This window comes from Sciurus vulgaris (genome assembly GCF_902686455.1).
Source record: "Sciurus vulgaris genome assembly, chromosome: 10".
NCBI lineage: Eukaryota > Metazoa > Chordata > Mammalia > Rodentia > Sciuridae > Sciurus > Sciurus vulgaris.
Window position 1 is genome coordinate 126,305,431 of NC_136470.1, and position 69,664 is coordinate 126,375,094.

The 69,664-nt window shown below is 46.0% G+C and overlaps 1 protein-coding gene across 1 annotated transcript; it reads right to left on the minus strand.

Annotated features, from left to right (window-relative positions):
* Positions 1–27,582: 27,582 nt before the first annotated feature.
* Positions 27,583–51,095, minus strand: RBP1 (retinol binding protein 1). Its single transcript, XM_079100491.1, is given in 5 exon segments — positions 27,583–27,822; positions 29,768–29,869; positions 49,933–50,111; positions 50,574–50,700; positions 50,703–51,095. Coding segments are annotated over 5 exon segments (594 nt in total). The 5' UTR covers positions 50,835–51,095; the 3' UTR covers positions 27,583–27,768.
* Between the last annotated feature and the right edge of the window lie 18,569 nt (positions 51,096–69,664).

The following is a 69,664-nucleotide window of genomic DNA, read 5'->3' on the forward strand; positions in this document are numbered from 1 at the left end:
CTGCAGAAACAGCTTCAACCAGCTCTCCCATCCCCCATCTATGTTTAGGGGTGGGGGTGGTACAGTGGTACTGGGGGAGGGGATTAAGAGACAGTGGATGAGGAAAAGTATTAGTCACTCATCAACCCAGACAGAAATGTCCCCTATACCTTCCACTGAAGGAAGACCATCTATTAGAATTGGCAGCAGAATTCCAATTTTATAAGTTCTGCCCCAGGGCCTCCCAGATGTATCCAGCCATACCAACAAACCACATACTTGAGCGATTCCATTTCTCAATTACTAATTTACTTACCTAAGTCTTTGAAGAATGCCCCATGTGACATTTAAGCCTGAGAAAAATTACCAACCATAACCAACCTTTCTAGTTTGCAAGGTTCTTTCTAGAGACCACAGGAAAAAGAGCAGGTGGATCTTTCCGGAAGCTTGGGTCTGAGATCTGTCAGCAAAGAGTGAGTCAGCACAGGTCCCGGGCATGCCTGTGGTCTTCGGGAACTTCCGACAGGCAGCAACTGAACTTCTGGACTCCTCCAGTCAGGCAGCCCTTCCAAGGTTCAGTTCCACACAGGTCTACCCAGCTCCAACCTGCTTTCTCCTTCCTCTTAAGGTGAGGAGTCCCCTTGGTAGGCCAAAGGCCCTCTGCAGGATGCTGCTTACCTTCATGGTAGGGGGCCACTCCTTCCCTTCTGTTGGGCAGTGCCCCCTGGTGGCTTGTACAGCCAATCCAAATGGATGTGTTCACTATGGGATCTAGGTACTCCACCATGTTGTCTTCACCTGGAGATCCAGGAGGAAGGGGTCTGGGAGGGGCTTGGATTTAGTTTTTCATGTAAGTTGTGCTCCTTCTCCACTTTTGCTCCCAGAAAACAAAGCAAGAGAGTAGGGAGGCCACAAATCCTCTTTCCTCCCAGGGCTCCAAGAATCAAATTTCTTTGGTCTGGGAAGGGACTCTTGGCAATCCCCTTCCTTCCTTTCCCTGTAACCTTCGAAGGTTACACAGCTTCCTCACTATCCTGCAGCAGAAGGAGGAGGTGAGCTGGCAGGGGTCAATCCAGCACCTTCCCAAATGTGCTGCCCCTTCCTCTCCAAGGATGCTTGGGATGCCCTTGGAATCCCACCCAAGGCATGTCCGACATTTCCCATATCAGGAAAACTCTGTTTACTTCTCCTCTCTCTCTTGGAGGTCAGGGCCCACTTTCCGTTTTGTTTCCCACTTTATCCCAATGCTTGGCAATGGTAGCTGAGGATGGCTCATCTTTCTGCAGCAGAAAGTCCCAGTTTTCTGCATATTCTGGAGGAGAAAGGGACAGAAGGACTTTGATTACCAGGAATGCTGCGAGCTACCAGCCATTCTTCTTTTCATGACTTCAAATTAAATGAAAACATCGGTGAGTTGATTAATAAGATATCGGTCCATATATTCCCCCACCATTTATCAAATGCTGGTTCATGTGCTAAAATCAATAAGATGTGCCCATTCAAAAACTTTTATGATATAGTGTTTTGTTTCCAAGAAGTGGCCTGACCCCTGGTTAGAATGACAATTGTGACCTTTTGTTGAGTGTGCTGAGCACTTATCCTGGCTGGTTTCATTGAACTCTCTCAGGAACCCTTCCAGGGAGGGAATGTCCTTGAATTCTCACTTTTAGGCTGAAGATGAGGTTCAGAGAGGTAAGGTATCTTCCCAAAGGTTACACAGTCAGTAAAAAGATGGCAGATCAGAATCCTGTCTGGCCTATTTGGTCTTGTTTTGGCATGAAGATTATGCATCTCTTTAGAAAATGTTGAGGATTAATTTGGATAGTGTTTGAAGAGTTTATTGTCATGGTTCTCCAACTTGGTCCTGTCAGAATCACCTGAAGAACTCTGCTAAAACCCAAAGATTCATAGACCTTGTGCTACCTCAGCGATCCTGGGCCTCTGAGGACCTTGTTACATCCCAGGTGATTCTGATACCCGCCAAAGAGTGAGAACCATCGATGCTACACCTTAAAATATGGAGGAGCCAGAAAGCAGACAAGCAAACGCCATGTTCCCATGAGGCTCAGGTGTAAGGAGAGACCAGGATGTGGCTAAACATACAGGGCAGAGGAAGTATCAGTGTTAAAAGGAATAGAAAATGGCCCCCTCAGCACTCCACAACCTGCAGGTGATGCCCCTCACTGAGAGAGCCAGGCCTCAGTAACGGGTATAAGTAATGGCCATGGCTATGGCCACCCTCGTGCCCTGCAGCCTCAGGGCAGCCACTGGGGAGCGTGTCCCTGGTTGCCTACCCAGCCATGGATTGGCCATTGGAACTCGGAAGGTCTGTTCTCCTTGCTGATCAAGGTGGGACCCAGATGTCAAGCTCTTGGGGGTCCCTGTGCTGATCTTCAGTACTCACAGGCTTGGCCATGAGCCACCAGATTGTCTTCACCAGAGGTCCCCAGGGGGAAAGGAGCCTGGGAGTTCCTTTGGTGAATGTGAATCATGCCACCAGGGAGTGCTGGGCCTTGTCTTCATTTTCCAGGTGAATGGTGTCCCATCTCCACTTGTGTTCCCAGGAACCAGGACAGGAGAGGAGGAGATCATTGCCCTTTGCAATCCCCTCATCCTTCCCTGCCCTGTTACTCACAGTCAGAAGGAGGTCATGAACTGGCAAGGGTAATTCAAACCACCTTGTCCCAAGGAGGCTGTCCCTCATTCTCTTTCAAGGATCCTTGGAATGCCCTGGGAAATTTCATCCACTGGGAACTGCTTCCCACTGAACTTTCCTTCTACCAGACCTAAGGGATAGCTGACATTTTCACCTAATATCATGTAAACATTTCCAACTCAGCATGTATGGTTTATTTCATCCTTGTTTTATTGCATTTTTAAATAGGTAACATATTTACATTGTTCAAAACTGAAGTAATATTCAAATATCTACAATGAAAAGTTTGGTTCACCTATGTTCAGTTCCTACCATGGCTACTGCTAAACAAGAAGCCATTTATATTAATTTCTTACATATATTTTCAGAATTTGTTTACAAACTAAAATTAAATATGAAGATATATTCTCCTTCTTGACTTTTTATTTTTTGGAGCTCTGGATTGAACCCAAGGCCTTGCACATGCTAGGCAAGTACTCTACCACTGAGCTACACCCCCAGCGTTTTTTATTTTATTTTGAGGCAGCTGAGGCTGTCCTTGGACTTGTGATCCTCCTGCCTCAGCCTCCCAAGTAGCTGGGATTATAGATATGTGCGGTCATGCCAGGTTCCTTCTTGCCTTTTTAATCCAAAAAGTAAAACGCAGCTGTCTTGGTTTGTTTTGTGCTGCTAAAACTGAATAGCTGAGATTGGGTAATCTGTAAAGAATAAAGATTGATACTAGCATAATTCTGCAGGATAAGAGCTCCAAGATCAAGGTGCTGGCATCTGGTCAGACCTTGCTTCTTTCTCATGGTGGAAAGCGAAAGGGCAGAAGAGTGGGAACCCACTCCTGCAAGTTCATCATAGGCTTATTACTCCATTCAAAAGGACAGAGCCCTTGTGACCTACACCCCTCAAAAAGTACCCCCCAACACCATTGCTTTGGAGATTAAGTTCCAAGCACATGAATTTGAGGGGACACATTCAGATCCCAGCAATGACAAACTTGGATTTACATTTTTCTTTTTACTTAATATACCTTGGCAATCTCTCCTTATCAATATAGAAATGGCTTCCTTCTTCTCTGATGACTGCATAGTATCCCACCGCTTACAAGTACCATAATTAACTTAGCCAGCTCTGAGACAGAGGTCATTGGGTTGTTTTCTAGTATATGTAATTACAAACAAAGCTGCTCTGATCTGTTTTCCACACACGTTTTGTGCACATACCAAAGTGTCCAAGTGCATCTGAAGTAGGTTGTCCCCGTGTGATGTGTACTTTGTCACATTCTTGGCAAACCTGTGTATTATTAAAATGATTTGTCTATCTGCCAATTAGATTGTATATTTTGTTATTTTAGGGTGAAATTCTTTTATTATAAATATTGAGCATATTTTCAAATAGTTGCACACATTTTTTTCTTTTCCTGTGAAATGCCTTTTCATGCCCTTTGTTCATTTTAAAATAGAGTTGTTAGTCTTTTTATTGAATTAAAGAGCATTTTATATATTAAGGAAGTGAATCTCATTGTTTAACTGTTAGAATTATTTCCCCCAGTTTCTCAGTGGCTTTTTAAGCCTCTTTATTACTTGTCTTCATATTTTCTATTATTCTCAAAACAACACATGCATTTATTACAGAATTTGATCTTTTCCCTACCACTAATCACCAAGTTCCTGCTTCCCAGAAGCATCTGTTTTCATCTCTCAGCGGTTTCTCTGGCACTTTGCTTTCACATTCCTAAATAATGATCTTATATCGTTCTTCTTTATAATATCAGTTTTAGACACTTTCTATTGATTCTGCCAATAGATATTGAAGATTTAGTGCTCATACCAGCTCTTCTGTGCCTCCCTCAACCGCGTACCTCATTATTGGCTCTCTCTCTCTCTCTCTCTCCCTCTCTCCCTCTCTCCCTCTCCCTCTCTCTTTTTCTGTCTCTCTGTATACATAAATCCAATTTTTGGTGAGGTCAATATTCAGTGTCTATATCACTTCGACGATTTAAATGTTATTTGTAGTTGAGCTGAATAATTAACTGTCGTTAGCTCTCCATTTCTGTCAGCTGTTTTTCCTGGAGTTTTTATAGGTACAATTTTGTTGAATGTTTTTAACAATTTTGTTTAATGTTTCCATGAGCTTCATACACACCTTTCAATATTTTTTGCAAACTCTCAAGTGTATTATGAAATCACTGTCACTGGACTTGAGCTTATAGAAAAAGGACATTTTTCTTGAAGAAACGACCCTGGAGGCCTTCATCCTTTCATTGTAGTGGCCCTGTGTAGGTAGTCCCTCAACCCTGGGGGGCTGTGCTCCACCTGGTGTCCTTGAATCCAGATGCCCAGTGACATAGAGGTAAAAATCTGAGGTCCTGGTTGTTCTTTTTATAAATCTAGTTGATCCCTCTGCTTCAAGCCTCCCCCTGCCTTCTGGGGCTTCTGTGGGTGAATGGATCGATGAAGTGTCCTTCTCCTCCATGATACTTCCTTTCTGACTCTAAGTCAGTTACCTCTCATCAGCCACTTTCTTCATTTCCTCCTACATTCATCTGCTGTGATCTCTTTTACTTTCTTTGCTTTTTGAATGCATGCCATCTTTATTCTTTTATAAACACTGAAGAACATTTTTGAAAGAGATAGCAAGGATTAGTGGAGGGTATATCTAGCCCCCACTCTAGTTTTTTTTTTTTTCCTGCCTTGGCTTTCTTTTCCTGGTTTCCAGCTCTGTAGGAGAAGTTAATTGGTAGAACGGATCACAGTGCAGATGCTTCTGGTTTATAGCTATGCAAATGATTCCGGACCCTAGCAATGCAAATGGGTTTTGTTCAGTAAGAAATCTAAATCTCTATAAATCAAATCTTCAGTTGAATCAATTATAACATCTTACTGGTTTTCTCATTAATTAGTGAGTTAATTTAAAATCTTTGCCAAGAGTTCATTTTATGTGGGAGTTATGATTTTGCCTTTTTTTAAAAAAATTATCTGTGAACACTTTCGGAGTTCCTGTGAGTTGCACAATAGATTCACCTGAGAGAGCCAGGTAAGCTATGATTCAGGTAAACTATGTGCACCTCATGAGCAACTGAAGCAGAGACATTTTTCTTGGCTCCTAGAGGTGAGTCCCAAGTGGAAATAGAACTTTACCTTTGCCAACTAATGTTCTCTTGGCTTAGTTTATTCCCCTCTTGATTAATTTTGGGTTTTGAGTTTGGTTTGGTTCATTTATAGATAGTAATACCTCCTTGGAGATTGGAATGATTGGGAACTTGGAATTACGGTCTGTCCATTTAGTTAGATGAGAGATACCTATTCTCTATCGATGAGAAATGGCAGAGAATTTGGTTTGCTAGGTTTTTAAAATTCGGTTCATTGTTTGCATATGTGTTTGTCTATTTTGAACATAAATCAATTTAAAAAATTCATGCCCACTAGAAAGGACCACAGGTCTTTAATATCTGGAATGATGATTTTTAAGAATTTTTAATTTCTGTGTCTCTCGATCTGTGATTATAGTTGAAGAATTGAGGTTCAAGCTCTGTAACTATCTGCAACCTGGAAAGGCTACTGCCCCTTTTGTTAGTCAGTTTTCTGTTGCTGTGACAAAATAGCTGAGATAAATGATTTAAAAGGAGGAAAATTTTGTTTTGGTTCATGGTTTCAGAGGTTTCAGTCCATGGTCACTTGACTCTGTCATTCCTCGGTTGTGGTGAGGCAGAACATCATGGCAGGGCGTGTGTGGTGGAACAAAGCTGCTCACCTCACAGTGGTTGGGGAGGAGAAGGGGAGAGAGAGAGAGAGAGAGAGAGAGAGAGAGAGAGAGAGAGAGAGAGAGAGAGAGAGAGAGGCTGCTAGGGTCAATTACACCTTTCAAAGGCACATGCCCAGAGACCTACTTCTTCCAATAGTCCCTTAAGCCACAACATCATCAATGGACTAGTCTATTGATGAGGTCAGAGTCTTCATGATCCAATCACCTCCATAGGTCCCACCACTGAGAACTGCTGTGCTGGGGATAAAATCTTTAAAACATGTGCTTTTGACAGACACTCCATACCTAAACCATAACACCCCTCAATGTGCGTACAAATGTCCCTACTTCTGGAGGGTGTAAATAAAATAGTTTCAAAGTCTTTTAAATTAAAGGAACTTTTCCTGATTTGTTTATAAAATAAATGCCTATGTAAAATTCCTAATACATAGGCTAATTAAACTTCTAATATTTTAACAGGCTATAAAAATGTGCTAAAAATTGTTCTTCTTGAAGGTAATTCAGAAGTCTTTTAAGAATCCAAATTCATGTAACTGAAGAAAATGTTTGGCAGACAAGAGTAATTTTCTAATGTGGGTTTAATAAAAGCAAATCTGTCTTCTCTAATTTATCACTATTAAATATAATATAAGCAAGCAGTTTATTCTACTTGGTATGTTTTTCCTAAATAATTTTTTACTGATCAAATAAACTAACATTAGTCCTATAAAATGTTTTGAGTATAAAAATGTAAATTTATATTCAATTAAATTAAATCATTATTCTGACAAACTTCTTATTTCAACAATAGTTATGTTTCATAGAATGTCAACTTTAAGATCACTTCCACAATTTCTAGGTAACTTAAAACCTTGAATTGATATCAGATTAATTAATATGCAATCAATGGATAACAAGGTGCTTTCTAAGTAGAATAGAACATTGATACATGGACTATTAAGCACAGTTTTACTTATTTTCATATGCAATTAAAGAAGCTATATTAATGGTTCATTTTAATGAAAGTCCTCAGTTTTGCTGCACAGGGTTACATATAACTGTAAAAGTTTATATTACAAAACAGAAAGTTCTGAATTATCCACTCTCTATTTTTCTCTGTTAAAGAGGAGTTAGTTACTTCAGTTAAAAGTTAAACTTAGCCAGGCACAGTGGTGCACAACTGTAATCCCAGAGGCTTGGGAGGCTGAGGCAGGAGAATCGCGAGTTCAAAGGCAGCCTCAGCACAAGCGGGCACTAAGAAACTCAGTGAGACCCTGTCTCTAAATAAAATAAAAATAGGGCTGGGGATGTGGCTGAGTTCCCCTGAGTTCAATCCCTGGTACCAAAAAAAAAAAAGTTCTACTTAATATGAATGGTTGTAACTTCCCTTTGAACAGCAGTGGTCAGGGAAATACTGGAATATGCTTTTGCTTTTCTGCAAGCACCAGTTCTTGGGGTTTTTATTCTTCAGACCCCTTCAGACTTAACTTATTAAAGACTTCAAAGAGCTTTTGTTTATATAGTCACAACTATTTATGTTTACTATAAAATCAAAACTAAGAAATACTTAAAATATTTATGTATTTGAAGATGGCATCAGTGAATGTACGCACAATAGCCTCAAAAAACAAAACAAAACAAAACAAAAACTCGGGAATCAATCTAACAAAAGAGGTGAAGGACCTCTATAATGAAAACTACAAAACTCTACAGAAAGAAATTGAAGAAAACCTTAGAAGATATAAAGATCTCCCAAGTTCTTGAATAGGCAGAATTAATATTGTCAAAATGGCCATTCTACCAAAGGTGCTATACAGATTCAATGCAGTTCCAATTAAAATCCCAATGACATTCCTCATAGAAATAGAGAAAGCAATCATGAATTTCATCTGGAAGTATAAGACCTCATATAGCCAAAACAATTTTAAGCAGGAAAAGTGAAGCAGGAGGTATCACAATACCAGACCTTCAACTAACTATACTACAGTGCGATAGTAACAAAAACGGCATGGTATTGGCACCCAAATAGACAGGCAAAACAATGGTACAGGATGGAAGACATACAGACAAACCCTCAAAAATACAGTCACCTCATACTAGACAAAGGAGCCAAAAACATACAATGGGGAAAAGATAGCCTGTTCAACAAATGGTGCTGGGAAAACTGGAAATTCATATGCAGTAAAATGAAATTAAATTTATATCTCTCACCCTGCACAAAACTCAACTCAAAATGGATCAGGGACTTAGGAATTAGACCAGCAATTCTGCACCAAACAGAAGACAAAGTAGACCTAAATCTTCATCATGTTGGCTTAGGATCAGACTTCCTTAACGAGACCCCCAAAGCACAAGAAATAAAAACAGGAATCAATAAATGGGATGGACTCAAACTAAAAAGCCTTTTTTCAGCAAAGGATACTATCAATAATGTGAAAAGAGAACCTACAGAGTGGGAGAAAATCTTTTCTAACTGCACTTCAGATACAGCACTTATCTCCAAAATGTATAAAGAACTTACAAAACTTTACACCAAAAATACAAAGAACCCAATCAATAAATGGACCAAGGAACTGAACAGACACTTTACAGAAGAAGACATGCAGGTGATTAATAAATATAGGAAAAAGTGTTCAACACCTCTAATAATTAGAGAAATGCAAATTACAACCACCCTAAGATTTCATCTTACTCCAGTTAGAATGGCTATTATCAAGAACACAAACAATAATAGATGTTGGTGTGGATGTGGGGAAAAAGGCACACTTGTACATTGCTGATGGAGTTGCAAATTGGTGCAGCCACTCTGGAAAGCAGTGTGGAGATTCCTCAGAAAACTTGGAATGGACCCACATTTTGACCCAGTTATCCCACTTCTTGATTTATACCCAAATGACTTAAAATTAGCATACTACAGTAATGCATCCGCAACAATGTTTATAGCAGCTCAAGTCACAATAGCTAGATTGTGGAACCAACCTAGATGCCCTTCAACAGATGAATGGATAAAGAAACTTCGATATATATATACACAATGGAATATTATTCAGCCATAAAGAAGAATAATATTATGGCAGTTGCAGATAAATGGATGGAATTGGAGAATATCATGCTACATGAAATAAGCCAAACCCAAAACACCAAAGGCCAAATGTTTTCCCTCATAAGTGGATGATGATATATAATGGGGGTGGGCAGGAGGGGGATGAGAGAAGAATGGAGAAACTTTAGATTACGTAGAGGGAAATGAGAGGAAGCGGGGTGTGAAAAATGGTGGAATGAGACATCATTACCCTATGTACATGTATGATTACACAAATGGTATGAATCTGCATCGTGCACAACCATAGAAACGAAATGATGTACCCCATTTGTGTACAATGAATCAAAATGTAGTCTGTAAAAATTTAAAAAAAGAACAGTGAATGTACAGTATGGTATTGTACATAACTTCTTAATATCGTAAAATTAAAATTCGACTTGACACCCTCCATGAAGATCTATATTGACTAAAAGCATCATTGGCATACAGAAGAGCATTGCAAAAGACAGAATTTGGAGGGTGAATTCTACTCGCTCTCCTTTATAATAAGTTTGAAGAGCTCAGTAGTAGAAGTTACAAAGGCATTCACATGTTTGCAAAGTTTCTTCAGTCTTGATGGGTTTGCTTCCTTGATTTACTAATTAACATCTTCACCCACAATTGAGTGGCTCTTCTTTCTAGGGTGGCCAACCTTCCTGATTGACCTGTGATGAAGATTGTCTGGATTTGAGACTTTAACTGTTCAAACCAAGACAGTTCTGAGAATGTTGGGACAGATGATCACCCAAGTTCTTTCTGTGCACTCTGCCTCAAAAGCAAAGATTCTGTGATTGAAAGACAATTATCAATAATACAAGCAACAACAAATGTTGGCTAGGATATGGGAGAAAAGGTACACTCATACACTGCTGGTGGGAATGCAAATTGGTGCAACCACTCTGGAAAGCAGTATGGAGATTCCTCAGAAAACTTGGAATGGAACCAACATTTGACCCAGTTACCCCACTCTTTGGTTTATACACAAAGGACTTAAAATCAGCATTCTACAGTTACACAGCCACATCAATGTTTATAGCAGCTCAATTCACAATAGCTAAGCTATGGAACCAACCTAGGTGCCCTTCAGATAAAGGGATAAAGACCGTGTGGTGTGTGTGTGTGTGTGTGTGTGTGTGTGTGTGTGTGTGTGTGTATATATATATATATATACACACATACATATACATATATATAATTGTATGTATATATATGATTATATGAATATACATACAAATACATATGTATATATAAATATATATAATTGTATAATTATGTGTGTGTATATATATATATATTATTGGGACAAACTTCTTTCTGTGTAATCTGCCTCAAAAGCAAAGATTCTGTAATTGAATGTATTATCAAGAATACAAGTAATAATACATGTTGGCGAAGTTATATAATGGAATTTTACTCAGCCCTAAAGAATAATGAAATTATGGCATACTAAGTGAAATAAGCCAATCCCCCAAAACCACAGGCTGAATGTTCTTTCTGATATGTGATGCTAACACACAATAAGCAGGAGGTTGTGGAGAAGGAAGAACAGAAGTTCATTGGTCAGACAAAGGGGAATGGAGGGAGGGGGGGATGAGAACAGGGAAGGCAGCGGAATGAATCCGACATCACTCTCCTACGCTGATATGTGAACACATGACCAGTGTAACTCCACATCCTGTACAACCACAAGCATGGGAAGTTACCCCCCATGGAAGTAAAATATGTCAAAATACACTGTACTGTCATGTACAACTAAAAAGAACAAATAAAAAAAAAAACTTAAAAATTAAGATTCTGTGATGGACTTGAATGATTTCACATTCTGCCTGTTGACGTATGCCTTTGATTAGGAACAAGAGGCAAAGAAGGTATGGAGTCATAGTACAAGGAAGAGGAGAAGACGGAGGAGGAGGAGGAAAAAGAAGGAAAAATTTCCTTAGTTGTGAGACTGCAAAGGTTCTTTCCAATCGTGTTATCCTCTGTATTTATTTCTAAATGTTTGGTCATCTCTTTGATTTAATAGGCAACCAAGTACTGTATCTCACATACCTATTACCTATCTTAATCGATTGCACAAATCTCAAGTGCCCGGATGTTCTCTAACAACGTTTTTGATTTTTGCCTTCCAAAAATTAGGTCCAAAATATAAAAGAAAATAAATTAAAGCATGTAGGATATCTTTCACACCGAGAACAGTCATTGAGATTTCCCTGTGGGTTCCTGGGAAATCACAAAGATTTGTTCTTTTCCCTTATAAAAAGTAAGATGCTGAAAATAAATAGGTTTTGTGGGTTGCATAGAATAAGTTGTCAAATCAGAAGAGATGCTCAGTCATGCCTAGGTTAAATTTGTGTAGGTAAGATGATATTAATATAAATATTTCAGAAACTTCTTATAGGAAATCTCTGGAGATTAGTCAATGACTTGCTTTCTGTATATTTTTAGTTTTAAGGAAGACACTGATTAAAAGTCTTATGAAATTCTGTTGAATTCCCTCTCTTTATCTGAGTCTTAGTAGTGTTTTGCCTGGTAATATTGAGCAAAGAAAATATAGTTCAAATATTGTTTAAAATGTTAATTGGGGGCTGGGGCAGTAGCTCAGTGGTAGAATGCTTGCCTTGCAAGCCTGAGGCACAGGGTTCAACCCTCAGCACCACATAAAAATACATAAATAATTCAAGATATTTTTAAAAATATGTTAATTGTCCACAGACTCTTTTCTTAAAAAAAAAAAAAAAAGAAGCAGCTTGAGTCAAGTAATTGTTGAATAGCTCTCAATGCATCTCAATTCTCAGACTTACCAATCAAATTTTATAAAAGTAGATATTCCTAAGCTCTACCCCAGGTTTGTTGAATCCCTTTAGTTGATATTATTGGTATATTATATACATGCTGTATCCAAGGATTGTTATCTGTTTAACTCAAGAAATTTTCTCAATAAAGATATACTCATTCAATTTTGAAAAGTGGACTTTAATCTCACTGACTTCTTAGTAGACTTTATCATTAGCCTAAGAAACATTAGTTTAACATTTTTCTGATGAATAGGCTTATCATCTCTATTTTGCATCCATCAACCAATCAAGCAAGCAACCAACCAACTTTTCTGGTCATTGACCTTATTCTTGTTCTCAGTCTTCTTACAGTTGAAAAATTTCTCTAAAAATATAACCATAGCTGTTATTTGTAAAGAGTTTTTGTTTTACTCTAAACTTGCTGAAGTCTGACCCATAAGTAACAGACCAGAGTTCATGTGTTCAACAAAGGACAGTCTCAGAATTTTGTGGAAAAAGGCACCTTTTTATTTTCCATTAATTTTTTTGTCTTTTAATTAGTGCATTACAATTATACGTAATATGTATTTGGAGTTACCTATTTATACATGCACACAGTATAATGATTGCATTTGGTCAATATCATTCCCCAGTCCTTCCCCTCTTCCTCTCCTCCTCCTTCCCCATGGTCACCTTCCTCTTCTCTACTGGTTTCCCTTCTGTGGAATAAGGCACTTCAAACACTGACCTTTTCAGGAACTGACTCTTGGGTAGAGGCACCTGGGCTGCAAACATTTAGGCAACTTTCAGATCTTATCAGTGGACTGAATCAGGATTTCCAGAATTCTTTTTGGTTGAGAAATACCTTGTTTCATGAGACTATTCTCATATATACAACCATGTCATCTATAAATAATGATAATTTGCCTCCTTGTTTTCAGTTTTTGTGCTTTTATTGCTTTGATTGTCCAACTATAATGGCTTAATCCTTTCAGAAAAGTATTAAATACAAATGATAGTGAACATCCTTGTTTTTTCCTTAATTTTAGTGGAAATGTTTTCAATGCTTTGCCAAAAAGACTGAGTAGTTAGTGTGTAGTCCACTATATCATGCTAAGAATTAGCCATCCATTTCTATTTTACTGAACTCTTAAGTTAGCGTCAGTGATAGTTGTTCAATATCATGTGATTTTCTTCTTTGACATACTAGTTGAGGAAATACATTGTAATTTCCTTACATGTTTGGAATACCTTGTTCATGGTGTACTTTTTAAATTAATTCTTTTTCTTTGTTCCAATTAGTTGTACATGGTGCTTTCTGATTATATTTGATCATATTTATTTAGAATGTTTACATGTACAGTTGTGAATGAGGTTAGTATGTGCTTTTCTTTATTAATACTGCACTGGTTTATAAAGTGAATTTGGAAGCTTTTTTTTATCTCTTTTATCTTGTTTTCAGATTATTTTGCAGAAGTGTTGGAAGGGTTGAAAATGAAGACTTAAAATTGCTTTTGAGGTTACATAATAATGTACCCAAGTAAAATCAAAATCAACCCCTTAAACTGTTAGAACTGATAAGAGAATTCAGAAAATTTGCCTGATATAAAACAACCTGCAAAAAAATCAATAATATTTCCTGGTTTGTGCCAGCCAAACTCACTGGAAAACAATTTTAAAAAGAAAAGGATTTACAAGGGCAAGAAGTCTACAACGAGTCTAGGAATTAATGGAAACAAAGACACATAAGATCTCTATGGAGAAATCTTAAAATATCTATTGAAGGACACGGAGGATGACCAGGGAGAGGGGAGACATTCCATGCCTTTAGATTGGATAAGGAAGTATTGTAAAGGTATCTATTCCTCACCAATTCATCTATCAATTTTATGTACTCCTGAATGAAGGTCAGGGTGAATTTTGTTTTTTGCAATATGATACAATTGCTTTAAAGTTTACATGGAGGAATATGTGTCTGTGAATAGCTAAGTCTTTATAAGGAACAGTGAAGGACAGGGATTTGTCTTACCGGATATTAGAATATACTACATAGCCAAAGTAATAAACACACTATGATATTAATGCTAGGTCAGTCAAATCAACTAATAGACCAGAATGGAGAGCTCATCCAAAATAGAGAAACTGCTAGCTACCAAATCAAGATAAAGTGAGAAATTATAAGCACACAAAATTAAAATCAGCTCATCCATTCACCTGGGAGGTGCATCCCAGGTGAATTAAAGACTTAAATGTGAATGCTAAAACTCTTAACAGTTTTGGAAGAAAATGTAAACTATTTTTGGATCTAAGAAGGAAAGATTTAAAACTTCAGAAGCACAAACCATAAGGGCAAATAGCATTACATACCAATTAAGGATTTCTATTCAACAGAGGATATAATTGACAAGGTTAATTTGTAATGAAATTGGAGAAGAGAGTTGCAATATCTAAAAGCAGCCAATAAATAGTTTCTAGAATATACAAAGGATTCCTACAAGTAAATGAGAAAAAGATAGAGATCCTGCTTTTAAAATAGGCAAAGAATACATTCTAGCACCAGTACTAGAAAAGAAAACTAAAAATTCTAACAGACATACAAACTCATTAGGAATGTGAATTAGACAATAATGTGATACACAGCACAGCTATTAAACTAGCCGGAAGTAGAAGTACTGCCAATGATGTTGGGATTGGGGGAGGCGAGATAGGGAACTAGAGGAAGGGCGGGGTACAGCCCTCCTGCTTCCTCGAGCACCCCCTGACCCTATTCAGTCAGACACTTCAAGTCTACACCCCATGTCCTTCCATCTCTCTTCCCGAGTGCATATCCTGAAGCAATTCTCACTGAGATCCATGAGGGGATTGTGTGGGGACCCTGTAGGAAATCTGCATATCCATTTCTGAGAAGTCAGAGAGGTGAGAGCAGTGGACCGACAGCATGAAATATGAATGGAGAAAAAAAGACTACACAGTTGAAGAAAAAAACAGGGAATATAACATGACATATAACATGTTACCATGCATGTCACTGAAAAATACAGTACCACAAAGCAATCATAGCTCAAAACTATCAGAATGGTTCTTTTTAGAGGGGGAAGATAAAAAGGAATAAAGATATTCACGTGGGGGTGGGATGGGGAGAGGAACTTAAAGGGAAAAAAATCAATTGTAATATTTGATCCTTGAAGATTTAATAAAAATTTGCCTATGAAACCATCTGGGCCTGGTGCTTTTCTAAGAAAGGCTAGTTTTTAACAATATTGCCAATTTCATCAGGGAAAGTGGTCTTTAGATTTTCTGTCTATTCTGGAATCAGTTTTGGTTTTTAATATTTTATTTTATTTTATTTTATATTTTATTTTATTTTATTTTATATTTTATTTTATTTTATTTTATTTATTTTATTATTTTATTTTATTTTTTTGGTGCTGAGGATCAAACCCAGAGTCTGGAACATGCTCTACCACTGAACTAAATCCTTAGCCCAGAATCTTTCAATTTTTTGGAAAAATAATTGTATCTACTTATATTTTCTCTGTATTAGTGGCTATTTCTTCCTTCTGATTTTAATTTTGTGTGCTTATAATTTCTCACTTTATCTTGATTTGGTAGCTAGCAGTTTCTCTGTTTTGTTTTTTGAGAAGTAACTTTTGAATTTCTTCAATTTTTCTATTGTTGATGTCATTAAATTAAGTATATAAGTTAATACATTTTTGCTTTAACAATTTTTTCTCCTATTATTCTTGTGCTTATTTTGCTATTTCTTTTCCAACTTTAAAAATTTTAATTTAATTATTTCCATATTTTCTCTGCTAATGTTATTTAAGGGAATAACTATTTCCTGTGAGCCCTGTTTTAACCATATCCTTTAGGATTTGATAGTGTTGATTTCAAACTTTATTTTGAAATAATTATAGACTCACTACAATTGTACTGCAAAAGCAGTATGGAGAGGTTCCATGTGCCTACCTCTAGCTTCTCCGAAAGGTGACATCTTGTGTGACTATGGAGCCTTATCAAAACCAGGAAATGCTTTGTCACAATTAATGCAGTTAAGTATACTACATATCTTAGATTTCACCAGGTTTTTGCAAGCCCTTGCTTTTTGTATGTCTTTGTGATATTTAATCATATGTATAGGTCGTATAACCCCCACCAAGTCATTTGTTCTGTCCCCACAGGAGACCTCTCCCATGTAACTCCTGTACTCCCCCTTTAGGGTCATTCCGTCCCTTTTCTAACCTCTGCAACCACTGATGTGTTCTTTATCTCCAATTTTCGCATTTAGATAATGTCTATAAATGGGTTATATAGTATATCACATTTGAGATTGGCTTTCCTGTTGCATAATGCCATCCAAATTGTTGTATCGATGGTTTGTTCTTTTTTGTGGCTGAGTAGGAGTCCATTGTTTGGATATACCAGTTTCTTCAATCTTTCACTTATTGAAGGCCATCTGGGTTACCTTTAGTTTTTGGCTATTACAAATAAAGTAGCTATGAGCTTTCATGCACAGGTTTTTGTCTGAATGTAAGTTTCATTTCTCTGAGAAAATACCTAAATGTGTTATTGCTGGGTTGCATGGTAAGTATATGTTTAGTTTTTTATAAAACTGCCAGACTCATTTCCATAATGACTCTCCCATTTTATATTCCCAGCAGCAGTGAATGAATGATCTAAATATCTCTACATCCTTATAAGAATATCATATTATCAGTATTTAAAATTTTAGCCATTCTAATAGGTATGTAGAAGTGTGTATTATGGTTTTTGGTTTTGTTTATTTATGTGATACTGGGGATCAAACCCAGGGCTTCACACATGCTAGGCAAGAATTCTACCACTGAGCTATATGCCCAGTTCTGTCCTAGAGTTTTTAAATTGACCTTTACCAGTGGCAAATGATGTGAACATTTTTAAATGTGATTATCAGCACTCCAGATATCTTCATTGGTGAAGTGTCTGCGTGAGTCTTATGACCATTTTCTGATTGGATTGTTTTCCTCCTGTTGACCTTAGAAAGTTCTTTATTTATTTTGGATATGAGTTCTTTGGTAGTTATGTGATTTTCAAATATTTTCTCGTATGCAGTCTTTATTTCCCACCAATTTCTAATCATTTTGCCATTTAAGCTTTGATTTACAGTTTGATCCAAACGTTTATTTTATTTTATTTTTTTAATTAAAAATCATAAATTTACATAGGGCAATGTTGTTTGATTCATTCTGTTATTTTTTTCCTTCCCCCCTTCCCTCCCACCCCTCTTTTCCCTCCATACAGTCCAGTCCTTCCTTCCTCCATTCTTACCACCCTCCTTATCCCTAACCCTAACCCTAGCTAACCCCTCCTATCCCCCATTATATGTCCTCATCCGCTTATCAGCGAGATCATTCGTCCTTTAGTTTTTTGAGATTGGCTTATCTCACTTAGCATGATATCCTCCAATTTCATCCATTCCAAACATTTTTTTAAGGGAATTGATGGATCACAAAAAGAAGGGACTCTATCAATGACACCGTGGCAGTCAGGAGAGATTATCCAGTGCTGATTGGAATGCATCTTGCTTAGGTAGGGTTTTTAACTACTGATTATTAAAAAATAGGGGGGAAGAAATCTATGGGCGATCACAGGAACCTTGAGGATTATCAATTAGGGGCTATAAAATAGCAAGTGTCTCAAAGTCCAAAACAGGAGAAAAATTTTAAAGACATCTGCAGGCATTATCTTAATACCCCATGAGGTGATGCAATGTCCCTTCATCTGGAGACTGTCAGAAGTGGCCTCTCTTGTGGGCCAAAGGTCCCCACCTACTGCTGCGTGGCAGGAAGATTTCCTTAACACGGAGTTTTCTTAGAAGGGCCATAAATGGTGGCGTGGTCAAGGTTGGGCTGATAACCACAGTGTGTGACGTTCAGGTAAAGAACCAACTTGCACAGTCCTGTGTCCAGTAACTCAGAGTACGCTGGGCAAAGCGAGGAGGGAGAAGAGAACAGCATGCCACTGGATCCTTCCTGGCTGGAGAAAGTTTGGTGGAAGCCATGTGGTGATCAGATGGGTCAGAACCAGGAAGCTCCTGGGATATGCAACCTGGCTGGACTCCTCATTGCCAAGATTAGAGCAGGACCAAACCAATCCAGATTGAGTGGAATTAGGGAAGAGTCCATCAAGGAAGAGGAACTGTTTGAGCAAATTCATAAGAATTGGCTAGAAAGGGAAGGACCTGGCATCTTTAGGGGGAAAATAGGAAGAAAATCAATGCCAGGAAGGAACCTTCAAATTTGCTTTAGGAGAGAAAACTAGTTCCAACAGAAAGGGTGTGTTCACAGAAACTTCTTGGCTGAAATAGGGCCTCGAGGAAAGGGAAAGTCTTCAGCCACAAAAACCAGGTGCCAATCCCAGTGCTGCCTCTTGCTTCTGCCCATAAAGCCCGAGAAAAGGGAGAGGAGGTTTTGCCACCAGCTGAGATGTTGTATACATGGGGTCCAGGGTGCCTAGCATAGAAATCCTTCATGATTCCTGTGGAAATACTGTCACTCCATACAGAGGCCACCCTGATCATGTACCTGGAAGTTCCTATATTAGTTATTGCTTTGTAACAAATTAGCATAAAACTTATTAGTTTAAAATGAAATAAACACTTATTTCACAGTTCAGTGGGTGAGGAATGTGAGATTGGCTTAGCTGGACTGGAGGATCTGCTTTAAAGGTGGCTCAGAGGCTGCTGGGGAGAAGAGAGGCCTCAGTTATTCTCCCTGGAGGCCTCCCCAGAGGGCTGCCCAAGTGTCCTCGTGTCCTGGTGCCTGACTTCTTGCAGGTCAGTGGTCCAAGGGAGAGCAAAGAGCAAGCTCTATCCTTTTACGACCTGGCCTCAGAAGTCACATATATCACTTCAGCCATCAGCAGTTTGGGGATGATATTTATCTCATAAATTTGTTATAATAGGACATTTTTAGTTGTAAGTGACAAGATTCCAAATCATGCTAGTTGAGGGAAAATAAAGGATCTAATTAGCTCAGAAGTACAAAACCCAGGGTAAGACTGGCTTCAGGCAAGGCTGGATCCTGCTGCTCAAATGATGAAGTGCCTCTTCATGTCTCACTTCTGCTTTTCTCTGGATAGGAGTTGTATGGCTCTCAGCAGCTCCAGGCTGACACTCTGCTCCTTTAGCATCCCTAAACGATAGAGAACATCTATCTCCCAGTGGTTTAGACTAAAACCACAAGGTTACATACCTGTCTCTGGATCAGGGAGCTTGATTGTGATTGGCCAGGTCTGGTTGGGAGCAAGGGAAGTTGGTCCTGTCTGAACGGCATGGACTGAGTGTTATTAACAGAAGAAAGGGAACAGATGTGGAATAAGCAAATTGGCAGTGGTCTACTCCACCGATGGTGATGATTAAAGGAGGTGAAGGACATAAACTGCCTGGCACTTGATGGGAAAACTTTTTCTGGAGTCTTCTCCTTTCCTCTCTATTGGATCATTGATAGATAAGTCCTTTGGTTCTCTCTTAGTATTATTCCCCTCCTCTGCCTCATGGGTCCGTCCTTCCACACATTTCCAATGTCCCTGTGGCTCTGCAAAGGCTTGGTGGATGGTTTATAGCTGGGAAAGCTGGCTGCAGGTGGGTGGTAGGGCTGGCTCTCTGAGATGCTGGGAGAAGCGTGGCAGCCACACTGCTGGACTCACAGTCCCTGACTTGTTCCTGGAGACCCGATCATCTGGGAGCCGAGGGAGACCAGATGGCCGAGTCACTGTAGCTTCTCTACCTCTCGTCCCAGCAGCATCCCCCTCCAGCACCCATAGGAGGAGGAGAAGCCTTGGCCTGCTGGCCTTATCTACAGTGGGAAGTGTGCCCAGCTCTGGGATGGTATTCATGGCCAAACCAGATAGGGTTTGATTCTGGGCAGATTCAGTTATTTGTCTTTCATTTTATTTATTTGAACTAGCTTTTTGAAAAGTTTTGTGGTACAGCATTTTGAATACGTACACAGGCATACAGGGTAGTCAAGTGAGCTCCACGGATCCATCACCCAGCCTCAACCCAAATCGGCTGGCTCAGGGCCAGCCCTGCTTTGTCTCCATCCTACTGCTCCTTCTCTACCCAGTTATCTTGAAACAAATCTCACATGTTCTGCCTCTTTTATCCATAAGAATTTTAGGGTGTGTGTTTAGAGGGTAAGAACAATTTTTGATTTTTTAGTACCAGGGATTGAACTCAGGGGCCTTTAACCACTGAACCACATCCCCAGCCCTATTTTGTATTATATTTAGAGACACTGAGTTGCTTAGCACCTCACTGTTGGTGAGGCTGGCTTTGAACTTGCCATCCTCCTGCCTCAGCCTCCTGAGCCACTGAAATTACAGGTATGCACCACTAAGTCAGGCAAAAGGTAAGAACTTTCAAAATACTTGACCACAATACCATTATCACACTTGAAAAGGTAACAATATTCCAGTAGTTGCAAATATTCAGTTTACAAATTTCCTTCATTATGTTATATACTTTGTTTGCTTTTGCTTTTTATTTTCAGGCCATTTATCCGAATTAGAATTTAATAAGGGTCACCTAGTACAATCTGTGGGTATGTCTCCTGAGTCTCCCCCACAGTATCTTTTTGATTCTTGCAATTTATTTATTGAAGGAACCACTTGCCTGTGCTGCAGGGCTTCTCCTGTGTTTTACTGATTGCAATCCTGTAATGTCCTTTAAGTTGTCCTTCTGTCCCTGCATTTTTGGTAAATTTGTTACTAGATCCAAAGTCTTGATCGAGTTCAGCATCAATTCCTTGACAAGACCAGTCATGGGGAATGCTGTGTGGAAAGCACAAACACCCCCTGGTGGCCTCTCTGTTTTGGGATGTTAACAGCCATCGATGATCCTTGCCTCAATCAATTCCCATTAGTTCAATCCATTCATCCAATCCATTAATTCATTAGGAGTTAGTCAATTTTACTAACTATAAAAACATTTATTCTCATCTCAAAATAACTTAAGTCACATAACATGGTATAAAAGAAAAAGGAAAAGTCAAGGGTTGTGCTTTTCCTCCTGGCTCACTAAGTTCTTCTCTTTATCAGTAACTGCATTTAAAGGTTTTGATGTGTTCGTAAGAATTTTAGAAATGGATATAATTACTTTGGAAAAGTGAGTGGGATGTATCACAGAGAGATGGTAAGTGTGGCCCCCACACACAGTCAAGTGATTTCATACAAAGCAAATCTACTGTATGTATGAAACTCATATAAATAAATGAAATACGGTGTTTTATTTATCTAAACATGACAGAAAACAATAGCAATACCACACAATCTCAAGAGGTACATGATTAATTACCAAGTGGATTTTTAAAAAGATTCATTTAGTTTAAAATAACACAACCTCCCGGGTTTGAGACTGAAAGAGAAATGTGATAGGAAGCTGTGGGAATAACTCTTGGAGTCTTGAGGTGGGGACTGTCACTGGGCATGTCAAAGGATGATTATGTCCCTCAGGAGCATGGCAGCAGTCTTCCCAGGCTTCTCTCTGCACGTTTGTATCATTTTTTCCACTGCAGACCAGTTTTCTCTGCCTTTCCATACGAGCCATACAAATTATTCCTCTTGCCTCTCTCCTGCCCCACCCCATTCTCTGGGTCCCCCGTTCAAGCAACAGCAGAGACTGACCATCTTCTCTGGACTTCCGGTTCAGGTTCCCAGGAGGAATCACCTGATTGGCCCTTGCAGGTCAGGTGTCCATTTGCCCCTGTCCAATCAGTTGTGGTTGATGGGCCAGACTGGAAAGCACAATCCTGGTAGCCGGTCCCTCTCGCGTCCCTGCTCAACCCATGTGGAAGAGTAGGTGAGGGACCTGGCTTAGAAAAAAAGGGAGGGATTTGAGATGGTAAGACTTCCTCCCAAAGACTCAGCCTTCAGAGCTCTTATTTGCAAACAGAATCCACTGTCGTTTAGGTAGAAAAGGAGTGTGTACGGAATCCTAGGTCTCCTACAAATCTCTAGAGTTGAGCTATGATCTATACAGCAGTTCTACTCAGAAGCCACTGCCAGTATAGCCAGATCCACAGCTCTGTCATGGTGCCTCCCAAAGCCAGTTCCTCTGCTGCCACCATTTCCAGATCATCAGCTCCACACTATTGCACCTTCTGGCCCTGGTTTTCTCCCCAAATCTCTTTGCTGGAGTTCATCAAAAAGAGAGCCCCTTGTCCTGTCGCCTGGAGCACAGGTGCAAGGTAGGCTGGGGAGGTGAGTCCTTCCTTCTACGACTACCTCAGAGAGATGGAGTTCCTAGTGAAGGAAATTCCCCAAACTCTATGGGCAGCCACTGCTGGGACCAGCGTTCACTAGAGAACAGACTCAGTGATAAGATAGGGAGAAGCCTAGGGTGATCGTTAAGGGGAGTTGGTGATAAGTGATGGGGGAGGGGTGACTGAGGAGGGGTACAAAATTACAGTTAGGAGGAACAAGTTCTAGCGTTCTGTAGAGCAGTAGGGTGACTATAATTAATAAGAACTTACTGTATATGTCAAAATATCTAGAGGAGAGGATTTTGAATGTTCCCAGCACCAAGAAACGATAGTATTTTCAGGTGGTGGATATGTTAATTATCCTGATTGATCATTGTACTGTTATATTCCTATATTGAAATATTACTCTCTACCCTGTAAATATGTATAATTATCATGTATAGATTTTTAAAAGATTGAAAATCAAGTGTTAGGGGGTCTGACCAGGGCGTGCAGTGTCGGGGGCAGGAAACCATCTGGTCCAGACATTGCATTCTTTGTTTTTTTTTTTAAATTTTTAAAATTTTATTTGTTCTAATTAGTTGTACCTGATAGTAGAATGCATTTATACATTTTGATAGCTCATACACAAATGGAGCGTAATCTCTCATTTTTCTGATCGTACGTATTGCAGGATCACATAGGTCAACAGTCCTACATGTAGATGAGGTAATAATGTCTGTTTCACTCTACTGTCCTTCCTACCCCATACCCCTAACCCCTCCCTCCACTCCCCTTGCATTGAGGGGCTTTTCAACTGTTGACATTTCTCCAAAGGAAATTACCTGTGGAGGTTGCAAACAGGCAGCCATGGGACGGAGTGAAGTTCATTCCCCACCTTTAAACTTGTGTGCCATGATGGGTCCAGTCTGCCTCAGGGACACCCTGATTTCATACATTTCATAAACACCATAATTATCTTGCAACCAGCACTGTTTAACCATCTACCATTGTATTTTTGTGTGCTATTTAATTTGATACATGTAACCATGTGAAATAATCCATGGTTTTTGGAATTTTGGTCAAGTATTTCTTTATCAGGATTGTTTCCAGAAGGAGAAATAACCAGGATCACCTCAAGAGGTTCAGAGTGCAAAGAAGAGAGAAGGGATCCCGGGGGCTGTTGGAGGGAGTAGACAAGGAGGACCCCAAACCTGTCCCTGAAGGACCTGTGGTTCATTGTGATTATTGACGTGGGGGTGTGGAGTGGCATTGTCGGCCTGTGTCTCTCTCACAGAAAATTGATTCCTTTTCTAAGAAGGGGCAGCCGTCTGTCTTAAATCCCTGTGAGAAGAGAGCCATTCCTGTGGTGTGGATGATGGGCAGGTTCCTTCCACCTGTTGAGCCAGCCCTGCGAGTGGGTCGCCTGCTCAGAGGTGATGGAGAAGCCCCGGGGAATGCAGGGTTATGAAAGCCCAAGATCTGCAGGTGGGGATTGCTTTTGTCAGTACTGTCATAGATAAGGGACATTTAGGAGAGCTGAGCAGAGTTTAATTGCAGTGTCGAGTTGTTTAATTTGCACCTGTTAGGAGCGGTAGTGGTGTCCTAGTTAATTGAGACAGAGATTATAAATTAGGCCCTCCAGAAAGGTCCTTGGGGTTCACCTTGCCAGACTTTCCTTTTAGGAAGGTTTGAAGGCTGCCAGAGAATGACATTTGAGGGGTCTTGGGGGCTTAGAGCCTGAAATCTGCCCTCTCACCATCCTGCAATTGCAGGTCACCCTGTCTATGCAGCAGAACCTCAGCATCTTGTTTGGCGGGGGGAGGGGGAGAGTCTGCGCTTTGGTTTGTATCCCTGGATTTCTGTTCCTCCCAGGCTAGTTCTGAGCTTCGGTTCTTCCTCTTTTTCTCACACCTTTTGGACAACACGGCACGTTGATTCCAAAGGGTGCCTCCCGGATCCTTTTTGTTTGTTTAACTCGCGTATAAATGGGCTTGTTAAATGCTAGGCACTATTCAAGTCTCTCAGCAAGGAATATCTGTCCATCCATCACCTGCCTACCTACGTCCGCTCTAAGTGGGTTACACATAATGAGATTCATTGAATGCTCACAAAAATGAGGAATTTTAGCCTTGATGGTCAGATGACTAAACTGAGGTATAAAGAGGTTGCCTGACTTCTTCAGTCTCCCAGACTAGGAAGTGGCAGAGCTGGGACAGGAGCCCAGGCCACATGGTTCTAGAGCTGAGCCACTCAACCGCTTTTCCCTGCCTGTCTTAAGAGGGTTCTGCCACCACCCTGGGTTTGGCCTCAGCACCTCCTCTGTGAGTGGCCACACACAACAGTGCTGGTGTTTGAAAATTTGAAGTTATATGATGTAAATATATTATGGTCTCACTTAGAGCATATATTGAACTGTTGGAAACCCCAGTTCAAAAAAATGCCCCAAATCACAGGGCATGGTGGCACATAACTGTAATCCCAGCAGCTCAGGAGGCTGAGGCAGGAGGATCATAAATTCAAAGCCACTCTCAGCATCCTAGTGAGGCCCTAAGCAACTTAGAGAGACCCTATCTCCAAAGAAAAAAATAAAAAGAGCTGGGGATGTGACTCAGTGGTTAAGGGCCCCCCGGGTTCAATCCCCAGTACAAAAAATAAAGTCCCAAACTCTCCAGGTGGTACTCCCGGGGAACTGTGAGACATGGTGACTGCTCCCATAGCCCAGGGACACCGGGCAAACTCCACCCCTCCTCAGTCCTGATGAGCGTCACAGCACTGTTACCGTGCTTTGGAAATTCAGTGGGTGATTCTGCAGCACCCAGTTATCAGACACTGTTAGAATTCAGTCCTTTTCACACCCAGCGACAATGACATCCAAGTGTTGGTCGAGTGGGGGGCTTGCAGCCCTGCTCTAAAGATGGAGCTGACATCAGGGGCTTTGGCCTAGAGGCGAGAGGGGCTGAAGGGCTGTGGAGAAGGCTGAGCAGCCCCCGTGACGCACACGGCCGCCGATTTTGGAGCAGGCCCTGTGCACAGCGTTGGAGACAGTGCTGCCGAAATGAAAAGAAGTGATCAAGCCGAAAGCCTGTCGCTGAGGTCACAGGATCACACACGACGAGAGACATTCCTCCCACTTTACCTGGATTTCTTTGGGAAGAGTAGTCTCCTTTGAGATGAACTTTGAATTAAAAGTTCATGATTGTCCCATGCTGAGCTCCTCACTGGTATTCCTCCCCCTCTCTTATTACTACTGTGGGAATAGCTGCCAGATGAATTCAGCTGATCAGGCTGATCAGGTCACTCTCCTGCTCAAAAACCTCCGGTGGCTCCCCACTGCTCCCCCAAATCTGTCCCACTTTCCAAGCTATTTAATTAGAATGAGGCTGAGTCTCCCCATGGGACGGGCGCCTCCTGAAGGTGGGACCACAGCTCCTACATGACATGCACACATTCAGGCTGCCAGGGCCATGCCTTGGAATCTGCCACCAGGCCAAGTGTTGGGTGAGGCATTGATGTATTAGGAGTGGAGGTGCAATGGGGGTCTTAGTATCTGGATGGGACAGGGTGGGAACTTGATTGCCCAACAGACTGACCAGGTCAGTGCCTGGCACATAACATGTCTTCATTAAAAGTTTGTGTGATGAATGAACGGTTGTGACAAGAATCTGTGCTCTCAAGTCCATCAGGGGCAGAGACCAAGGCTGCGAAGGTAGAGGGGACTCCAGGTTCTTAGGCAATTCTAGGTTTTCATTTCCCAGGTTTAGGCTGGGGAAATGACTTCTGTGATAATGACGTCCCTAAGGCAGGGCTTCTCAACCTTGTCCCTGTCACCATTTTGGGCTGGGTACTCCTGTGTTGTGGGGGCATGGCTGTCCTGTGCAGCGTGGACATTCAGCAACATTCCTGGCCTGGAAAACTAGATGCCAGTGGCTCCTCCCCACCCAGTGTCCTGAAATCAAAGGTCTCCAGACGCCATTTTCCCCTGGGTGGGGGCAGGGCTGAATTGCCCCCAGGGAGAACCCTGCTCTAGGACAGCTGTCCTTAACCCCACTTACACATTAGAACCACTCGGGAGCTTTAACAAAGTAAAGATGCTGGTATTTCGAGATATTCATATATAGCTAGATCCCAGAAGTGGCCTAGGGACAGGGCGTTTTGGAAAGCTCCTCAGGAGCTCTAACATGTCTGAGAGCCACTGGCCTGGTGCTTGACTGTCTGCAGATTTCATATGCATTACAGGCTTCACAACTACCTGTGCAGCAGGTGAGGCAGGTTATTATGGTGGTTTTATTATTGTGGTTTTCTGGCTGGAGAAGTGAGGCACAGAGGGGCATGGTGGTATCCCAGGCGTGGTGAACTTGGGATTTGAACTCAGTTCCTGTGGATCCTACCCAGTACTATTTCCAAGGAATAGGGCACAGCTGACCAGATTGTCAGGGGGACCTCAGTGTCCTGCGTACGAAGCTTCCCGTTCCACGTTGTTTTCCCTCCCTGGGGTCTCCCTCCTCCTCGCTCCTGCAGTTTCCCTGAGCTTCCTTGTGCAAAGGCACGGCTAGCAATCACTTACACTTCAGAGGAACGCAAGACTGCTCTCCCTCTTCTAGGGGGATTTGCAAGATAGGCCTTCTCTAGAACAGTGGAAAGAAAAGCTTTATAACAATCTATAGGCGGGCTGGGATGGTCTCGAGGTGAAATATGTGTTCATGACTCCTCTGAAATCAAATCTCATAGGTAGCTGCTTTGGGGCTGACAGTTCTGTCCAGTTCTATTTCATTCACAATGTTGTGTGTGGTGCAGTTGTGACATCATTCTGTCAGTCAGACCTCCTTGACTAGGTCCCCTGTTCCCAAGGTGGAGGACATCCTCTGCCTCTGTGAACCTCACAAAACTTTAGCTCTGGCTGGACATGGAATATGGTGGGTACTTAATTTACAGATGATGGGATGTCAGGCCACACATGCCTGCCACCTAGCCTGTGCCCTGGGGTAAGACACACAGGGATGCAACCTCCACTAAATGTGCAGATGCATGTCTGAATGTCTCCCTTCTGCCCGGGGAGAGGCATCAGGAAAAGGGGGTCTCAGAAACCCTGGAGAAAAGTGAGCAGTGGAATATGAAACTTCTCCAAAACCAGCGTCTCAGACAGATCACTTTATTGAAATGGCTTTGTTTGAAGAAAAGGAGAAAGGACAAAGTGAAGAGACAGACTCTGCTAACAGGTGCCTGGGAGTGGCTGGACACTTCTGTCCCATGCTGCGCAGAGGCAGATCTGCCCGCAAGTCCATGCCACTCATTCCTCGAGACCAAGGTCATCTGTAGGTCTCAGTGCACCTTCTTGAACACTTGCTTGCAGACCACGCCCTGCACTCTCATCTCCTGCAACAGAAGCAGATGTTGGTGGTTCGCCAGAGCAATGTTGGAGCATCTAGGGGCAGAAACTTTGAAAATACTCAGATGGCTGCTATTTTCCCTATGACTTGATTTCATTAATTCCTTAGCAAGTCAACTGCATGGGATCAGCAGAGATCAGCCTCTCTGCATCCTGTAGACAGAGATGGCTGGGGAAGCAAATGTGGCTCAGAGCTGGCCAACAGGCCCTCTGGATGCTTCCCTACCACACTATCCTTGACAGGCCAATAAGCTCTGGAAACTGTAGGCCTGAGCCCAGGACAGAGTCTGAACCTGGGATTGGAAGGAACTGAGCACAGATAGAATGGCTCAATAGGTTGCCTAAGAACAGGGCTGCAGTGTGGTACCAGGATGCTAAACTTTAGCCAAGCACTGGAGTTACCTGTGGAGCTTGATATGCCCGGATCTCCACTAGACCAGCCCATCAGTGTCTCGGTGGATGGAGTTTTGGAATGACTAGTATTGAAACCTCCAGGCAGTTCTAAAATGCAGCCAGGACAGCCCGTGCCCTGCCCACAGGACCAGCCCCTGCTCAGCCTGTGTTGGATGCAGCCAGGGGGCGACCACTGTCCTATTGTTAGGTCTTCCAAGGTTTTATGAAGGAAACTGGAAATCTGCATACTTGTGGGATATGTCCTAACTTTTTTTTTTTTTGCGGTGCTGGGGATTGAACCCAGGGCCTTGTGCTTGCAAGGCAAGCACTCTACCAACTGAGCTATCTCCCCAGCTATCTCCCCAGCAGACTTCTTTGCTGGCTAAAGAAGTCTGGAGCTCTTTGAGGGCTTGATAAAGCAGGCCTGCAGCCCCCCGTTTGCAACCTCTGGCACAGAGCCATGGAACTATTGAGCTGAGGACAATGAAGGTCACTTCATCTACTCTCTTTGCTCTGCAGTTGAGGAAACAAAGGCCCGGGGAGGAGCCTGGCTCGAGGTGGGGTCAAGGCTGTCTGCATGAGGCTGGCCACCTCTACACGGAACAGCCCGCGCCTTTCTACGGTGCTCACGCTTCTCAAAGCTCTTGAAGACCAGAGATCTTCGCAGAACTCCTGTGTGCTCTTAGGCAGATGAGACCGGGAAAGGAAAGGACCTACCCAAGGGCATCTGGTGAGTGGCCTGGGATTAGAACCCAGGTTACCTGGACCCGGTTCTGGAGTAGAGGAGTGATAGGAGGTCTCTGCTTGAGGACATGTGCAGTGTGAGCTCTCCAGGAGCTAAAGTCTCTGCTCTGGTTCCATGTATGCTTTTCCCCGAGAGTAGACAGTGCAAGTGGCTTGGACCTGATGTCCCAGGGTGGAGGACAGGTGATTAGGGTCACCTCTGAGTTGGGGAAAGCTTTTCCTTCCCCTTTCATAGGCTGAGATCATGTCTTAGAGAAGCCTGGAAAATTTTCCTTGGCTGCTGGTCACAAACATCCTCATCACCAAAATAGGAACCATACTCCCATTTTTTGGAGGGGGGTGGTACTAAGGATTGAACCCAGGGGTCTTAACCACTGAGCCACATCCCAGTCCTTTTTATTTTTTATTGGGAGACAGGGTCTCTCTAAGTGGCTTAGGGCCTCACTAAGTTGCCTTGAACTTTGATCCTCTTGCTTCAGCCTCTCAAATCCCTGGGATTACAGGTGTGTGCTCTCATGCCTGGTTCACGTTCCTACTTTGAGATACTAGAAAGAGACTATGGGTGGGCTTGGCTCATTGCTGATGATTAGAACATGCATCTCCTCTTCTGCTTCCTCTGATTGGACAACACACTGCATGGTTTTTAAAATCATTCGAGCCTTCTTTCCAGGCCCTTGGAACAGAAGCTTCAGTGCAGAACCAAGTCCCAGCCATGGTGCCTCTTTCCAAGATCCATCCAGACCTCCACAGTGACAAGGGCCTCTGGGGCACACCTGGCTGCCCCTAGGAACCTACCAGGTGCAGCTCGTCACCCTCGATCCACTGGGTCCAGCCACGTCCCTCCTTCTCGCCCTTCTGCACACACTCCAGCTTGTCGCCGTCCCAGCTCACTGTGGTCTGCCAAGCAAGGAGTAGAGTTGTCAGTGCTGAGCAAGGGTCCCCTGGGGAGCAGGGGAGAGACAGTCCCAAACTTGATATTCCAGGATGTGCTCAGGTTCATTTCACTATAGAAAATTTGCAGCCCCCTAGTCCCTGTCTACCACATGCTTTTATTAAAGTGTGCAAATCAGTTTTAAAATTTATGAAAACCTTCACGAATTTCATTTAAAAAGGGTAATTAGGAGGGGAGATGTCATTGAGGTTGGACTGTCATTGCAATGATTGAGAATGGGGCCAGGGGGAACAGCTGCTAGGGTCCCAGCACGGGCTGCGTAAGGACTGTTTTCCTGCGTCTTGCTGGTAAGGGCTGGACTTCTCCAAGTACCTTCCTGTCTGTGGGGTCAACCTTTGCTAGGTTCTGGGTCACCCGAAACACCCTACTCCTGCCCTCAAAGAAGTCTTCCTTTCCCAGAAGAAATGATCTTAGATCTAAATAGCCAGTTGTAGGTACAAGTGGCAGCCAGGAGCCACACGTCTGTTCCACCAGGCCCTCTCTGTGCTGGGTCTAAATCCTCCTGATGGTCCACCTGGATTGGCATGGGTTGGCATCTCCTTTTGACAGACCAGGTTAAGGAACTTGCCTACCTCAACCAGGTGGTCAGAACACTGGTCAGTGGGGCTGTGAAGTCCTGTCCCCACCAGCTATACAGCTTCTTTAGGGTACATGAGTCACTAGAGATTGTGACCAGAGGGAACCCATATGGAGTCCAGGGAAGGGGAGGCACTAGAACTGGGCCCCAAAGGAGAGGAGGTGCCTGGGGAGACAGTTCTTGGTGTCACTGAGAAGGGACAGTGTGAGGTCTGAGCTCATCAGGAGGTGCCTGGAACCGTGGGGGAAAGGAGGAGGCCCTACTGCCTGTCCGAGCTGAGCAGAGCACGGCTGAGGGCTGATGGACACCTCTCACATCCCGTACCCCCTCTGAGCCCTCTCATCTCCCCTGAGAATGGGGTGTCCTGCCAGGGCTGAGCAGGCTGCAGGGAAGACAGGCAGGAGGACACAGGAGAGTTGGTCTTGTTGGAGTAGCAAGCCCACCCAGGAAGATGGGGCCGAAAAGTGTGGGCATTCAGAGGTGAGGCAATGCTATCTCCTCCTCGTGGCCACGGTCACCTCGCTCCGACTGGCCCCCATATCCCAAGCTGGGCGCATGAAGGGGCAGTGGGCATGCGTCGTGTTTGTGGCCTCTCCTCTCCTTTTGAGTAGCCTCTCCATGTGGGGCAGCTCATCATTCTGAGCCCTGACTCCCTCGTGCAGTGGGAAGAACTCTGTCCTTGTGCACAGTGTGGCTCTGAGCAAGTCCATTCCTTGTCTGGGCTCCTGCATTCCCATCTGTCATTTGAGGTCACTAACTCAGAAGCCTTGGTTTTAGAGAGTGAAGGTTCTAAGATTCTTGTGTACCTGCCTTATTCAGCAAAGGGTCAAGGCAGTTAGCAATACAGTACAGATTTGGGAGAAAAGGAGAAATCTGGGAACTGAGTGGAGTGGGTGGCGTCACCCCCTCCTGGAGGACTACCCCTCCCCTCCCCTCACTGTCCACCCATGGCCCCAGCCTCCCTTCTGGACTTGCTGACCCACACTGCCCTCTGCTGTTGGGATGAAGCCTGGGCTGAGATAACACAGGACGAAGGACGTAGGCCGGGGGAGCAGGTTGTGCGCCCGCCACTTCACATAGGATTAACAGTGACCTCTGCTCTTGGAACCTGTTCCCAGAGGGAGACGGGCCACAAAGAGAACTGGGAGTGGCAGGGAGGGAGGCATCTCTCCCTGGCCCAGAGACTTACTCAGGGCCCATGTCTAGCCCCAGTCCTGCAAGGTCTCACGTCCAAGACAAGTGTGGCCAATGTCTGATGAGACTGTCACAGCTAAAGGCTACTACTGATCTTATGCCACAAATATGGCAAGAAGTCCACTCTCGGGATCCGTCACCTGTGTCAGGCCTGCGACAGGAAATGGAGACCTAGAAATCAGTCCTCAACTTCAATGAGTTCCTATGAACGTGGGGTTCCCCAGCAACCGATCTTCCCGCTGTGTGTTTATCCAGAAACCCACTCAGTGTGTGAAGGGCCCCTGAGTCCACTAGAGGAGCAAGAGGACTCGCTGGTTCTCAGCCATGATTTAGGCTTTTCCATCTATACTAGAAAGGTCCATGAGTGTATCACCCTCACCGTACGGGAACACAGAAAAGACGCCCAGAGAAGAAAATGGTAATAAAACAAATACCTGTCATCTTGCTTCTTCAGGGATAACTGCTCTAACATTTTGGTGCATTTCTGTCCGGTCTTTTTGTTTTCCTATCAAAACATACACGTTTCTGTTTTTACAGAATTAGGTTTGCATCATGTAGGGGTTTGTAGTGTCATTTCTTTGTTCATTAGAAGCAATTTCCCATTTCAATGAATAGTCTCCTCAAGCATTATTTTAAACGTTATGTAACATTCAGGAAATGACTACATAATTTGCAAGGCCTAACACGAAGTGAAAATGAGGAGCTCTTGCTGAAAAAATGGTTAAGGTTTTTAAAACAGCAACAGCAGAGCATTAAACTAAGTGAGGAGCCCTCCGGAGTGCAGGGCCCCAGAGGACTGCCCTGGTGACAGGGGCAGGACCTGGCCCTGCTAGTACTTCACTGTCCATACATACCATTACTTAACCCAATACAAATTCCTGGATATTTAGGTAATTGATAATTCTGAGCTACTATAAATAAGATTCCCTTGTATACATAGTTTTGAACACATTACTTTCTCAGAATACATGTCCAAAGGAGGAAGTGTGGAAGGGAAGAGTGTGCATATTAAAGCTTTTGCTAAGTGTCCCAAACTTGATCCCCACTGGGCTCACACCTGTTTACCCTCCAACACCAGGGCCAAAGAACCACCAGGAAAGAGATGCTCATTATGGGCACAGCAGGCTTTTGCTCCTGGATTACTGTCTCCCCTTTTCCAGAAAGCTTATTACCTTTTAACAGGGGTCATTTGGATGTAAACAATAACAATACCTTAGCCCCAGTGAGTGACAGACAGTAAAATATCAGGCATCATGATAGATCAAGGGATGCAGGGAGCAGAAGCCTATTTGGTTGCACAAAGAGATTTTGAGAACACTACTGATCAGACCTCTTGGAGGGAAGGATCCCTATCACCTGATACCATGTCAGTTTCTAAGAAAGCCCTTTCCCAGCCACAAGCCCTTCTTAACTCTGATCCTGGGTGAACTGAACATTCTATTTTTGTCTATATTGGATCTAAAGGGTGGTGGAGCTCAGAGAGGTTATGTGACTTTATCAGAGTCACTCAGCAGAGGGACCTTGCATGACTCAATGTCCCCTTGTTTCCCAACTCAGGGTAGGACACCTGACAGGTGCCTACCAGACACCTGCTAAAGTCTTTGGGGACTGCAGGAAAACAAAAGTGAGCTTGGTGCTGAGATTTTGAGCAGGCCCCTGGAGAGACACTTTTGGTTCGGTTCAACCGTTGCCACCCTCTCAGTTAGAGACCTGGAAGCTCAGCTGCCATATGTAGTAGGCTCCCAGTCCCTGCCCCCTCCTTCCATATCCCCTCAACCAATTTAAGGTGGAGCCAGCATCAGCAGCAAAGAACATGTTCCTTGGCATCGGCCAGAGCAGGGTCTTCTGTTCATGGCTATGTGGGATGACTCTGGGCAATGGGACCAACCTCTCTGAGCCTCAGGTCCTCCCTGCAAGAGGCTCAGGAGGCCTACTGTGGTAGATGGTTCACTGGTGGCCCATGCGAAACACATAATACTCATGTCTCTGGCTGGGCATGGCCGCTGACTTGCTCTGGCCACTGGAGCATTAGCAAGCAGTGCTTTCAAGAGTGCATGCCAGTCAGGGGCCTGTCCTCTTGAGGCCCTGCCCTCCTGGGGCCCAGCTGCCACGCGATCGAGGCTCTTGCAGAGACAGTCCACTTGGAGGGCAGCCGAGGCGCGCACAGCCATTCGGAGGTAAAGAACTGCCCAGTCACCGCAGAGCATCAAGAGACTATATGGCGGTTGTCTCAAGCTATTAGGTTTTGGGGTGGTTTTCCACATTGTACCAGATAAACAATATACCTACTTTATAAGTTTGTTCTGAGGATTAGAGAAAATATACATAAGATGCATAGGGCTGGCTTACAGGAGGACCAGATAAGGGCGATCGTGAGCCTGAGCTTAGACAAGCATGGGGTTTGCATGTCCAAGATAAACTAACTCCAAAAAAATTTTTTTACGAGTTGGGTGTTAGTGAAGCAGTCAGTGATGGCCACTGTGGCTAATTTTTTTTGAAGCTCCTTTTCCTTCTGGGATACCTGGATCCAAGAGGAGACCTTGCTGAGCCAACCCTAGGAGCTCTGGTGGTGCCTGTTCCCCTAAGTCCTAACTAGTTTGTTTACATGGACGATCTACTTGGAACCCCCCACGGACAGCTGCGATGACCCAGCAAGGTGGCTTAGTTGTCCCACTGTATTACCTGTGATCACTGAGAGTGGGAATGGACTTTTCTTTTCAAGCTTTGTATCCTCTGGGAATAAACCAGCTGTTTCTCCTAGGATCAGATTTAGCTTAAGTGGGCTGGCATGTAACTCAGTGGTAGAGTGCATGCTTAGCAAGCTTGAGGCCCTGGGTTCCATCCTCAGCGTGCGCGCGCGCGCGCGCGCGCACACACACACGCACACACACACACGCACACGCACACACACAAGCACACGCGCACGCGCACGCGCACACGCACACGCGCACACGCACACGCACACGCACACACACACACACACACACACCAAAAACAAAACAAAAGGAAACAAAACGAAATGAAACAAAACAAAAAAACAAAAACAAAAACAAAAACCAAGCAAGCAGAAAAGAGAACCGAAAAGAGAAGGAGAAAGTCAAGGAGGAGGTGAACTACTCAAAAACAACTCAAAGGGAAACACTGGGAAGGGGCCTGGTAGGAAAGGTGATTCATTTTCTTGTCAAACAAAATGTAAGTTCCTATAACGACCTTTTCCAAGACCCAAGAGCGTAGCTGTGCCCTTCCTCTGAGCTTAGCAGCAAGCCACGTTTGCCAGAGCAGGAGCAGTCAGCCCTCTGGGACCAGAATTCAGGCTTAGCTGAACACCTGATCGGAAAGGGGCTTTAAGAGGTCACTCATCCAGGTTCCCACACTGCCAATGAACCAGGGTCCCACGGGGAATCTCAGGCAGGAGGATACTCCTGACATCTTCAAGTCTCGAGGAGGGGCAGATGCCTGTGGGCGTGGGAGGGACAGGGACTGATACCGCCCCACCTCGGTCTCAGGACCCCACCTTAGAAATGAAGCTAGACCCATCCAAGGACAAGGAGGGGGACGGCCACCATCAACTCGGCTCCTCAGCAGAAATTCCCAGCCCACAGCCCACTGGAAAGAGCAGACGGCCTGGGCCCAGGCAGCTGCTTGTAAGCAAGCCTGGCCTCACTTTTCTATTAAGAACTAATAATAACCTCCATGGCTTGGGCCATGTCAGCAGCTTTCTGAGAGAGACGTGTGCCCACAGATGAATGAGGACAGCTTTGCACCACGATGACAAGGGGCTGTCATTTCGAAAGCCATTATCCAGCTCCCCTGACCACTTACAAACCCCAGCTGGCACTGCTGCACAGGGGGCCAGTGACAGAGGAAGCCTGAGTGACCCTGTTCCAGTGATGGCTCCAAGCTCACCTGCCTGGTTCAGATGACAGTTCTGCTGGGGACAGACAGTTCCCACTAAGTGGAACCATCTCTTGGCAGTGACCTGGCAAGACCTGCAGATGGCGGGACCCAACTTCGCTGCCAGGACATGGTGACATTGATCAAAGTTGCCCCATGCTCTCACACACCCTCCGACTGCAGACTGAGGACCAAGGACTCACCATGAAGTGGGATGGTGATGGCGGACCGCCCAGCTCTTTCCACACTTGTCCACTGGTCCTATCAGGACCTCTGCTCACAGACCCACCACTGGAGGGTGGGACAGAGTCTTGGTGTCTTGTGGTTCCAGAGCCCATGGCAACTCTGTTAGCCAAGGCCAGAGCCGAGATTGACCCGGCTTGGACTCCAAAGCACATGCTCTTTTTTTTTTTTTGTACTGGGTATTGAACCGAGGGGTGCTTAACTGCTGAGTCACATCCCCAGCCCTTTTTAATTTTTAGTTTGGGACAGGATCTTGCTGAGTTGCTGAGACTGGCTTTGAACTTGCCATCCTCCTGCCTCAGCCTCCTAAGCCTCTGGGATTACAGGCATGGGCCACCGCATCAAGCAAAGCCCATACTCTTTAGATTTGGGAGTAAAATTTAAAAACTGGACAGCGAGTGGACACTTCCTGCATATCCTGTGAATGGCTAAAGATGCAAATTGGCCCTTCCTCCTGGAGTCTGACTTTAACATGTGCTTCTCCCCTTAGGGCACATATGTTCCTGGGAAAACGATGAACACAGTCTTGGGGGCTTTGTTAAGTACGCAATGGGGCGGGAAGGGCAGGGAAGGCCACAGGGAATGGTATAGGTACAGTGCTGGGGGTTTCCACAATGTTTCACTTAATCTTAAAGTGTTAGGGCTGAAAAGCGACCAGCCCATCACCTAGGGGCTAGGGGCTGAGCTGGAACTGGAACCCAGTTCTTTGCAGCCAAGTCCTCAAGTTTCCTGTGAGGCCAGGCTGGCAAGTGGACAGTAGTGGCTTCTATCCTCCTGGTCCACTCCTGGGGGCCAGCAATGACTGACCAAAAATCAGCACAGACCAGGGTGGGGGAAGGGGGAGCCAGGGTACTGTAAAAGCAGATTAAAACTAGATTAATAAGGCCTTAAAATGCAAATGAGTAATTAAAGGCATAAAAGCTGTTAGAAGCAGCTACCTTGAACCAGGGCAGCCACGAGGCCTTTGTGGGTCTGGAAAAATCTGATTCCACCACGAGGAACTTAGCAGTTAAATGATAAGAAGATTCTCAGAACAAATAAAGTGGGAAAAAAGAAAACATACAGAATAATCATCTTGACACATTTTTCCCTTAAATATTTCAGAAAGTGTTTAGAGTCAAGTGTTTAATCCCACAGAGGCCCAGGCTCTGGATGGGGAGATGGGAAGCAAGACTGGAGAAGGTCTGTGGCACCCAGCCCTGCCTTGGGGGAGAAGGGTTCCTGGTGGAAGTGAGGGCGTCACTGTCACCATGGTCACCATAACGACATGCACAGTACTAAGTGCCAGGCTGGGTATTAAGTATGGATCACATCCAGCTGATTCCTCAGGACCTCCTGGAGCAGGCACAGCCCTCCCCAGGTCACAGCGCTGCAGACTGAGGGCTGAGGACCTCACCATGAAGCAGGCCCTCAGCTACTGTGCCAGCAGCTCCCTGACCTGTGCTGACCCATGGATGAGCAGTGGACTTTGGCAGCACGGTCCTGCACAAGGCAAGGGCGCTCGGCAGCCACGGGGTTCTTACCTGCTGCATGGCAGCCTCAGGTACTGAGAGGAAGTGAGGCAAAGGGGTCACAGACCATTGGCACAGAAGACAGCAGACAGAATTCCAGCAGAGCAGAAAGTGCCAGGAAGTTCTGGAAGTAGGAATGCGCCTCCTCAGCCTCTGAGGGGGTCAGAGGCCCATCAGGGAAGGCTTCCTGGAGGAGGTGTGGCTAGAAGTAATGCTAGACCTGGTGCCAGAAAAAGCCACAGAATTAGGTTAAGAAGTAGAAAATGAAAGAAGAGGAATCAGGGGGTCCCAGGCAAAGGGACCAACATGGACAAAAGCTAGGCACTCAGCAGCAGCTGGGGCTGCACAAGGGAAGCTCTGAATAGGCTCTGCCTGGTTGGACGTCTCTTGGCGTCATATTCTCCATGAAGCCAGACCCTGAATTTGCTGGGGAGATGGCTCCTGGCCTCCCTTCTTCCTCATTTCATCTCTGGCTCCAGCGGTCATGGAAAAGTCCAGCTGTTCATCCTCTGACCCTGGCCACCCAGGCTCCAGGAATCAGCCTGTTATCAGTCCCGCCAGCATGGGGTGCTGTGTGGGGGTGTGGGTGGGGGTTGGGAGAATGGGACTACGTGAAGGCATGTCCTGCCAAAGTGCCCAAGGAACGTGCCTCTTCCATGGACGTTTCTGGTCTATTTATTTTTTAAAATTTGATCTTTCAAAGTGAAAAGAAGTAAACGGTTCCCAGAAGATAGAAGGTGCGATCTCAGTGTCCAAGGAAGAATGAGCGGGTCAGGATCACGGGACTGAGCGAGCGACTTGGGTTCGGGTCCTTCGGCTCACTGCAGGACACCTGCTGCCAGAATTGGTGGCAGAGAAAGAGCACAGTATCGTCTGTGGAAGGAACGGCCGGCAGGGAGCACTCAGGGGCACTCCACTTTTCAGGTGACAAACCCGTTTGATGACAAAAGATCTAGGCAGCGTGGCTACCTTTTCCTCCATAAGTTGGCTCATAGAAATGGGTGGGCGGGGCGCGGGGTGATGTGGCGATTTACCCCACTTGTTGGAGTCCCCTTTTCCTACCTGCAAACTGGGAATAGGGAGACCTGCTCCCAGCACGGCCATCGGGGGAAACGGCACAGACACAGGACCTGTCTCAGTGCAGGACACACAGCGCTGGGCAGTGCTGCCCTCTGCTGTGGCCTTGCCAGCCGTTCTCTGTGGCTCTGGAGTGGCACACACCCTCCCCATGCTCTCTCTCCCCATGACCCTCGACAGCCAGGTTACCCTTCACACATGCGCACATCTGTCTTCTGAGCTGACGGTGCCAGGGTGAGAGTTCACACTGATGGGATTGGTGACAGTGCATATTTTCCCATATGCCATTCACCATTTCATCCTTACCATGAAGTAGGTATCCCTGCTTTATAATTATTTCCATTTTGCAGACCAGTAGAGAGAGGCCCAGAGAAGTGACAGTAGTGTTTTTAGATCTAGAAGGCCTCCTAAGGGCTTGTGTGTTGTGAGCTTGGACCCCAGCTGGTGGGCATATTAGGTGGCTTCCTGGCCACCATCAAGTGAGCAGCTGTGCTCCACTGTGCACTCTCTGCCATGATGTTTTTCTTGCCAAAGGCCCAAATCAATGGGACCAAGTGACCAAGGACTGAAACCCTTGAAATCATGAATCATAAATCTTTTCTCTTTTAAGTTGATTTTCTCAGGTATTTTGTCACAGTGATGGAAAACTGACTAACAGAGTTGGGCCACAGACAAGTGGGTATAGGAGGGCTGGGAATAGTTACCTTCCTTGAATCTAAGGTTCTCAGTCAGCAAGGTGGCCTCCATTATTGGGAAGAACAGGATAAAATTCAAACCTCACTCCCATTTGACAATTCCATCCTATAATACCAGTACTGCATCAGGGGACACTGTGTTTGAGATATCAAAAGTCTCATAGAGAAATAAATCCAGAGCTCTGACCCTTTAAAATAACAACTGTCCCATCTTTCCTTACTGACGACCTGAAGCCAGCCTGCCTAGATATGGGAATCTAGGATACCTATCCTAGCTCCCACCGCTACCCGATGTGCCTGTTCTGCTTCTCGTTCTCTTCGTATATAATGCAGGCAGAATGTGGGCACCTTCATCATTAGAACTGTTGTGAGGATTAAAAGAATTAACGTACAGAAAATGCTTAGAATTCCTGGCACAGGGGAAACCCTCCACAAACATCAGCTTTCATTAAATGGGATTAACGTGGATCTTGCTGTGATACAGTCAATGACTACCTTTTATATTGTTCTGCTGTTTTCACTTAATACTCATTTAGCAAACACACTGGAGGCCCTGAGGATGCAAAGGTGTGAGCCCTTCCTGTCTGGAACCTCAGATGCACTAACAAGCTGCCCTGAGAGCAGCACCTGCAGAGCGACCTTGAGGCAAAAGGGAGGGATGGCAGAGGAGGGAAGGGAAATCCCAGTGGACAGAGGAGCTGTCTGGGCCGGGTCTCCACCAGGGGGCAATTATCCTCCAGGGGAGTGAGCCGAGATGCAGAGAGCATGGCAGGCGAAGGCACCCGCCAAGGCGCCATGGGGCCAAGCCCAGGGTGCAAGGCAGGGAACGGGCTGGAGAGCCCACGGGCTCTGGCCTCCGCAGGTCCCCACGGGGGAGCCTCTGGGGGTGCTGAGCAGGGAGCAGCACGATTGGGTTCCCTTTTTAGCACGTGAGGGATGGGCTGAACCGTTGAGGATGGTGGAAGGGAGATGGATGCGAAGATACTGCAGTAATTAAATGAAATACTCCACGGAAAGCGCTGAGCTTGGCACACAGTACGCACAGGCGACGTTAATTGTTATTATTATTGTTATTATTATCACAGGCAAGAGCTCTTCGGAGTAGTGGGATGGGGAAAGGAGGAAAGAGAAGTTAAGAAGCAGAATCCACGGAACTCGTTGACTAATTGCCCATAAACACTTTCTTTTATCTTCACAGTGATCATTTACACGGCTACGTAGTGGTCTATGGAATTAAAAAGCCACAGTCTTCTTAACCACCCATGATGACTTGGCATTTAGGAACACCAGCAGGAGACAGCCTGCTCTATAAACCACAAAAGCCAGGAGTCAGAACTCGCTGAAGTCAAAACCCGAGGCAGTGGCTAACCAGTCATCTGACCCTGGGCGGGACTCTCAGTTCTCAGCTCATAAGATGGAAGGGCAGCTCCTGTGCGGTGGCACATGCCTATAATTCCAGTGGCTGGGGAGGCTGAGGCAGGAGGACTGAGAGTTCAAAACCAGCCTCAGCAGCTTAGTGAGGCCCTAAGCAACTCAGAGAGACCCTGTCTCTACATAAAAACATAAAAAGGGCTGGGATGTGGCTCAGTGGTTAAGCACCCCTGGTACTAAAAGTAAATAAGTAAGTAAAAAAAATAAATCAATGGGAGGGTAGCTGGACAATGACACAGTGCTGTGACAGCATGGCCACACAGGAGACCCTCAGGGTGCATATGTGGGTGGTTGAGGATTATTATCACAGAGCTACACACAGATACTTTTGTCCAAATAGATAAACAGGGTTTTTCGATGTTTCTTCTGAATGAATTTCCTGGAATATAATTCAGTTAGTGGGATCTCTGAGTCAAAGAGTAAAATGATTTTCTGACTCATTGCACATTGCCAGACAGGGTTTTTTCTTTCCTTTTTCGACTTTCTGGATGCAGGGCCAGTTCCGCGTAAAGCTGGTGAAGGTGGGTTCTGAGTATGCGGGGTTCCCTGCCATTCCTACCTTCGCATCCACCTTGTTACCTGGAGTGACCCTACACTGTCCCTGGACCCTCAGATCAGGAAAGGAAGGGGGAAGGGGGATGAGGGGGGAAGGGGGAAGTACGGGAAGAAGTCGAGAGAGGAGGGAAGGGAGAGGAAGGGAAGAAGGAAGGAGGGAGGGCAGGTGGGAAGGAAGGAGGGAGGGAGGGAAGGAGGGAGGGAAGGAGGGATTAGTACCATCCCTGTGTTGGTGTGGCTGTTGCTCTGAGGTGTCTGCTTATTAAAGGAAACACCTAGAAAATCTTTGAGTATTTAACCAATATAAATGCACTCCAGTGAAATTCCAGTTGTGGAATTTCAGACAGCATGACAGATACCTGGGGTTCCCCTTTGGAGGCCAAGGGGCAGGACTCTCTCTCTCTCTCTCTCTCTCTCTCTCTCTCTGGCACAGTCAATTAGTCAACTACAAAAATGGCTCCCAGGGAGGGGAGCTATTGTGAATCAGGCACAGTCCCTTCTCTCAGAGGAGTTTTCAATCAATTCTAAGTAAAAAATACCAATAAATCCCTGGGCCCCAGTGCAGGGCCTGCAGCAGGACCAAGGCTGCCGGGGCTGCGTTCCAGAGGAGACTGGCCACGGGCTGGCCTGTGCAGACAGGGGCGTTCACTCCCTCAAGTGAACTCTCCTCCAATGACCTTGGCAGAGGTCATCTGCAAACATCCTCCCGGTGCCTGGAGGGCTTCCGGCCTCGCCCACCTCTTCTGGTGCCAGCCCTGTGGAGCCAGGGACTGGGTTGACTACCAGGGCCCAGAAACCCAGGGGCTGGGATGGTCGGGCCAGTGCACAGGAGGCTCCCCAACTGAGCTCCAGGCTGGAACGTGCTTTGGCCCCATCAGACCCATTTGTTTGGGACTCTGTAGGAAGCGCGTGGCTAAAGTTGATATTTGAGGGCACCCCAACACTTGTAGGGATTCCACAGGACTCTGTTTCCCCTTCAAGTCCACATGCCAGTCTCTCTGGCTGGGCCAGGGAGGCAAGGAGGCTCCAGCCAAGTGCAGAGGACAGACTCAGGCACCAGGGGCTGCTCCTCTCCCACCCCCCGCAGGGTCTTACACAAGATTAGTCAGAAACAGAACAGCCCAATCCTGTCTGACCTCCGAGGTTTGCCAGAGAACCACGTACCAAACCCACTGAGCCCTCACTGTGCACCAGGCACCGTGGGGACAGCGTGGCAAGCATGTGGTACACTGACCTTTGCTAGGTCATCACCCTGCATGCTCTGCTAGGACCATGCCACACCCCATGATGATGTGGAGCTTGGGTCCCCCAGAAGACAGGTGGGGCTCTGTGACTTCGAGGTCAGGATAAGTGTTCCCCAAAGGCCCAGGTGCTGGGTCCCCAGCCTGAAGTGCTATTGGGAGGTGGTGGAACTTTTAAGAGGTGGGGTCTACTTAGAAGTCTTCTCACCACATGAGGACATACCCTTCAAGGGGACACTGGGACCCCGGCTTCTCCTCTTTATTTCTGCCATGAAGTGAACAAGCTTTCTCTGCCATGGGCTCCTCAACACAGGCCAGAAACAACAGGGCCAAGAGACCATGGACAGAAGCCTACGAAACTGTGAGCCAAAATAAACCTTTCCTCTTTTAAAGTTGATTACCTTAGGCATTTTGTTGCAGCAATGGACTGACACAGTGATTTCCAAGTTTAGATAGCTTAAAGATGTCATATGATTCTTCCTTGTTTTCTTGAGATTTTCAATCTTGGAACCTAGCTGCCATGTTGTGAGGAAGCCCAAGCAGCCAGTGGATAGTGAGCAAGAGTGTGCCATCTGGAAAGAGAATCCTCCAGCTCCCAGCTGACAGGCCACGCAGCAGGAACAAGCCACCCCCTCTGAGCCCTGCTCAAAGTGCAGATGTGGGAACAAAGTAAGTAACTTGTTTTAAGGCACTAGGTTTCAGAGTGATTTGCTACATGGCAGTATAATTTATTAATTTAGTAATTTATTACCACATCTCATTCTTAGGACAATCCTGTTAAATGGGTACTACCACGAACTCTGCTTTACTCACGTGGACACAGGGGATCATAGGGAAACAGTACCTCCTCTGAGGAAGCAGAGCTGGACAGTGGAACCAGGATTCAAATCCAGGTCCAACTCAAAGCCAAAGCTCCTGACTGCTGTCACACCCTACCTGTTCAGCTGCACAATCTCTACTTACTTGGAGCCTCAGGTGCAGCCTCCTGGGCTGCCTCAAGACCGGTGTTTACAGGCAGCGCTGCCAGCCCCAAGGACAGGGCTGCAGGACTGCTCCTCTCCACTCTCCATCATCCCTCAGAACTGGGCACCATTAACCCCAGCACGAGCTCATGATACAAACATCACAGGAACCTGGCAGGGGCCTGCTGCTTCCTGGTTTTTCTTTCCTAGCGATGTCAAAAGCATGGTCTTTTAACCAACATTGGCATCAGCTGGGAGCTTGTCAGAACGGTAAGTGCTGGGGCGCACCCCAGAGCTGCTGAATTAGAGACTCTGGGTGGGGCGTGGTCCAGGGTGAGGACTACTGTTTCACTACTTATGTGGTTCACTCGTGATCTCTGGAGTCTGGGTGTCTTAGGATGTTTTCAGATGCAAGTGTCAGGAAGCTGGTTCAAAGAAACGGAGTATTTTGACTTAAGTACATGGGAACCTCGAGTTGCCTAGTGGCAGGAACTCCAGGACCCCTCCAGGACTTCCCTTCGCCTCTCTGTCTCTGTCTCTGGCACTCTCCTGGCCTCATCTTAGTCTCTTCCTTCTGTTGGACTTCTCCATGCTGTCATGGAAGGCAGCAGAGAGAGGCTGGCTTCAGAGAGTCCCAAGCTTACATCATACCACTTTTATCAATCTCCAAGGGAGCAGAAGTCACTCCTCTCCCAGGATCCCCAAATTAAGGAAAGGGTCCAGCTTGAGTCACAGGGTAACTACCACCCTAAAGAGGAGGTGTTTCTCTGGGTGGGGTTCAGGGAAGCAATGTCAGTCAGAAAATCAAACGGCTACAGCTCACTCAGTAAAGACCTGGCCATCCTACGTGAACAAGCCTTGCCCCGTGCTCTGGGATATCAGGAGAGTCCCCGTGGTGTGATGACTATGCAAAGCCTCGTCCCCTGTACTGTCTCCAGGGTCCTCAGAATTTGCCTTACAAGACAGCAGTCATGGTCCCATTTTGCAGATGTGCACACAGAGGCAGTGTGTCTAATTGGTTAAGGTTGCCCTGGCTGTTAGGTAATGAAGGGGTTCAAAACCAGCTGTGCTGACTCTACCAGCATGCCTCCTTCTTGTCCCAGGCTCATGGTAGACAGCTTTACAAACACACGCATTAGAATCCTTCCCAGCACGGCAGGCAGGGGAGCGGCAGGCAGGGGAGCATCGGGCAAGAAGGCACCACCCCCCCCAGCCTTGATTTGCGTCTGCGAAGTGGGCATGATGAATACTTGCAGGACAGCATTTGTTGTGGAGACCAAAGGAGAAAACACACTAACAGCACTGTTGCAGGCCTGGGAAAAACTCGTGTTATTTTCCTTTGTTCCTGCCTAATAAAACCCCAAACTTAAAACACCAGCGTGATTTTTCCGAAAGCTGCTTTGTGCATTTTACTGGGTTGCTTTAATTCTTCTTTTTAAATCCTCAAAAGCATGCTGCTGACACCCGTTTCAAAGGTCGGAGAACTTTAGCTAAGACATGAAAGAGGTCCTGTGTTTCCGGCCTGGAAGGGCCCCAGCTCATAGCCCAGGCCTGATCAGGGCAGGGTCGGCTCCCAGAGGCTTCAAAATCCAAAGGAATTCTCAGTTCTGTAGCCCAGGGAGTTAATGTTGCCATTGGCCTTGTGTTTGTTAACGTAAGAACCAGAAGATCCCTTTAATGGGTCAAGAGCAGGATCACAAGGCTGGCAAGAGTTTAAACCAAAGCAGTAACAGCGGCTGGGTGGATTTCATGTGTTACCATGTATAATTAGATGGCAGGCGGCTGGAGAGAGGGAGGTAAGGTAGTTAAGGAGGGAGGGAAGGAAACACAGGGTAAAAAGGGATTTCAAAAATCCTAATGCTAATGTGGAAAGATACCTAAGAAATATTTAGAGTGAAAAAAAAAAAACTATGTGCAGAAAAGCAGATTCCCTCCCTCCCTCCCTCCCTCCCTCCCTCCCTCCCTCCCTCCCTTCCTTCCTTCCTTCCTTCCTTCCTTCCTTCCTTCCTTCTGGCTTTAGATACAAATATTGACCAGTATTGACCAGGTGACCAATCAATAGATAGCTTATGCATTTGAGGAGGGTTTCTGGATAGATCCACTAGAAATGTAACAGTGCCGACCGGCTCCAGGGAATGGGAACTGGCCAAGTGGGGGAAGGGGTCTTTTCCTTTTCAGTCTGTACTCTCTGGCTGCTATTTGAATTTTTTCCCCCTTTTATAATAAAAACAAAGAAAGCCACAGCCAGCAAGGGCTGGAAGTGAAGGGCAGGCCCTGAGGAGGGGTCATCCTGAGTTCAAAGCTGGATAGGAAGGCCAGGCTGCAGCCAGGGGGCGGTGCCAGGCCCCAGTGAACAAAGCGGCTCCTCCAGGGAAACGCTGACCTGGGGTCCGCTGCCGGATGACAAATGGCCCTTTTGCCACCACCGTGCAGAGCCAGGCTCAGGGCTGTGATTTCTGGCTGAGGCTCAGTCTTCTCCCACAAAAGTCACTCACTCTGGAGGGTGTTGGGGACGAAGAGTGGAATGACTTCAGAGGGACTGCCTCACGCAGGAGTGGGGAGCATCATTTGAGGCTGAAGACCACCTTCCTATCTCAGCGCCCCCCACCTTGCCAAATCCCTATGGGCTGTATGTGACAAATGCTACCGGTTCTCTCCTGGGTCTGAGGGGCATTTTGGTGTGAAGAAGGATGCCAGAGACAGTGACAAGCCCGTGCCTGCTGTCCCGGTCCAGCCTTTGTACAAGTCCAAGAAACCAGGGCCCTGATGCTCATGGGACCTGCAGGATTTGCATAACCAGACTGGAGAGGCAGCTGAGCCATCAGGAGGCACAGACCTGAAGCCCTGCCTCCGCTGGGGAGAGACCCCGTGGGTGTTCCTGGGCAGACTGCAATGTGCATAGGGTCGGAACCGTGGCCCAGGGACCTCTGGACTAAATGTTAAAGTTTTTCCACTTTTCACAGAGGCTCTGGTAGAGAGAGAGAGGTTCCTTACTCCACGGCAGGGGCTCTCAAGCATTAGCAGCTCCGATCCGACTCCTGGGGTTTCTAACCCAGGCTGCCAGGGGAAGGGCCGGAATTTGCATGACGAGGCTCTCTGGCTGCTGTTTCCCCTTGGCCTAGCTCTAAGGGAACACCCTGAGCCAGCAATGACAAATGGCCCCTGGATCTTTGATTTCAGGTAACCAGGTGGGTAGGCTGGAGAATGTGTATCAAAAGGGAGCAACTGAGACAGTGTCCTGGGGAGCCACACCCGCAGGGCCCAGAGAGACAGGCACCTGGCGTTTTCCGTTCTTCTCATTTTTTTATTCTTTTGTAAGAACAGTTAGAAATATGGATCTTTCTATGAAATCTTATATCTCTGGCCATCTTTGACAACTGACTAAGATTTTTCAAACACTGCACAGGCCCACACAACCCATCAGCAGGCTGCAGCTCTGGAATACAGATAAGGTTCCCATGGAAAAGCAGGATCCAAGAGCGTGGGGCCAGCCAGAGGGCCTCTGGTGCTTGGTGGAGGAATGTCGGCCTGGCCTGGTCTCACTCCTCAGGACCCCCTCCTGCCTGCCAGGGACACAGCTAGGGCCCCTGTGGTCCTCATGGATCGGCCCTCCCCGCCAGGCTTGCTCTCAGATGCTCTTCTCTCATCCTCCAGTCTGCTCTATTTCTTCCTTGTCCTGGGGACCTCTCTGACAGTAGCTCCCAGCCCAGTGGTCCCATCATGCACCGGGTTGTAATGGCGCAGTGACGCCTCTGTCTTCTCCACTGGCCTGGACATTCGGGAGGCCGTGCTGCCTCTGTGTCTGTGGTGCAGGACGGGTCTGAGGTAACGTGAACTAGATGATTCTACCTGTTCTCTTGGCCTGGGTCTTCCCCTCATCCCGTTTGCCTGGCTACTTGATGTCTATCCTTCAAGCCTGGGCTCAGACTGGAGCCTTCCCTGACCTCACAGACTAAGGAGAGCGCCTCTGCCCCTGGTCATTATGAGCGGCTGCCTCAGTCTGTCCCCACCAGGGCTCCATAGGGACAGGAATCACCTCACCGACACAAGGGCTGGAAGATGGGGGTCACACCACAAAATGCTCGTAGGACCCAGAGAGAGGAATGAACAAAAGAACGAGACTCCCGTACGGTCCTCTGAACATGCTCCTCCCGGCTCTGGCTGGGAGGCTCTGGGTGCTGCGTTCTGAGCGCAGCACAGGGGCAGAGGCATGGTGGAAGTCATTTTGACCATCGCCCCACCCATGACACCTGGGGACTGTCAGAGTCCACAGCCAAAGTGGCCTCTGGGCACACGGCTGCCCATCTACACAAGTCCAAGGCCCAGCAGCTGCCCTAATTCCTTTATCCTCCACCACCCCCAGCACGCTCGGCGCGGTGGTGTCAAGGTGCAGGCTGCCCAGAGAGAGGGGCTTCTCCGCACTGCCAGGGTCCAAGTGGAGGCCACGCAGAGCACAGGGCCTCCCAGGAGTCGATGACAAGGTGAGTGAAGGCTGTCTACTCAGGAGCTTGCCCAGCTGTTGGGCCCACCTCACGCTGGATTGAGAAAAGTTGGCGACTGCCCCACCCCCGTGTGTCCCAAGCCCTCCCTTCCGCCCCCCTTTTCTCCTCTGTAAGTGCAGAAGTGACCTCCTCCAGATGTCTGGGACCCCCTCCTCTGGTGGCCACACTCCCTGGACCCTCACCACATGTGTCCCTTCATCTCTGCTGAGCACTTGGGTTGGGAGTGTGGGTCTGTGTGCCCCCGGACATCAGGGACTGGCACATGCTCTGCTCTCCTTTTCCTGGTGTGGTAACCAGCTCGAGCGGGAAGCAGTGGCTAACTCAGATCCTCTCTCTGCTACTTAGGACCCTCCCCAAAGCCACATGGCAAGAAATTCTTTCTATAAAGCGGGGCTGCAAAGGGTCCTGTGAAGAGGAGGTGACCGAATGTAAACTTCAAATGGCGCCTGGCACGTAGCACGTGATGAACAGTATTCACTAGGTGATCCATAAATGCTTCACGTGTTCATGGATGAGGGAGGGCACGAAAAGTGAAGATAACCAGCCAAGTAAAGGCACATGCAGGTTGTAGTGACCCCAGAAAAGAGATGGTGGAAGTGTCCTGATAGTGACCCCAAAGTGAGCTGGGGACAGGCCCTGTCCCCATGGAGCAGAGGTCCTGGCAGTAGACAGGATGCACACCTGGGCAGTGACTGGAAATGGAGACCCTCTCTGAGTTCTCCTTCCTCACAGTTGAGCCTCTTTGGCAGACCAAGAGGGCTTGAGACTGAGCCAGAACATGACAGATCCTACGACAGCGTCTTCTCCCCTCCAAGGACACTCCTTGCTCACTACTTCCTCTTCCCATCATTCCAAACAGCAGACTTGGACCGAAGTCCTGAGTGTCTGCTGAGGAATGAGCAAGGTGGGTGACTTGTCCAGGCGGGGGCTCCTTAGTACCAGACCCAGGCACCCCATCAACCACGGTCCATCCCACTCAGCCACCCTGTTCTGGCAAAGACTATCAGCAGAGGGGCCCGGTAGAGTGAGGGCCTGTGGGCCTCACACCAGACAGGGTCAGGTCCCCAGCTCTTGCAAGACTCCTCACCCCTCAGAGCCTCAGTCATAGCATGAATATGAATGGCTCAGCCCGCCCTCGCTGGACTGTGGTGTAAAATGGCAGGCCATGTGCAGAGCACAAAGCAGACCCAGCAAGGAGACCCTCAGCGAATTGTGGGAGGGGTGCGAGAGGTCAGCTCCTGAGGGTAAGCGCAAGCCAGTTTGGTACCCCAGACAAGGAAAGCGAGACCCAGAATACCCTGACCTCCCAGAAATCCCAGAAACGGGAGAATGTTGTTGGAGGCCTGGGGATGACCTTCCGGAACTGCTGTGACAGCGCTAATTGGGGTCTCCTGGTCACCAGCTTCCCATCCTTGGGAAGGAGAGGCACAGGGCCTCCCCCATCCCCTGCTGCTTCCTCTGGCTGGGCTGCAGGGGCACTGACCTGCCAAAAGGTTCAAAGGAAGCTCAGGAGCCAGCACTGATAGGGTGGGGCGGGACATGACCAGGGGCCAAGTCCCAGCCCGCATGACCCAGCCATCCCATGGATGGGCAGGTCAGGGGGCTTCCAGTGGAGATCAAGGCGCTGCTCCCTGGCGGGGGTGGGGGTTCTTCCCACTGGGGCATATTGGAAGTTTACCAGGGTGGTGCCCTGTATTCCTTCTTTCTTCCTCCAGCAGCCTCTAGTCAGCTAGAGGGGCACAGGACTGACCTGGAATTTCAGGCCGCCCCTCCCTCGCCAGGCTACCTGTCATGTCTTTGAGACTGCTTCTTTATCTGTAAAAGGGGAACTCCCATCTGTCTGAAAGGTTGTGGGGAGCTTTGGTGAAGTCATGTGTCTAAAGTACCTGGCAAAGTGCCTGGACCCAGCAGAGACTCAACCACCACAGGCCTCATAACTACACCATCCGGTTTGGATCTGGTGGGGTGCTTGCTAAATGGGTGCTGCCTACCCTGGGGGCTGAGAGTGGGAAGATCCGCAGTCTTTCACAACACAAGGGCCTTTGCTCCCCTCAGACCGAGGAGACTAGGCCGGCCCTTGGTCAGATCCCCTGAGCAGGAGACACCCGGGGCTCACGAATCCTCACCATGCACTTGCGGTCATCTATGCCAGTCAGATCCTCCTCAAATTCCTTCCCAACTTCGAAGTCCATGATGTAGTTCCTAAAAGTGCTCAGCGTGCGGATGATCATATGGTCGCCTTCCTGCACGATCTCTTTATCCGGCTTCAGCAAGTTGGCGATTTTGCGCAAGGCCACGTTAACATCTGCAAGGGGTGCGGAGACGGGGGTAGAGAGTTGGCAGGAAAACTCAAGAGAACCGTTCCCAAGGGAGCGGGACCCCGGAGCAGTTCCAGGAATGCAGCTGGGATTCCCCGCTGGCTTTGCGCTCTTTCTCTTTTCCTCTTGGCAACAAAGTTTTCTGCCCTCACTCTAACCTTTAGAAACAAAACCCAGCAAACCAGAGCCAGCTCTGCTAATTAAATTATCCGCGTCCAGAGCCAACCAGCAGACGCTCACCACCAATTAACCCTTCCAACCCCGGAGCCTCTAATTCGCATCCAGCCGGCCGCCCTCGCAGCGCTGGCCGCGGTCGCCCTTCCCGGCGCCGGGGTGCACCGGGCGGCGGCCGCCCAGGAGGAGGCAGGCGGGCGGCGGCTCGGGGAACTCGGGGGACTCTGGGGACCGCCGGGCGGCGCGGCGCGGCGCGGCGCCGGGGCAGCGCTTACCGAGCGCGCGCAGGTACTCCTCGAAATTCTCGTTGGCCAGCATCTTCCAGTACCCGTTGAAGTCGACCGGCATTTCGCGGAGTGGCGGGACCGTGGGCCACGGAGCGGGCGGGAGCGGCTCGAGGCTGTGCCGGGGCAGCGGCTGCAGACGCGATCTGGGTGGTGGGCGGCCCGGAAATGCGCGCCCTCCGGGGACAGGGGGCTCTGCGGGGCGGCGACAGCTGGATTCCTAGCGCGCACAAAGCCCGCAGGAGGATCCATTGTAGCCGTCGCTCCTCCCCCTGAGCGAGGGCGGGGCGGGGCATGTCGGAGGGCCAGGTTTGGCCCCAGCCGCAGGCCACCTTCGTCCCGGACCTTACGTTCGCTTCCCTTGTAGAGGAAGAGGAGGTGATGGGACGCGAGAGGTCTCTTTATTGGCCCCAGCTCTTGCGTTCCTCAGGGATTCCTTCGAACGCCATGAACTTCTCACCCTCAGCGGCCACTTGAGGGCTGGCAATCAGAGTCCTCGGGTTTGCTGGAAGGATTAGGAAAAGAGGCCACTTAACAGGCCTTTGTCTAAGGCTCCACTCCGCCTCCCGCCCGGGCCCCCGGCAGGTCAACTCTGGGGAGAAGAGGAGGGGACACTCTCCAATCTTTCCCGAAACATAAAAATAAAATTTTATATTATGTGACGTGCATATGGCAAGTAGTAATAATAATAACCCTTCGGGCTGAGTCTGATGCACAACCAAGTTTGAGACCCACTACTTTATGCAAATGTAAGCAATTACCAATCTACTGTTAATTTTGTCCTCTCTTTCGCTTAATAGCAGCAAAGGACTCCCTAGAGTTGTGCACTTCGCTCTTTTCACTTAATACATTCCGGGCCCTTTCCACCGCTGTGCATCAAGCATCTCCATTGTTGTGCGGGCTTTCTATTGTTTACCCCGCCTGGCCCCTCTCTACGTTGCTTCTGATCCTTCACTCTTAGAAAGTGTTACAATGAAGATCTTGGATCACATCTTATTTGCCACCTGTGTGGGTATGTCATAGTGCTTTTAAAACTGCTCTCTCTGCCACCAAGGAGATGACATAATCACATTGGTTGACTTTTTGACCCTCCATTAAAGACTGAATATCTCTTTTAAATTGCTTTTAGCACAAATGACAGCGGGGTGACAGCAGGAACATTTTCTTCCTCTCCAGCAGCACTTGCAGGTCCTCTCTACCCCCAGGCTTATGTTAGCCTGGCTGCGGGAGGCAGAGTCAGGAAGTCACCCCCTCCTCAGGGTAGAGGCAGCTTCCTCCGCGGAGTGGTGTGGATTTCAGTGTCTCTGGCCCTCCCCTGCTCTACACCAGGGTTTCTCAGCCTCAGCATTGTTGACCTTTTAGGACAGATAACTCTTTGTTGGATAGTGGCTACTGTCCTAATGTTATAGGACTGGGACCTTCTGGGAAACTGAGGCAGCAGGTAGCTCCCCCCCCGATTTATAGCCCCCAAATCCTGTGATCAAGTCAGAAAGATTTCAAACGTGTCCCCCAGAGTAACAGGCATGAGTTTATTGAAGGGATGGGAAAGAAAAAGGGGACACTCTCAAGGGAGGGTACCGGTCCTCTCACTCAGAGAGGAGAGGGACAATGTGCCTCTTCTGCACTCCAGTTTTATTGGGATGCCCAGAGAAGTTTCCAGAGAATTCTGCCCAAGTCTGCCTCTTGACTTTTGACTGACAGCCTCATGACATCAGATTTTTAAGTCCCCACTGCCATGACAACTCTATGTCACTTTGGCCCATGCTGACCGGTTCTAATTGAATTTTTAACCATACAGTCTTACAGATACTTTTGGTTAGGAGGAATTATCCTTATCTACCAAAGTTTCAGGACCTGCTCTATAAACAGGGTGACAAACGTGTTCTCCTTCAGGGTAACTCGGGTTCCTCTTATGGACATTATCTTGGGCCTGCATTTCTCCTGCAGTTAACAAGTAGTTTGTTGAGGAATGTGACATGTCCTGTCCACAGAGGCCAGGCAGGGCTGCAGGTAAATTGCTTCTTGGAACAGAGAGCATGTGGGGGTCAGCACCATGGGCCCAGTTTATGGACTTATTCCCTAACCTTGCGTTCCCACCACTCCCGCCTGTCTGTCCCCTATCACTATGTCTTGTAGGGTGTTTAGCAACATCCCTGGTCTCTAGTCACAAGATCCCAGTGGCACCCCACAAAGATGCCTTCAGATTGCCATATTTACGGGTGGGATAGGATAATTGCCCTGGCTGCATGCCATGGCGATCTCCCTGTTGGGCCCCTGTTGCCCACCTCTCCTTTGTGGCCCACCTCTTGGGGTTCCCAGGCTGTCAAATGTTCACACAGATGTTGGCTCAGTGTCCCTCCCTGGCCAGCTCATCTTGGCCGGGTGGCTAATGCATCCTGTCCCAGCCCCGCCCAACCTAAAGGTGTGAGAAGACACCTCTGCGGTTCAGTCAGGGGCTGGGTGGGGCTGGATCTGAATTCTCCAGGGCACTGACACAGGGACGCCCACAGCCCTGGGCTTCCTTATCATCCTGACTCACTGGGATGGAGGATCAGCCAGAGGCTTAAACAGTGAACAGGCTGTCCCTTGGCCACCTACAACTAGCCTCAAGTCCTCTCCCCTGTTCTCTGGCACCATGCAGCCCAGACAACTGTGTTTCTCACCCTCCCCAGCCTTCACCCTTTGTGTTGCATCTCCTGAGATGGTTTATGCCAAAATCCAGCACAGTGCCTGACACACAATTAGGGGACCTAGACAGCTTTGGGCCTCTGCCAAGTCTGGAGAGGGCCCTCATGCTCTGAGCAGAAGCCTGCTGCTCCTCTCACCACCCCAGGCCTCCTTTGTCCATCACAAATAACCAATATCTGGCCACTCCCCCTTTTTCTGACCACTTTGGGCATCTGCTCACCTGACCTCTCTCTTCTGAGCTGGGCAGCACAGCACTTAATTCAGTTGGTTCTCCTTGGTCTCTCTGTCGAGTCCCCTAAAGGTCAGTACACTCGTGCTCTTCTGGGTCTCCCCCGGCATGGCCCCTGCTGGCTGTAAGTTTCTTGCAGCTGGGAGTAGGTTGCAGAGCAGGCTTCAGAGCCAGGTGGCCTGGTTTGATGCTACCTATGTCACTGTCTTGGGGAGCAGTCTTGATGACATTGTCTCTTGATGCCTCAGTTTCCACATCTGTAAGAAGGAGACCCTGAGCACCTACCTCAGGGTGATGACCTGCAAAGGAGAGGTTTGGCCCGGAGGGCTGCTTCAGCTCCACTGCCATTTGAGCCAGAGGAACCTTGGAAGTGAGGGGCAAGGCCAGTGTGCAGCGGGCGTACGCCCCCAGCTGGAGCCATAATATAAGTCCAGTGGGTTGAAGTGGAACGTGCTTTGCGGAGGTATCTGGGGTCATCATGATTTCTTTTCTCTGCCAACTCCATCATGCTCAATTCAATTCACTAATCAGAGCATTTTTTTTTTTTTTTTTGAAGCTTCTTTCTGTTGGCGCTGATACCACTTGAGATGTGTAAATCAGAGGAAGAGTAACTGAGGAGAGTATAGGAAGACGAGAGGTGTCTGCTTGGGCTGGCGATCTGTGAGGCTCCAATCTGTGAGGCTCTAGCTGGATCTTTAGGGCAGCCAGCATCAGAGAGGTGAGGAGGAGGAAGAGATAGTTTAGGGGAAGGCGGAACAGGTGAAGATGGGCGGGCAGGCTTGTTCATGATCGGAGGGGAAGGTAAATAGACTTGGAGCCTCAAAGGGAGCTTGCTTCATCTATTAGCCTTAAAGAAGGGCAGTGGAGATCCAGGGCCAATTCTTGGAGGCCCTAAGAGATACCAAGGCCCCAGAACAGCCAGGCCAGTGACCCGATGTGTGCAGTGGGACTGATTGGCACAGGGGCAAGCCTGGGTTGGGGTGAGGAGGGAGGAGGCAGGAGGGGAGAGAGCTAAGGGGCCCCAGGGTGGGTTTCTGGCTGGAGGGAGCTCAGGGGAGCTCCAGGCCCTCCCTCTGAGGACAGGGAGGAAATGCGCCTTTTCATTCTTTACTGATCCGGGGACTCGGCAGGACTCCTCAGCGCACAGGGGACAGATTCACAAAATGATTGCTCACTCCCTGCCTTGTGAGGTTGGTCCTCTGCGTATGCGGTTGACAGGCAACAAGGGGCTCCAGGGTGCCCAGTGTGGAGGGCTGCATGGCTTCCCAAGAGCCTGAGGTTGGAGCAGAGGTTCCTCTCAGGATGCTGGCTTGAGGGGTCCCAGCCTCATCCCACCCTTTCTGCCAGACCTTCCACACTGGGACCCTCACCTCGTGTGGAGGGTTCGGGCAGCCTGCTACACCTGCCTCATGCTTAGGAAGAAGACTGTTCTCATCAGAGGGCACTGGCTCCGGCCCCACATCCCAGCCTCGCTTCTCATTGGCTGAGCCTATTTGAGAGACTTGTGAAATCTCTTCTTGTGTTCAAACCTGTCTCTGGAGTCACATTCCGGGGAGTGACTCCACTCCCATCTCCAGCCGTCACCATGCCACCTGTATAAGGCTAAGGTCTGAATAGGTGAATGTGGCCCAGCAAAACTGCTTTCCTGCGTCTACTGTGCTGGGGAGCCAGAGGGCTGGCCAAGAGGCCACTGGGGCTGAGAGACTTGGGGGTCTGCTGAGGAGGCTCTTCTCTGATGGGTTCATGAATATTCAAACATGCAAAATGGCTCACCAGGCCTACAGGTCTCAGAATCTTAAACCTGCTCTGGGGCTGGGCTGGGGTTTATTTCAGTGTAGAAAGTGGTTCTGCAGGGTGACAGCTGCCTTCCGCCTGACACCTCAGCCAGCCACGCAGTGGTTCTGTCCATCATGACTTACACTGCAAGGGCAGGGTTCCCTCTCCCTCTCTCCTTTTTTCTCTCTCTTCTTTCTTCTTTCCCTCCTTACCTTGTTCCCTTCCTCCTCTTCTTCTCACAACCCTTTGCTTTCTTGAATTCTTAGTTATATTTATTTGGAAAAAATGAAGCCTATATAAACACAAAGAAAATAGTGTCTTGAACTACCACAGATTCGTTTCCGGCTTCCACGAACCAGCCCACGGGCAACCTTGTTTCACTGATATCCCCACCTACCCACACCCGAATTTTCAAAAAGTACTTTGGAGCAAATACCAGACATCATGTCACTGCAAGAAGTGTTTCTAAAAGATAAGGACTTAGGTTTTTAAGATTTTAAAAAAGGGGAATTATTGTCTTACAGTTCTGGAGGTCAGAAGACTGAGATGGTCCCATGGACTAAAATGAAGGTGTTAGTGGGATTGGGTTCCCCCTGGAGGCTGTAGGAGAGAACTCGGTTCTTGCATTTCCTGTTTCTAGATGTCATCCATAGCTCCTGGCTCACAGCCACATCAGTCTGACCATTGCTTCCTTCTTTACACCGCCTTCTCTGACTCTTGTTGGTTTTATAATTACATTGTGTGATTACATTGTGCCACACAGGTAATCCAGGATAATCCTCCCATCTACAGATCTTTAATTTAATCACATCCGCAAAGTCCCTTTTGCCATGAAAGGTAACTGTGTTAGCTGTCACTATAATAAAATACCTCAGATAATTAACTTATAAAGAGTAAAGGGTTATTTTGGCTCATAGTGTTGGAGGTGCCAGTCCAAGATAAGGCAGATGAGCAGGCAGACCCACGGCCCTGAGCCTCTGGGAGCACGTGGCAGAGCTAAGCGCTCTTCCATGAATCAGCACAGGGAACAAGGAAAGGTCTGGGCGTCTCGCCCTCTTCTTCAAGGGCACACCCCAGTGACCCCATCTCCTAAAGGTTTCCCCATCTCCCACTACCACCACCCTGGGGACCAAGCTTTTAGTCCATGGGCCTTCATGGGACACTTATTCAAATAACAGCAGTAGTATATTTATAGGTCTCAAGACGGCACATGAGCATCTTTGGGAGGACCACTGTTTTTCCTACCACATCAAAGCACAAGACAAAGCTGGGCACGGTGGTGACGACTGTAATCCCAGAGGCTCCGGAGCCTGAGGCCGGAGGATGGAAGGTTCAAAGCCAGCTCAGCAACTTAGTGAGTCTCTCAGCAACTTAGCAAGACCTTGTCTCTAAATAAAAATTTTAAAAAAGGACCAGCGATGTTGCTCAGTGGTTAAGTACCCTTGGGTTCAATTCCCAGTACCCAAAATCAAACAAACAAGAAAATAATAAAAATCTCTTTCCATGAATAAAAATATGTAGGTCGTCAATAGAGTAAGCCAGACTTTAATGTGATCCCCAAATTTTCTCTTCCTGAATTTAGCACTGTTTGGGCTGAAAGCCTGAAGAAACCCATTTTTCTATGTTGTTCTTTTCTTGCATTATCCAGAAAACTGGGCTTTTGTTGTGCTTGTTCTGTTTTTTTTTTTTTTTTTTTTTTTTTGCAGTACTGGGGATCGAATTCAGGGCCTTGTGCTTGTGAGGCAAGCACTCTACCAGCTGAGCTACCTCCCCAGCCCTCTTCTGTTTTTTTAATCCTCTTGCATCGTAGGGAGAGTGGGTGGTGATATTGAACCTGGAGGCTCACACTTGACCTCCTCTTAGTGATCTGTTTCTGGCTCTCTGGCTTGGTTGTTCTAAGATAGCTCCTTCTCCTAGAGCACTTTTGGGGTGCCTCTGAGATTGCCTTGTTGAGAACAGGTATTTGCATAATAGCACGTGGATAGTACATTTTCTTTGCCTGATTGCTTCTGAGAAGGACTCATTGTTTGGGAAACATAAGCACAGTAACATTATCACAAGAAAAATATATAATTCCTTAATATCAAATATCTGGAAGGGGCTCAATTATCTCATTTTCCCCCCAGTTTGTCTGAATTGGTTGAATTACCCCCAATAAGCTTCATACATCACTAATGGTTGACGTTATCTCTTTTGTGTTATGGTTTATCTTCCCATTCAAAATGTAATTATCATTATCTACCCACACCTCACCTTTCTTAGATAAATGATAACATGGCATATCTTTTTAAACTTTAATAAAACATCCTGGAGAGCGTTCCTCAGCGGTACACAGAGAGCTTGTCTCTTCCCGTATACAGGCGCATGGACTAGAGATAATTGAACCTACAATGGACACACAGGTTGTTCCCAGGCTGTTGTTGTAATTCCCAGGCTGTTGTTGTAACAAAGAGTGCTGTGATTGAGGGCGGGTCTTCTGCCCGTGCATCTCCGGGTTAGACTCCCTGAAGTGGGATTTTTGTGTCAAGAGTATGAAAACGAATGGGCTGTTGCTGAATATTTATTGCTGCATTTCTCACCTTGGGATTTTATCACTTCACCAACAACCAACAGTGTGTGAAAGTATCTGTTTTTTCACAGTCATGCCATCGGATTATGTGGTCAAACTCTTGGGTTTTTGCTAGGTGAAAAAAGTTATCTCGGAGTGTTTTGCATTTGAGAATATGTAAGAATGAGTATACATGTCGAGAGTGAGTTGTCGCTTTCTCATTTAGCTACTTCTGGGTCCCCTCTGCACTCTTCATCATAATGGGGTAGCGCTGCAGAGCACACGCGTAACTTCTGAGCTGGTTTAGTAAATCCACCCTCAGTCTTTATTCCTGGTGGTTGTGTCGTGTGAATGTCTGCTAAATGTAATTTGACATCAGAAATGCTGTAGCAGGGGCTGGGGAGATAGTTCAGTCGGTAGAGTGTTTGCCTTGCAAGCACAAGGCCCTGGGTTCGATCCCCAGCACCGCAAAAAAAAAAAAAAAAAAAAAAAAAGATGCTGTAGCAGGCTCAGGGTTCTAAGGAGGCCGAGGTCTCCCAGGCTCTGGCACATTGGAAGGTGGGCCTGTGGGCAGCCATGTCTGTCTACCATGTTGGTAGACTCCCCCTGAATCACGCCCAGTTTGAGGAAGGAGGGTCATTTTTCCCATGACTGCCTACATTTTCAGCCATAGACCGGTGTGCCACAGATGGCTGGGGCACCTTGGAAAGGGTGATAGAGCAGGTAGGAGTTGGCATGGATCCTGCACAGTGAGGGCAACACGGTTCAGTGGGCAGACCCAGGCCACTCATGAATCAACCGCAGTGAAAAACTGCAGTTTTAGGTGGAACAGACCACCTTCCCCTTTACCCCAGCCCACCTCCTCAGTCCAACATCCTCTACAAAGACACCTGAGTCCTGTCCTTCCAATCCAGTGACCCCATAAACATCTACCCATTTTCAGAGGAAATATCCTGTAGAGAGTGAAGCATGGATGCTGTGGAATCTGGCGGTTTCTGGGGGGAGGGGTTGATGCAGGGTGGGGTGCGGTGGGTGCAGGGTGGCTCATCTGCTGGTGGCAGCCATCCGCCTGAGTTCCAGTGCTGTGCCAGGTCGTGGCTCATGTCCTGATGGCCTCTCCCGGGGGTGAAGACTGTACGCAGCAACCCCGACACTGGGACCAGGAGGACTGAACAGTTACGGGTGCCTAGCAGCATGGTCACCAGGGCACTGGTGCGGCCGAGAGCATCTCACGCAGTAGCACAGCTGGCAGGAAATCGGGCAGTCAGCCTCTGAGTTTCAGTCTGATTTCAGTCTGCAAATGGCCATTTCATCCAGTGAGAGATAAGGGAGATGAAAGACTGCAGAACATCACGGTTCCCAGCCTGACCATGTCGTGACACTGATGTGGGAATGGTCTTTTTTTTCTTGGTCAGAAGCAATTACTAAAGGAATCTTTAAGCGAGGTGTCAAGGAAAATTAGGTTATTCTAGAGTCACTGAAAGGTGAGAAAAGGGTCAATACAATTTATCTGCATTCTGGTGGCCAGCCAGCTTCTCTCCCCTGAGACAGGCCCATGAAAGAACTGTAATGCGAGCTGGGGCGGGCTCTCCGATAGGCTGAGCAACTGGCTTCCAAGCTAGTTTCAGATAAAACGCAGGCGCAGGCCGACTCTCGTCCACGTGACTGAGGGTTCTGCTTTCCAGCAGATCCACTGGTATAGAGTTGTGTGGTAGGGGCCAGTGTTTTCTAGCATTTATTTGTTGACCGTGTATTTTACGCAGTCTTAAGTACTTGGTGTACTTAGCCTTGGAGGGTTTGAGACATCAGAATATTTATACATTTGGGGTTTTTACTTTGATGACTCTTAAAAATGTATTTTTGGCCTGTTACAAATTTGAAGAAGATACGAATTATCTATATTCATAGCTTTCCCTGCCTCTTGCCTTTTAAGGAAGATCGTTAGTTGATATATTTTGTTCAGCACCTTTGTATTAAGCTGATCAAGGGTGTGAGGTGGCCCTGTGAGGCAGACTTGGTGGACACCCAAAGAGCAGGCAGCTTTCCTTGGAAGGAGAGGGGAAGATGGGGAGGGATGAAAGGAGATAGTTAAGGACTTTGCAAAGTGATTGCTGCCACCGCCTATGGCTTTTGGCTGACTAGAGAACCCTGGGTAAGATAAGACACTACTGGGTCTTTGTTTGCAGAAGAGAATGAAATTTGGAGAGGTTTAACAGCTTGTTCCATGTCACATGAGCAGAGCATTAGGGCTGGAGAGTGAATCTGTGCCTCACTCTATCTGGTCTTAAAGCCCAAGGTCTTAATCACCTATTGTCTCAGGAATGAGGCAAAGGTCCCCCGGGGATCCTGGCCTGCCGGATCTGATAAATAAGCCTGCAGAAGGGAATCCCAGAGAGAAAATAAGCCTCCCAAGTCATCATCAATATGGAAGAAGAACTTGAATCCCCATGTGACATGAAGGCACGGAGCATATATTCTAAGCAGAAAAATCCATAAACAGTTAAAGATTAATGCACTTTAGCAAGGCTCCAGCCAGATTTAAAAAGAGCAAATCTTGCCAGAGCCATGTTTTCACGTTCTTGGGGCAGAATTATACAATGAAGAGATGAAAGGGAAACAACTGGTCAAACACACATTGATTTCCAGGAAGCATGGCGGAGTCCTCTGAGGCCTTCCCTGTGAGTGAACACAGATCAGGGCTCACACTGACCTGTGACTGGGGGCCGGCCTTGGAGTGGTGGACCAGGATCACCTGTTCGGGGTCAGCCTGCAGGCCTCGGTTTCTGACCTGTCTCCATAGAAGCAGCTGGGGGTGAACACGTCCTTTAGGCAGGTTGCAGAGACCATCTGGATGTCCAAGAAGCTAAGAAACAGGCCAGGAGTTCATTGACCCAGGAGCAGAGCGCACATGCCAAACAGCATTGTAATGATGTTTATTAAGCCCCTCTCATCTGTGATCTTCCTTCCTGCTCTACTCTGCCCCCTGCCCCTGCAGTGCAGAGAGCAGAGCTCAGTTTTGGAATCACACTGGCTTTGAAGCCTAGGCCCATGTTGAAAGAATGATGCAGAGACACGATTCAAGGCTAATCGCCGGAGCAGTTCCGTTTTATTTTAGAAATGTACACACTTATATAGGGCCGGGAAGAGGCTGATAGGTCAGGGTGTGAAACGGGGCGATGGTTAATTGGGTGAGGCTTGTTGCTAGGGGTCTGGGCGGGGTGTCAAGTGCCGATTGGGTGTGAGTTCCTGCCAGCGGGAGAAGGTATGAGGAAGTTAAATCAGGAAAAGAACCTCGGCCAGAGCCATGTTGGGAAAATTTAGAAAAGTGATCTTATACCTGTTCCTTGTGATCCTGGGTAAGTCACTTAATGTCTCTGAGCCATACTCCTTCTGGGGCAGATCTGAGAAGTCTGGCACACATATCCTCAATAAACTCTAGTTTCTTGGTGTTCCCTGTTGGAGGCCATCAGCCATCTGCCTTAACGTGTTTTCCAGACCTACCTCAGCTTCCCATCTTTGTCTTGTAAGCCATACTACTGCTGATCCTCTGGCCCAAATGCTCTTCCTCTCCATCTTCTCCTCCACACATCAAGGTCCCCTTGTGCCAATCTCACCACTATTTTTTCTCTGAATTCTGAGAGCCCTGAGCTCTCACAATCACGGGACTTGCACTGCTTAGAGGACCATCGATTTTCCTCGTGTGTATCCTTATTTGCTCATCCTTATTTGCTCCAGCCCCCTTATAAGATTGTCAATGGCAGTGACTTTCTTAAATTCCTTCTCTATTTCTCCCAGTATCTGGTCAAGAGCTGGTCACACAGCAACATGAGCTTAGTGGACATTCACTGAGAGAACCAGGGGAAGAGTCAAAGCTGCAGGTTTATGAACACTTCCAGTGAACACTTGCTGAGCACAATCCAGGTCCCTGGAGCTGGGTTAGATGCTGACGATGAGTGAGACAGGACCCTAAGGAAGTCGCAGTCTAGTGGGAGACAGAAATGTGACAAGTCGAAGGTTGTTCGTGTGCTTTACGGTCAAGATGGTGTTTGAGCATAGGAACAAAGCTTTGAAGGATGAGTAGGCCTTCTCCTGAGTGTAGTGTGAGTTTTTCTGACAGAACCGTTCATGCAAATCACAGGGCGGAGGAAATCTGGCATCTTCAGGGGAAGTGAAATACCCAATGTGGCTCAGTGTGGCCAGTGGGGGGACCCTGGGAGGCAGGAGGGATGGAATGGCCCGACACTGGGAGGAGACACTGAAGAGTTGGAGAGATAAGTGTGGCCATGCCATGGAGAGCTGAGAAGGGTAACAAGCTACTGGACTCTCTCTGGGAAAAGGGAGAGACACTAAAAAGTTTTAAGCACAGAAATTTCTCTCAGAAAAAGATGGCGGACCCTCCAACATTCATCTCCCATCAGTTTGAACAGTTATCCACACACTAAACTATCTTCATAAGGGCTAACGAAATCAAGTGAGAGAATGCAGTACCTTTTTTTTTTTTTTTTTTTTTTTTTTAAGCATAGTAATAAGACACAAGGAAGTAGGCAAGAAGGAAGGAGTTGATAAGTCATCCTTCCTCAATCCCTAAGCAAGGTAGTGTGGAGAGAGACACCTTCTATTTGGGGTAGAGGGAACTAAGTCCAGGCCTTAGACTAGAAATTCAGTACCAGGAAGAACCCCATAGTCCCTGGCCTAAGGCTAGTGCATTAACTGAACCTCTGGACCTGCTTCAGCCAGGCAGTCAAGGTATTTCCTCCACCACCCCTCCTCCAAACCTCAACAGCACAACACAGAGCGAGATTCCATCTTCTGGGGGACAGGACAGAGAAGCAAGCTCGGGGCTTTGTCTTGGAACTCAGTACTGTGCTGGTGAAGTCTAACACTGGAAGGATCTTAAGGGCTCCTGTCTCCTGACCAGTGCCCATGGACGGATGGATCCTCTGAACCCACTCTGGCTCCAGGTGACCTGTGACCTCATTCAGGTGGATTTCTATTCCAGTAAGATTCTTCTGTGGCTAACTGCAATATAGGCCACAAGCATAGCACAGCAGGAGGAAGGCCATAGCAGCATGGGACTTGGTCCTGTCCCTTGCTGCACTGGTATTTGTAGGTTGTGGGCTCTGGGTATGACCCAGCATTACAGCCTTGGTGGCCATGGAACTGTTTATGCCATCTCTCCAAACATCCATGTAGCATGACACAGACAGTTGCAGAAGAGAAAGGTAGCACCAAGTCATTGTATAGAAACCTGGGGCTGGGCCTTCCATGGTGAGGTCCCATGTCAGACAACATTCCACAGCCCCTGATCCCAGGTGGAGGCTTGCAGGGATGGATAACCCTTTTAAAGCAGTCTCATGGTTCATTCTGAACAACACACCAACTGTGAATTTGGCTCACCCTCTAGTGCTGAAATGGTGACAAAACACCAGAAATAGACTTGTGGCAAACCTGGATTTCGGGTTCCATCTAGTGCTAAAATTGCTAAAGTGACAACAGACTCAGAGAAAATGAGTAGTATGCTTAGAATTCCTGCACAAGAAAGTTGAAATATGTAACCAGTTTAATCACAGGTGACTCCAATACATATCAAGAACTTTCAGGGAACAAAGACCTCACCTGATAGACAAAACAAGGCACCAGAAACTGACAACATGGCAACTGATATGTAAGGACTCAGATAAGCCAAAATGGCAGTTGTAATGAAACTTGAAGAGTTTCAAGAAAACACAAATAATTAAGTAGTCTATCACAGAAATTTAACAGGTTTAAGTAACTTAAAAAATGAAACAAATCCTTGAGTCGAATAGTATAAGTGAAATTAAAAACATGATAGAAGATATTCATAGCAGAATTGGTCAAGCAAAAGAAAGACAAGCTTACTTGAAAACAGATGAGATCAAAGAAAAAAGAGTGAAGAGGAATGAAAAAAGCTCACAGAAACTTTGTGACATCATTTAAAGCACATATTTCTGTTATAGGGGTTTAGGAGAGATTTGTGAATGATGAAGGGGTAGAAAGTTTATTCAAAGAAATGATAACAGGAAATTTCCCAAACCTAGAGAAGGATATAAATACCTAGGTATTGGAAGGTCAAAAGTCATTAGATTCAACTCAACCAGTGTATGTACCCCAAGACATATTATAATCAAGCCTCAAAAGTTAAAGGCAAAGAAGATTCTCAGAGCAGCAAGAAAATAAATAATTAAATAAATAACATATAAAAGGGTGTTCCAGTTCACCTGACAGCAGACTTCTTAGCAGAAACCTTATAGGCCATGAGGGAGTGGGATGAAATTTTCACAGTGCTCAAGGAACAAAACTGCTAACCAAGAATATTATATATAGTAAAGCTATTCTTAAGAAATAAAGGAGATATAAAGACATTCCCAGACAAAAGCTGGGAGAATTTGTCACCACGTGACTTGTCTTCCAAGAAATGCAAAAAACAGTACCCCAAACTGAAAGATATGCTAATAGGTAAGAAAAGACCTGAAGGTATAAAATCCACTGGTAGAAGTAATTATGCAGATGGCAAAAGTGGTGTGGAAACCATTTGTATCTGTTGCATGAAACACTAAAAACCAAAATAATTAAAAATAATAACTACATTAACATATTAAGATAGAACACAGAAGAAGATGTAAACTGGGACATAAAAATTCCAAATGTGAAGAGGGATGAATGCAAAGTATAGTTTTTTTATTAGTGTTTTTTTTCTCTCTTTTTTATTTTTGTTTCCTTTCCTATCTTTACAATAAATGGTAAGTTGCTGTTACTTTAAAATAACTTTTTATAATCAAAGGGTTCATTGTAAGGTTCGTGGTAACCACAAAGAAAAAAAAAACTATAGTAGATATAGCAAAAATAATGATAAAGATTAAAGCATGATACTAGAGAAAAATCACTTAAGCACATGGAAGAGAGGGAGAAATAAAGTAAATACAACAAAACTAGAAAACAACAACATGGCAGAATACTTTACTTACCAATGATTCCCTTAAATGTAAATGCATTAAATTCTCCAATTTAAAAATGTGAGAGTGACCAAATGGATAAAAAAACAAGACCCAACTAGAGTCTGCCTCTAAGAAACTCACTTCATCTCTAAACACATGGAAAGTGAAGGAAGGAATAACATATTCAATGCAAATGGAATGCAAAAGAAGCAGCAGTAGCCATGCACATGTCAAATGAAAATAGACTTTATATCAAACACAGTAAAAAAAAGCTTAGGAAGGTTGTTATATAATAATAAAGGGGTCAGTACAGCAAGAGGAAATCATAATTGCACACATGTGTGCACCCAATATGGGAACATCCAGAAATATTAAGCAAATATGAATAGACTTAAAGGGAGGACTAGAGCGGGTTTAATGCTCTACCTTTAGCAATGGATCTTTCAGACAGAAAATTAACACAGAAACAATAGAGATAAACCATACCCTAGGCCAAACAGATGTCTATAGAACATTTCCTCCAACACCAGAATGTAACTTCTCAAAAGCACATGGAACATTCTCTAGGAGGGCTCATACGGGAAGCCACAAAACAAGTCTCAATAATTTTTTTTTTTAAATTGAAATATCAATGAGCATGTTTTCTGACCACAATGTAATAAAGCTGGAAATCAATAAGAGCAACTTTGGAAATCATACAAATACATGGAAATAAAACAACTTACTCATGAACAACCAATGTAACAAGGAAAAAATTCAAAGTTTCTTGAAACAAAGGAAGGTGGAAACCCAACATACCCAAGCCTATGGAATATGTAAAAGCTGTACTAAGGGCAGTTTGTAGCAGTGAATGCTGATATCAGAAAGGCAGAAAGACCACAAAGCAACAGTGCGTGGCCACTGCAGGAGCTAAAGACAAGAACGAACCAAGACAAAACAAACCCCAAATTAGTAGAAGGAAAGAAATAATAAAGATTAGAGCAGAAATAAATTAAACAGACACTAAAACTGACGAAAGACCAACAAAACCAATAGCTGATTTTTTGAAAAGATAAATAATTGACTTAGCTAGACTAAGAAAAATAGAAAGAAGGCTCAGGTAAATAAAATTGGAGACAAAAATAACATATACAATGGAACTACAAAAGCTCATTAGAGATTTTCATGAATAACTGTGTGCCAGAAAATTTGACAATTTAAAAGAAATGAACAAATTCCTGAATACATACACCTTGCCAAGATTGAATCATAAAGAAATGTAAAACCTGAACAGACAAAATAATAAGTACTAGGATGGAATTAGTAATATCCCACCACCAGATGGATTCACTGGTGTTATGCTTTGAATTGTGAGGTGTCCCCAAAAGCTCATGTGTGATAAATACAAGAAGGTTTAGAGGAGAAATGACTGGGTTATGACAGCCTTAACTTGATCAGCAAATTTTTCTCCTGAATGGAATTAACTGAGTGGTAACTGGAGGCAGGTGGGGTGTGGCTGGAGGAGGTGGGTCTTTTGGGGTATATATTTTGTATCTGGAGAGTGGAGTCTCTCTGCTTCCTGATCATCGTGTGAGCTGCTTCCCTCTGCCACACTCTTCCAACGTGAGGTTCAGCCTCACATCCAGCCAGGAGGAATGGAGCCAGCTGTCTATGGACTGAGACCTCTAAAACTGTGAGCCCCCAAATAAACTTCTCCTCCTATAACATTGCTCTAGTCAGGTCTTTTAGTCACCTCAGTGAAAAATCTGACTAAAACAACTGGTCTGTTAATCTAACAAACACTTAAAGAAGAAAAAATACTAATTCTTCTTTATTTATTCCAAATAATTAAAGAGGAGGGAATTCTTCCAAGCTCATTCTATGAGGCCAGCATTATCCTGATACCAAAAGTAGATAAGGACAAAAATCAAGGCAGAAAAACTATAGGCCAATAACCCTGATAAAACTAGATGCAAAAATCCTGAACAACATACCATCAAATTAAATCCAAGAGCACATTAAGAAGATCATTCACTGTGGTCAAGTGGGGTTCATCCCAGGTATGCAAGAAAGTTCCACGTATGGAAATCAATACATGTGATCCAACACAGCAGCAGAATGAGGGGCGAATCTAGTATGATTGTCTCAATAGAAGCGGAAGATAATTTGGTAAAATTCAATGTTCCTTCATGATGCAATGTTGAACAAAGGAAGGACTGTACCTCAACACAGTGAGGCCACATAACAGGTACACAGCTAACCACACAGTGACTGGGGGAAAACTGAAAGCTTTCTGCAATCTAGAACAAGGTAAGGCTGCCCACTTTCAACACCTTTACTCAAAATTGTCAACTCTAGTCATAGCAAATGGGTAAGGGACAGAACCCAAGGGCATTCAGATTGGAAAGGAGGAAGTGGAATCGTCACCATTTAGATGACATGATCCTCTGAATAGAAAACCCCAAAGACTCCACAGAGAAACTACTGGAACTAACAATGAATTCAGTGAAATTGCAGGATACAAAATCAACAAAGAAAAATCAGCAGCATTTCTATATGGCAAGAGCTAATTATATGGAAAAGAAATTAAGATAGTAACTCAATTTGTAACAGCCACAAAAAAAAAAAAAAAATGCCTGTGAATAAATTTAATCAAGGAGGATAAAGATCTCTACAATGAAAACTATAAAACTTTGATGAAGGAAATTGAAGAGGACACAGAAAAGGGAAAGAGCTTGTGTTTGTGGATTAGAAAAATCAATATTGTTATAATGTCCATACAACCCAAAGGGATGCACATATTGGTGCAATCCTTAGCAAAATGTCAATGATATTCTTCACAGAACTAGAAAAAGGACATCCTAGAGTTTGTAAGGAACCACAAAATTTTGAATAGCCAAAGACGTCTTCAGCAAGAAGAAAAAGTAGGAGATACTACTTTAGCTGACCTCAATAATTATTACAAAGCTATGGTGATAAAGACAGCATGTATTGGCATAAAAAAGACAAAGACCAATGGAAGAGACTGGAGAGCCTAGAAGTAAACCCAGGTATCTACTTCAACTGATTTTCAACAAAGGTGCTAAGAACACCTGTTGAGGAAAGGATAGTCTCTTCAATAAATGGTGCTAGGAACATTGGAGATACGTGCAGAAGAAGGAACTAGGCCACATCTCTCACCATATGCAAAAATAAACTCAAAATGAATTGAAGACTTGAACACAAGGCTTGAAACTATGAAATCGTTAAAATAAAACATAGGGGGAAACTTTAGGACATGAAATGGACGAGGAATTATTTTGCATAGGACCCCCCCAAAGCCCAGGAAACAAAAATAAAAATTAGACAAATTAGGTTATATCAAAGTAAAAAGCTTCTGCATAGCAAAGAAAACTATCTACAGAGTAAGAAGCTACGGCTTACAGAATGGGAGAAAATATTCTCAAGCTATACATCCAACAGGAGGTTAATATCTAGAATATGTAAAGAACTTGAACAATTCAATAGCAAAATAACAAATAATCTAATTAAAAATGAGCAATAGACATTAAATCAATAGACATTCCCAAAAGAAGACATACAAATAGCTAAGAGGTAAATGAAAACATGCACAACATCACCAGTCAGAGATACACAAATCAGAACCTCAGTGGGATGCCACCTCACTCCAGTTAGAATGGATCACAATGAGATGATCACAAGTGGTGGTGAGGATATGGAGAAAGGGGAGCCCTCGTGCACCGGGGTGGGAATGTAAATCAGGACAGCCATTAGGACAATCTGTGGAATTTCCTCCAAAAGCCAAAAACAGAACTGCCACATGACCCAGAAATCCCATTCCTGGGTAGATATACCCAAAGGAAATGAAGTCAGCATGTTGAAGAGACATCTGCGCTCCCATGTTGATGACAGTAACAATGACGATAGCCAAGAAATGGGGATGCCCTAAGTGTCCATCAGCTGATGAATGGGTAAAGGAATGTGGACATGGAAGACCATTCAGCCATGATATGGGTGGAGTCCTGTGATGCATGGCAATGTGGATGGAAGTGGAGGTCATTATGTTAAGTGAAATAAGCCAGACACAGAAAGACGCCCATATGGAGTCTAACAAAGTTGGTATCCCAGGAGGGAGAGTAGGGTGGCAGTTAGCAGAGGCTGGGGTGGAGGTGGCAGGGATGGATGGGACAGAGCGACCGAGGGGTATAGTTAGGTAAATTAGTACTTTACGGTGTTGCAAAGTGGGTGACGATGGAGAATGATAATGCATACCGTACAGTATCATTAATAAAATTAATGATATTTGCAAAAAGGTAAAAGAAGGCTGGATGTTCTCACCATAAATAAATAAGTGCTAGAGGAGGTAGATATGTTCACCTCAATTTGAACATCAAACAATATATACATGTACTGAAATATCACATGGTGCACCATAAGTATGCGCACTTTCTTCATGCCAATTAAAAAATCAAAAGTTCAGAAATTTGAAAACTTTTAAGGACAGGAGGGCCACCACAAAGGAAATGAGGAGAAAAATGGCTTCACTGCAGTCCCCCAGCCCAGGGGGCACAGCACCCTGAGGGTGGGGTGGAGGGAAGGAGAGCGCTCTGCCTGCCGGAAGTCGGAAGTTGCAAGGACGGTTCAGTGTCAGCGGTGTCTTCTGCCATGCTGCCTTGCTCCCGTGCCTCAGGGATGGGGGCAGGACAGGCAAACCTCTGCCCGTCCAACCACGCCCCACCATCCACCCAGACAACCTCCTATCTATCACACCTCCAAGGAGCTCATCCCACCACCTACTGCTCACCCATCTGCCCGCTCACTGATCTCTACAGCACTTTCCACCTGCCCAGTTGCCCTCTGTCCATCCTTCCAACCATCCGGCCATTTTTATTTTTAAATAGAGCTT